Source organism: Gopherus flavomarginatus, chromosome 1, assembly GCF_025201925.1.
Source record: "Gopherus flavomarginatus isolate rGopFla2 chromosome 1, rGopFla2.mat.asm, whole genome shotgun sequence".
NCBI classification, from domain to species: Eukaryota; Metazoa; Chordata; order Testudines; family Testudinidae; genus Gopherus; species Gopherus flavomarginatus.
Genome location: NC_066617.1, coordinates 371,653,011 through 371,725,099, shown reverse-complemented (window position 1 = coordinate 371,725,099; position 72,089 = coordinate 371,653,011). Strand labels below are relative to the sequence as shown.

The following is a 72,089-nucleotide window of genomic DNA, read 5'->3' as shown; positions in this document are numbered from 1 at the left end:
GACAAACTGGAAGGCAACAACTATGATTAGGGGACTGGGGATTGCAAAGAGGATGGAGCTTGGCAGTTCTCAGAGTTAACAGGCAGGCACTGATGGGGGTTATGGGAGTGGGGTGTACTGAGATAAGTGGGTTTTGGGGGCAGAGGGATAGGTGTACACAGAGAAGCAGGCAGCTGTGGGGTGCTGGGCCTTGGCAGAGGAATGTACATGGACAGGCAGGCAGTGCTGCTGAAATATTTTTTTCTTTGTGATTGTTAATCCAAGGACAGTGCTGGGACCTTTCTTGGCTCTAGATACACAGCAGGGGTGGAGGGGTGTCTCGGGATCTGTTTGCCCTGGCAAGGCACAGAACTTTAGCCTGGGTGTCACAACCTTTATTCATTTTTTTTTCCAACTATTGTTGTTGTTATGTAACTTCAGGCATTTTCCCGGTGGAAAGAAGCATTGATTTTTATGTGACATTGAACCCCATATTCTTCATAGTGATATTATTTTGATATGGTCATAGAATAAATATGATATATTTTATGTAAGTTGACTCATGTAAGATGTAATTGGAAAAAATATGATTTTCTGAAAATGATCCTATTTGTAAGCATGAACCATTTTTTAAATCTGAAATTATGAATAGTCTTCAAATTAGTATTTGCAATGTAGTTACATCTGGTAATGCCCAATAGGCAAGATGCTGTCAGTATAGATAGCTGAGTGGGAAGGGCCTATTCAGGCATTGAGCCAATAGGGGAAATGGTAGACCTTCGGAGAAACGTATCTCCCATCTGGTGAGCCTTCCTGGCCCAGGGCAGGATGTGCAGCTCTGGGGTCCTAGGCTAGGGAGCTAATGGTTATTGTGGTTATAATCTCACTATTGTTGCTTTAGGCAGTGGCTGGTCAGAGAGCCTGTGAGTATCTGCAGCTGGCTGTGTCCCTGCCTGTGTGAATGCTGGTGAAGGTGAAGTACCGGGAGCTGGTCTGAATCTTGTCTCAGAAGCACGTTGACACAGAGATCCCAGGCTGGTGAGTCAGAGGGCTCAGTGGTACCCCAGTTCCAGGTGGTATCTTGGGAGCAACCTGTCACACTTTCCTCCTCAGCTGCTTAAATCTCCCATCTTAGACGAATCATAGAATATCAGGGTTGGAAGGGACCTCACTAGGTTATCTAGTCCAACCCCTGCTCAAAGCTGAACCAACACCAACTAAATTATCCCAGTCAGGGGTTTGTCAAGCCAGGACTTAAAAACCTCTAATAATGGAGATTCCACCACCTCCCTAAGTAACACATTCCAGTGCTTCACCACCCTCCTAGTGAAATAGTGTTTCCTAATATCCAACCTAGACGCCCCCCCCCACTGCAACTTGAGACCATTGCTTGTTATGCCATCTGCCACCACTGAGAACAGCCAAGTTCCATCCTCTTTGGAACCCCCCCCTTCAGGTAGTTGAAGGCTGCTATCAAATCCCCCCTCACTCTTCTCTTCTGCAGAATAAATAAGCCCAGTTCCCTCAGCCTCTGCTTGTAAGTCATGTGCCTCAGCCCGCTAATTATTTTCATTGTTCTTCGCTGGACTGTCTCCAAGTTGTCATTATCCTTTCTGTAGTGGGGGGCGCAAACTGAAAACAATACTCCATATGTGGCTTCACCTGTGCCAAATAGAGGGGAATAATCACTTCCCTTTATCTGCTGGCAATGATCCTACTAAAACAGCCCAATATGCCGTTGGTCTTCTTGGCAACAAGGGCACACTGCCAACTCATATCCATCTTTCTGTCCACTGTAACCCCTAGGTCCTTTTCTGCAGAACTGCTGTTTAGCCAGTTGGTCCCCAGCTGCCTACCCTCCAGCATATCTACCTCTCCCCCCAGGTTAGTGTCATCGGTGAACTTGCTGAGGGTGCAATCCATCCCGTCATCTTGATCATTAATAAAGATGTTGAAAAAACCAGCCCCCGGACCAAAACCTGGAGCACTCCGCTTTATACCTGCTTCCCACTAGACATTGAGGCTTTGATCATACTCTGACCAGCTGTCCGTACTCTCCTCCCCCATCCCAAGCTGCCACAATTCCAACTGCACACTGGTCGCAGTGTCTTCTCCATACTCCCCACTCATTCCTGGCTCCTATAACCTCCAAGCTGCCCCATATTCCCCACAAATCTTCCTCTGCAAGGGGTGAGATGCCTCCCATCATGTCTGCTCCTTTGGGGCAATCAGTGACTGTGTCTCCATGGTTAGATATATCAGACACTACTGGCAAACGCAAAGGCAGGCATCTGCGTGGCTTCTCTTGTTACACCAGTACACAGTGTATGGTGCTTCAAGAACTGCTACACAGGAACAACTCACAAGCTGAGAAGTTTGCACATTATATAATGAGAGCAGGCAACCCTGGGACACGTGAGGGCTGAGATAAATACAGCTGCCACCAACAGGAGCCGCTGGCAGCTGTCTAAAACAGGGGGCCACTGGGAGAGTGATGGTTAATCCAGGATGCTCTGGGAAGGGCTAGCTCCAGCTTTTTTGCTGCCCCAAGTGGGAAAAAAAAAAGGAACTTGGGCAGCGGCAGCTCAGTCGCGCCTCTTCATTCTTCGTCAGCAATTCGGTGGTGAGTCTTTCAACCTCTCTCTTCCTCTTCAGCGGCACTTCAGCAGCAGCTCAAAAAGGAAGAGAGCGACTGAGGGATCCGCCACCGAATTGCCACCGAAGAGGGAACCAGAGGAGCTGCCACTGCAATGCCGCCAAAAGCTGCTGCAGTGCTGTCCTAAGACCGCCCGGGAAGCTGTTATTTCCCGTTTGCCATCTCAGACACCTGCTTGCTAGGCTGGTGCCTAGAGCCGGCCCTGGCTCTGGGGCCATTTACTAGTCAGCTTTGTTAGTCGTTCATGGTGAGGGCTGTCAATTTATTCCTCAAAGTCGAGATTTTATGGGCTCAAGTCATTATTTTTCTCAGCTATAGTGTTCATCCATGCAGTATTTCATGGGATCCCTCAGCCCTGTGAAATATACATTTCCAAGGCAGCGCAGTCTCATGAGATTTTCTCCCCGAGAGTTAAATGCAACATGGTCACAAATAGAAAAAATGCCTTCAGTAAGCTCAGGCATGAGTTTGCAGGGGTAATGCCTCCAGCTGACTCCTGGAGACAAGTTCGGAGATTCTGAGGCCAGAAGAGACCATTGTGATCATCTAGCCTGTATAACAGAGGCCTGTATAACATAACCCCAAAACTATTCCTAGAGCAGATCTTTTAGAGAAACATCCAACCCTGAGTTAAAAATTCTCAGTGATGAAGAATCAACCCAGAGCCTTGGTAAATTTTTCCAGTGGTTAAATTCTCTTACCATTGAAAAATGTACACCTTATTTCCAGTCAGAATTTCTTCACCTTCAGCATCCAGCCATTGTATTTTCTTACACCTGCATATGTTAGGCTGAAAAGCATATTATTTTATATTGGTTCCCTGTGTAGGTACGTATAGACTGTTAGCAAGTCATCACTCAACCATCTTTATTAAAAAATTAGATTAAAATCTTTCAGTTCATCACTATAATCAGGTATTATAATCATTTACTAATTTTTGTGATTCTTTTCTGAACATAGCCCCAGACCTAGCTGGGTGCCTGCAAGAAAGTGTCTCACCAAAGGACACAAGGGAAGTAACTGGGGTGCCGTCCTGTAGCCCTAAATACCAAGACCCTTGTGTCTGTTTCCATAAGGGAATCTTGGCTCCTTTCCAACCTAGGAATTGCCTTGTGGATCCGACCTATGGTCCATCTAGTTCGGTGTCCTCTCTCTGACAGTGACAACCGGCTTGAGGATGTCACCATAATGCAGTATAAGGCAGGTTTTCCAATTATTTAATAATTAATTGTTCTGACTCTTCTCTGAACCCTCTTCAGAGCATCAACATCCATCTTCAATCCTGGACACCAAAACTAGACAGAGGATTCCAGCAGCAGTCGCACGAGTGCCAAATATAGAGCTAAAATAAATTGTCTACCTCTCCTTAAGATTCCCCTGGTTATCATCCAAGGATCATATGGATTACTTGGTCACATGGTCACACTGGGAGCTCATGTTTAACTAATTATGCCTTCATACCCCAAATATTCTACAGATTCATGGTGCTTCCCATGTGTGTCCCTCATCATGTAAGCATAACTTACATTTGTTTTTCCTATATGTAGATATCTACGTAGCTATCTTTGAACACATATTGTCTGCTTCAAACTAGTTTACCATCCAGTCCATATTGCTCTGAATTAGTGACCTGTCCTCTTTATTTTTTGCGATCTCTCAATGTTTTTGTAATCTGCAAATTTCATTAATATTCAGGACTGGGAAGGGTTAGCAATTGAGTTGCTGACACGTCTCTGCTTACACTTGTCAATTAACAACCGTATCTTCTGTCTCAGACAAAGCTGGCTGCCTGCATGAAAGTGTTTCACCAAAAAAAAAAAAGAAAGAAAAACCACATCAAGGAAAGTAACAGAGGTGCACTCCTGTAGCCCTAAATACCAAGACCCTTCCACCCTTCCATAGCCCAGCATGATAATATCTGTTTCCATGGGGGAAACATGGCTCCTTTGCAATATAGAAATTGCATCATAAATCTGACCTGTGATCCATCTGGTCCAGTGTTCTTCTCTGTTAGTGACAGCCCCGGGTGCTGCAGAAAAGCTAGAGATTGGCTTTTACATGTGAGTGTATAGGCTTTCTAAAATATTTATTTAGTTGTAACTATTGAAGCTGGATAGTTTTACTATCCATACAAATGTCCCTCCTCTTCCTGATTCTTACATAGTTCACAGCTTCAACTACCTCTTGTGGCAATGAGTTCCTCAGTCTAGTTAGGCACTGAGTGAAGAAAATACTTTTTTTTGTCTGTTTTGAATTTGCTACTTTTCCGTTTAATTGAATGTTGACTTGATCTTGTGTTATCAGACAGGGAGAACACATTCTTGATTTACTCTATACCAGAAAGTATTTTATAAACTTTTCTCATAACCCCTCTAATTCATCTCAGTTGTAAGGTAACAATCCCAGTCTTTTCAACCTCTCTTATTATGAGAGTTTACTTGGGACTTTGAATCTTCTGATTGATCCTGCCTGAACCCCTCTGGTTCTGCAATATCATGTCACAGGGGTGCCCAGTACTACACAGAGGAGTCTAGAGGAGGTGAAACATTGACTTAGTGACCACATGGCATTGTAATTTCTATATAATTCTTCATTGCACTCCTCCCGGATCCCAATATTTTGTTCAATTTCTGTCTGTGCTTGCACTGTGAGCAAGGTTTCACGGAGCTGTGTACAACGACACACAGGTCTCTTTCCTGAATTCATATAGTTAAATTATTATCTTGAATGGTGTTTGAGAAGTTCAAGCTTTTCCCTCCAATGGGCATACACTCTGCAGGTATGTACATTCAAGTTCATTTGTCGTCATGCTGCCCATTCACCTGGCTTGGTGATCTCCCTCTGAGGACATCTCTGGACTTGACTCTGACCTAAATAATTTGGTGCCATCTGTAAATCTTTGCAACTCACTGCTCACCTCCATTTCTAGATTGGTAATAACTACAAAATATTTACTGTACACTTTATAATAAAGTATGCAACCCACCTCACCGTGTTTCCCTATCATTACAGGCAACTTGAGCATTTCTGAGCCCTATCGATGCATCAACCATCTCATGGCTGGAATCAACCTCACAAACTCTGTCCCTTCAACATTCATTCTAACAGGCATCCCTGGCCTGGAAGCTGAGCATCTCTGGATTTCCATCCCTTTCGCTATCTTCTACATGATTGGAATGTTGGGAAATTTCACACTTCTGTTTGTTGTAGGCAAAGAGGAGACCCTGCACAAGCCGATGTACTTGCTGCTCTGCATGCTGGCACTCACAGACATTGGCACGACTACCTCCATCATGCCAAAGGCACTGTTTATATTTTGGTTCAATCTGAATATTATTACGGTGGGTGGCTGCCTCACCCAGATGTTCTTCCTTCATTCAGTTTCCATTATGCACTCAGCCGTCCTCATGGCAATGGCCTTCGATCGCTATGTTGCCATATGTAGGCCTCTGAGATACACCACCATCCTCACTAACACACGAATAGCTATATTAGGGCTAGTGGGTTTGATAAGATCGGTTCTCTTAGCTCTTCCCTTGCCCTTGTTCCTGAGCCGGCAGCCATTCTGTCCTAACCTCATTATCTCTCACACACACTGTGAGCATATAGCTGTGGTGAAGCTGTCATGTGCAGATACCACTGTCAACAGGACATATGGCTTGATGATGGCCTTTGTAGTCATGGGATCAGACCTGATGCTCATTGCCCTGTCCTACAGTCTGATCACCAGGGCCATCCTCAGAATCTCCTCCAGGAAAGCTCATCAGAAAGCCCTTAACACCTGTACAGCCCACATCTGTGTGATGCTGACATCTTATTCATCCGTCCTCTTCACCACTCTGACACACCGGTTTGGTCAGGGCATTGCTCCCTATGTACACATCATCTTGGCTGACCTCTTCTTCCTTGTCCCCCCCATGCTCAACCCTATCATTTATGGGGTCAAAACCAAAGAGCTTGGGGACAAAGTGGGGAAATACACCTGCAGGGTGATCAGCTGGGCCACTGAATTTAAGTCTGCCAGACAAGTGGGGGAAAGGAGATCTCCCTGTTAATCAAGAATGCTCTTTCCTACTTTTGCTGTTCTCAGAAATGTGGAAGTTCACAGTCTGAGAAGTTCCTCGCACCTAACATTTTATCACTCCATCACCAAGCTCTGCTCTCTCTGTTGCTAAGTTCACTGTCTCTGACTATCACCTGATCTCTTTCTGCATCACCTGTCAGCTCCCAACCCCAATGACCCTGTCACTTGGCCTTTCCATGACTTCCAGACCACCAGAGGATACTGCAGCTTTCTGATACAAGGTGGCTTTGCATTAGACCCTGTGTAACAGGGTTCTTCATCAGTCTGATGAACTGAAGCTTTACTTTCTGATAGCCGAAGAAAAAGAAAACAAGTACAATGCTGAACTTATGATATGTATCATATGTGATCTGGTGAACAAAATATTCCTGATTTTCCTGCATGCAATCCTTCAGAAAGCCTGGATGATAAACTAAATGTTTCAGTTGGAAATACAAGTACAGGAAAGTTAATGCAGGAATTGAGGACATTCTACTAGAGCTTGTTGGTGAGAGTTATGAAACTGTGTGTTTTTGAGAACTGCACTGCTGTGACATCAACTTTGAGCCAAATAACTTACTGCCGCGTGCAGTCTGTTTTGGAGTCAGTTTCAGCGGCAACTTTCAAAATACACTCTAACCGTTCCTGTTGTCGAAGATGTCAAAAGTAGGTATCGAGATTTCATCTTGGAGTTTGTGAAAGATTCCACCAAACGTCCAGGTGATTGAATTGCTTGCAGTGCTAAGTCCTGCTGTGATCAGCCCTTCATTACCTAGATTGTCTGATGTGTCATTTTTGTGATTGTTTTGTGGAGACCTTGAACTGTTGGAGCAGCAGGGGAGAGTTTTGCATGTAGTTCACTGGTCTTATACTCAGAACAACCAAATAGAGCAGTTTTGGGTTGGAAGTCTCAAACACACAGATACTGCTGGGGACAAACAGTTTAGTCAACTTGGCTTGCTTGCTTTGTCACTGCTGTTGCTACACTTTAGCAATGCCATAATTGTAAGACTATTTTCTCAAATAAACTTGATAAAAACTATACTGTGCAACAAGATGTGAGAGGAACTTTTAGAAAACATTTTTAACGTTAGGGCGTACAGGCAAGAACACAAAATGTGTTGTGAACATTTTCCACCAACGAAAGAAAAGATTGCCCTAGTAACTGCTGATATATGACCAGCAGCAGAAGCATTTTACTTCCAACAATGGCAGCCAGGGTGAAATAATTAAATGCCATTGCAGAATGCTATAAGAAATAAACATAGTAATGTTGTTATTGAACTACGTAAGTTTTGGGCTATTTTGGGGTCTATTTTTAACACCAACATTTTCAGAGTTCTGTTTGAAATCTTTGCTAATCCTTAGTCAGGATACAAATATCAATACTGGGGGTTTGTTTTTGAATTTGATTTTCATCCTACAGCTTTTATGCTAATTTGGACAAACTCTTGGTGTGGCAAACAGAGGCTAGGGACACCATTCCTGCCCATCCTGGTGAATAGCCATTGATGGATCTATCCTTCATGAATTTATCTAGTTTTTTCAACCCTGTTATTGTCTTGGCCTTCACAACATTCTCAGGCAAGGAGTTCCACAGGTTGACTGTGCATTGTGTGAAGTGTTAGGGGGCTTATTCCTTCACCCTCCCGCTTCTCTGGTCCTTCTCGCATGAACAAAGAGCAACAATACCTGAAGTCCAAAGGCACAAACAAATTCGATGTTTATTGGGGTGAACTTCCAGCAAGCATGATTCCAGTTTCCTTCCTCAGTGTCCATCTTCCCAGCTCTGACACCACAGAGCCTTGTCTGTGTCCCTGTTTCTGTTCCCATCCCCTGTCCCCATTTCCCCCTTTAGTAAAACATGATCCCAATTCCCCCATCCCCAGTCCCTGTTCCCATTCCCCCTCCTTGCTTCCTGATGGACTGCAGATTATATAGTAAAACCTGAGTTTTGCTTAGCTATTCCTTAACCAATCATTTTACTGAAATTTAACTAACCAATCCTAACATATTGTAACATGGTTATTTAACCAATTATACCCCACCACCTTCACTGGTTTACACTCAACAAAATTAATCATACAGCAGACAGAAACAATCACAGAACCATACAGAGACCATGCAAATAAACATACAAAACAATACAGAAGTGAAGATTTCACAACGACATCTATACAGACATAAGGGTTCTCCAGCTGTGTCTATTGATAAGAGAGTTCTTGCCAGACAGGATGCTAGCAAACTAAGCTTCCTTTTACATCTTCTAGGCTCTTCCCTTTCTCTGGAGGTGATGGAATATCAGGACAGGATTGTATTCCTAATAGCCCAATAGCACCTTATTTCAATGTGACTAATTTGAAATGTGCGGATGTGACCATACACTTCCTGGCTTGTGGCTATCTAACTACATCTTAGCTGAAGGCCTTAGCCTGTCACAGTAAGACTCATAGACTCATAGACTCATAGGTCAGAAGGGACCAATCTGATCATCTAGTCTGACCTCCTGCACAAGGCAGGCCACAGAACCCCACCCATCCAATTTTATACAACCCCTATCCCAGGACCGAGTTATTGAAATCCTCAAAAATGGTTTGAAGACCTCAAGCTGCAGAGACACCACCAGCAAGCGACCCGTGCCCCACGCTGCAGGGGAAGGCGAAAAACCTCCAGGGCACCTGCCAATCCGCCCTGGAGGAAAATTCCTTCCCGACCCCAAATATGGCGATCAGCTAAACCCTGAGCATGTGGGCAAGAGTCACCAGCTAGCACCCAAGAAGGAGTTCTCCGCAGCAACTCAGTACCCATCGCATGCAACATCTCCCCGCAGACCATTGAGCAGACCTGTCTGGTGGTAATTCAAGATCAATTGCCCAAATTAACGATCCTATCATAACATCCCCTCCATATACTTATCAAGCTTTGTCTTAAAGCCAGGAAAGTCTTTTGCCCCTACTACTTCCCTCGGAAGGCTATTCCAGAACTTCACTCCCCTAATGGTCAGAAACCTTCGTCTAATTTCAAGTCTAAACTTCCTAATATCCAGTTTATACCCATTCGTCCTCGTGGCTACATTAGTACTAAACTTAAATAATTCCTCTCCCTCCCTAACGTTAACCCCCTTGATATATTTATATAGGGCGAGCATATCCCCCCTCAGCCTTCTTTTGGCCAGGCTAAACAAGCCAAGCTCTTTGAGTCTCCTTTCATAAGGCAGTTTTTCCATTCCTCGGATCATCCTCGTAGCCCGTCTCTGAACCTGTTCCAGTTTGAATTCATCCTTCTTGAACATGGGACACCAGAACTGCACACAGTATTCCAGATGGGGTCTCACCAACGCCGTATACAACGGTACTAACACATCCTTATCCTTGCAGGAAATACCCCGCCTGATGCATCCCAAAATCGCATTTGCTTTTTTAACAGCCGTATCACATTGGCGACTCATAGTCATCCTGCTATCAACCAGTACCCCAAGGTCCTTCTCTTCCTCCGTCGCTTCCAACTGATGCGCCCCCAACGTATATCCAAAATTCTTATTATTAATTCCTAAATGCATGACCTTGCACTTTTCACTATTGTATTTCATCCTATTTCTATTACTCCAGTTTACAAGGTGGTTCAGATCTTCCTGAATAGTATCCCTGTCCTTCTCCGTGTTAGCAATACCCCCCAGCTTCGTGTCATCCGCAAACTTTATTAGCACATTCCCGCTCTTTGTGCCAAGGTCAGTAATAAAAAGGTTAAATAAGATCGGTCCCAAAACCGATCCTTGAGGGACTCCACTGGTGACCTCCTTCCAGTCCGACAGTTCACCTTTCAATACGACCCTCTGGAGTCTCCCCTTTAACCAGTTCCTTATCCACCTTACAACTTTCATATTCACTCCCAGCTTTTCCAATTTAACTAACAGCTCCGTGTGCGGAACCGTGTCGAATGCCTTACTGAAATCTAGGTAAATTATATCTACCGCATTTCCTTTATCTAAGTAATCCGTCACCTTCTCAAAGAAGGAGATCAGATTGGTTTGGCACGATCTACCTTTAGTAAATCCGTGTTGCAATTCGTCACAATTACCATTGACCTCTATGTCCTTAACTACTTTCTCCCTTAAAATTTTTTCCAAGACCTTACATACTACAGACGTCAAGCTAACAGGCCTATAATTACCCGGATCACTCTTATTCCCTTTCTTAAAAATAGGAACTACATTAGCAATCCTCCAGTCATACGGCACAACACCCGAGTTTATCGATTGCTTAAAAATTCTCGCTAACGGGCTCGCAATTTCACGCGCCAGTTCCTTTAATATCCTCGGGTGGAGATTGTCCGGGCCCTCCGACTTCGACCCATCGAGCTGTTCAAGTACGGCCTCTACCTCAGTTGCAGTAATATCCACTTCCATATCCACATTCCCGTTTATCATCCCTCCATCATCGCAAGGTTCCTCACTAGTCTTATTAAAAACTGAGGCAAAGTACTTGTTTAGATGTTGGGCCATGCCTAGGTTATCCTTAACCTCCATTCCATCCTCAGTGTATAGCGGCCCCACTTCTTCTTTCTTTGTTTTCTTCTTATTTATGTGGCTGTAGAATCTTTTACTATTGGTTTTGATTCCCTTTGCAAGTTCCAGTTCAATGCGGCTTTTAGCCTTCCTCACTTTATCCCTACATGTTCTGACCTCAGCAAGGTAGCTTTCTTTACTGATCCTGCCTTCCTTCCACTCCCTGTAAGCTTTCTGCTTTTGTCTAATCCCCTCTCTGAGTTGCTTGCTCATCCAGTTTGGCCTGCAACTCCTGCCCATGGTTCTTTTCCCCTTTCTCGGGATGCAGGCTTCCGACAGTCTCCGCAGGTGTGACTTAAAGTAATTCCAGGCCTCCTCCACATTTAAATCCACTAATTCCTCCGTCCAATCCACTTCCCTAACTAATTTCCTTAACTCTTTAAAATTAGCCCTTGAGAAGTCAAAAACCCTAATCGCAGATCTACATTTGTTTATCCTTCCATCTAGTTTGAACTGAATCAGCTCATGATCACTCGAACCAAGGTTGTCCCCTACCACCATTTCTTCTACGAGGTCCTCACTGCTCACCAACACCAAGTCTAAAATGGCATCCCCTCTCGTAGGTGCTTCAACTACTTGATGAAGAAATCCATCCGCTATCACATCCAGAAAAATCTGACCCCTATTATTTGTGCAAGTACTCGTCCTCCAGTCTATATCCGGGAAGTTGAAGTCCCCCATAATCACACATTTCCCCTTTGTGTTTACTTCATTAAAGACATTAAAGAGGTCTCTATCCATATCCCAATCCGATCCCGGCGGTCTGTAGCACACCCCAAGCACTATCTCAGGGGAAGCTCTAGTTGCTTTTTTACCCAGCGTGATTTTTGCCCAGACGGACTCTGTCTTATCCATTCCATCGCATCTTATTTCGCTACATTTAATTTCATCATTGATGTACAAGGCTACTCCCCCACCTTTGCCTTTCTTCCTGTCTTTTCTGAACAGCACATAGCCTTCAATACCTGTGCTCCAGTCATGAGTACTATTCCACCAGGTTTCGGTAATCCCTATAATATCTGGCTTCACTTCCTGCACGAGTAACTCCAGTTCCTCCATCTTGTTACCTAGGCTCCTTGCATTACTGTACAAACCTTTTAATTTTCGGCGTTTGGCGTCAGTGACATTCTTTCCCCCATCGTGCACAAACTTTCTACCACCAGCATCACCCGTTACTCTGGTTTCTACTCCACTATTCCTCCTTGGATCAAATCTTGGGGCCGCAAGGGTATCCCCGCTCACTTTGTTTACTTCCCTCTCCAGGTTATGTTCTGGCGTGGAGATCTCCCGAACATTTCCCAACCATCTCCCCCAACTTTCTAGTTTAAAGCCCGCTTGATGAGGTCGGCGAGCCTCCATCCTAAAATTCTATTTCCCTCCTTGCTGAGATGAAGTCCATCCTGAGCAAACAGTCGTCTATCCGTAAATGCATCCCAGTGACCGTACATCCATTACACAGCCATTACACAGACAGTGAGCTTTGATTCTTTCTTTTATACCTCTATAACTAGCTTAGTGATAAGAATACACCTACATCTTAAAGTATAGGCCTTTGCAGACAGGCCTGAATATCTATATCCTAACATGAAGAAACACTTCCTTTTATTTCTTTTAAACTTGCTGCCTATTAATTTCATTTGGTGATCCCTAGTCCTTGTGTTATGAGAGGTAGTAAACAATACTTCCTTATCTACTTTCTCTGCATCAATCATGATTTTATAGACCTCAATCATATCTCCCCTTAGCCATCTCTTTTCCAAACTGAAAAATCCCAGTCTTATTAATCTCTCCTCATACAGAAGCCGTTCTGTACCCCTAATAATTTTTGTTGCCCTTTTACTGAACCTTTTCCAGTTCCAATATATATATTTTGAAATGGGGCAACCACACCTGCACACAGTATTCAAGATGTGGGTATACCATAGATTTATGTAGAGACAATATGATATTTTCTGTCCTGTTATCTATCCCTTTCTTAATTATTCCCAACATTCTATTTGCTTTTCTTTGTCTGTGCCTGGACTTTGAGTGAATGTTTTCAGAGAACTATGCACAATGACTCCAAGATCTCTTTCTTGAGTGGTAACAGCTAATTTCGACCCCATCATTTTTTAGGTATAGTTGGGATTATGCTTTCCAATGTGTATTACTTTGCATTGATCAATATTAATTTTTATCTTTCATTTTGTTGCCCAATCACCCAGTTTTGAGACATTGTTTTGTATCTCTTCACAGTCTGCCTGGGTCTTAACTATCTTTAATAATTTTGTATCATTTGCAAATTTTTCCGCCTTACTGTCCAGCCCTTTTTACAGATCATTTATGAATATTTTGAATAGGACTGGTCACAGTACAGACCCGTGGAGGACACCACTATTTACCTCTCTCCGTTCTGAAAACTGATTATTTATACCTATCCTTTGTTTTTTATCTTTTAACCAGTTACCAATCCATGAGAGCACCTTCCCTCTTATCCCAGAGCCTTTGGTGAAGGACCTTGTCAAAGGCTTTCTGAAAATCTAAGTATACTATATCCATTGGATCCTCTTTGTCCACATGCTTGTTGACCCCCTCAATGAATTCATGTAGATTGTTGAGGTGTGATTTCCCTTTACTAAAACCATTTTGACTCTTCCCTGACAAATTATGTTCATCTATATGTCTGACAGTATTGTTCTTTATTGTAGTTTCAACCAGTTTGCCTGGTACTGAAGTCAGGCTTACAGGCCTGTAATCGTCGGGATCACCTTTGGATCCCTTTTTAAAAATTGGTGTCATATTAGCTATCCTCCCATCATCTGGTACAGAAGCTGATTTAAATGACAAGTAACAGAGTACAATTAGTAGTTCTGAAATTTCACATTTGACTTCTTTCAGAACTCTTGGGTGAATACCATCTGGTTCCGGTGACTAATTGCTGTTTAATTTATCAGTTTGTTACAAAACCTCCTCTAGTGATCATAGAGTCATAGAATATCAGGATTGGAAAGAACCTCAGGAGGTCATCTAATCCAACACCCTGCTGAAAGCAGGACCAATTCCCAACTAAATCATCCCAGCCAGGGCTCTGTCAAGCCTGACCTTAAAAACCTCTAAGGAAGAAGATTCCAGTGCTTCACCACCCTCCTAGTGAAAAAGTTTTCCCTAATATCCAACCTAAACCTCCCCTACTGCAACTTGAGACCATTACTCAATAACTCAATCTGCGACAGTTCGTCAGATTTGTCACCTAAAAAGAGTGGCTCAGGTTTGGGAATCTCCCTCAAATCCTCAGCCATGAAGACCAATGCAAAAAATTAATTTAGTTTTTCCACAATGGCTTATCATCCATGAGTGCTCCTTTAGCACCTCTATTGTCTAGTGTCCCCACTGGTTGTTTATTCGGCTTCCTAGAAGAAAGGTAATGAGAATAGGGCATGAACTATAGGGAATAGAAAGAGGATAGACTTATCTGTGTCAGTCAGAAGTTATGCCACAAAAAAGCCAGACATAAATTTTTTCAGAGGCTATTTGACAAAGATGGGAAAAGATTAGCGTGCATCATTTCCAAGATCTAGGCTCTCTAGCACCTTCCCATTAGGACTCTGCTTTAAACTGGCAGAAACCCCTCATCCAGCCATCCAGCACTGGAACATTAAGTGTGAGCAAGATTCCTGGCTCACTCTGTACTGCCAATGGCACCTGGTCAAGAGAACTCGGGGTATCTGATATACCGGAGTCTCTTCTTCTCAGCACCAGAACTGTAGGAGTCTTCTCCAGTACTCTGTTGTGCACTTCCACTTTCTAGTAGCGAATCAGACAACGAGTCAGAGGAGGTCGTCTCTCATTACTCTTCCCATGCTCTCTACAATGCCTATTGTCAAGGACCTCCTCGGGTATACCCTCAACTGACTTCTCCATCAAGATGGTAGGGCGGCCATGAGCATCCCACTGCACTAGAAGCCCTACTGGGATCTCTGGATGGCATATTGCCCCCACACTTCTTGGGCTTACCCACACCCATGAGCCCCTGAGACATTCTCCCTTGGCTACAGCATCCAGAATGCTGGAACCTCCAGAGATTATGGAGGAACAGGACAGCAGATTTGAGGAAAAGGCAACAGCGAGAGCCAACATATCTTCCTTCTCTACAGATGAAAGGACAGTAATACCCCATCACAATCCTTAGCTGATGATTTTTGACTCCTCCAGGACTTGGTGAAAACAGGCTTACACATCATGTCATTGGTGCCCTATTATGAGTAAAAGGAATGGGAAACTGCAACATCAAATCCCTACCGCGCAGAGGAGCCAGCCCCTCTGGCTCCGGTTACCTCTACAGTGGTGATTCAGGGTAGAGAAACAAGACATAAGAGCAAGGTGTTCTCCTCCAAGAAAGTACAATAATTAAGTAAATGCATGGGCCCCTTGACTTGTGAGACTGTGCTGGACTGGATGGCCAGGTTCTCAGCCATACCGGATCTGGTGGTGGGAAAAATTGCGGCTCTCATCCAGTAGTGTATAAATCCTGAAGATTATCTTAGCCTCCCAGTAGAGCTGCAAGCATCCAGTGTCTTGACCCCCCTACTTATGTATGAAGGAGTTCATCAATTTTTCTTCCCACATAGCAGCCTAATAGGCTGCTTTTATTCTGAACAGCAATCGGTAGAGGTGTACCCGGAGCATTACTTGGGAAGGAAAAAAATCCTTTATTTACTGTCAGGAGGGACCAGATTAGAGATTGATGAATTTAAGAACTCATTAGTCCAGGGGTAACATCCTGTCCTTCAGATTGCTGTGGGATCTCTTGGTCCTTTCTCTTCGGGAAATGGACACTAATTCTGGGAGGGGTATGAACTTCAAAGAGGGGCCTTCTTTGTTAATACCAAAGGAAAAAGGGTAGCGGCCATCACCAATAGCAAGGAAGGAAATCACAGTTGTGTTGCCGGCCATCAAAAGAGTAGCCCACGAACCCAAATAAAGGAATACTCCATACCCAAAGGCTCGCAGGCTGGACAACGTCGGCAGTTTCCTCAGAAAGCAGACAATGATCATAGGGCTTTCCGCAGATTGGTATGGAACCAGCTTTTAGACTATTAGAAAAAGCGAGATATCAATAAAAAACAGGAGTCCTAGTGGCACCTTAGAGACTAACAAATTTATCTGATCATAAATTTTTGTGGGCTACAGCCCACTTCATTGGATGCATAGAATGGAACATATAGTAAGGAGATGTATATATATCTATGTACATGAAAAGGTGGGAGTTGCCCTACCAACTCTAAGAGGCTAATTAATTAAGACAAAAACTTTTGTAGTGATAATCAAGTAACTCATTACAGACAGTTTGGCAAGAAGGTGTGAGGATACTTAATATGGGGAAATAGATTCAACGTGTGTGATGGCTCAGCCATTCCCAGTCTCTATTCAAACCTAAACTGATTATATCTAGCTCTCCTACTGGTTTTTGAATGTTATGATTCCTAAACATTTCAGCCTCTCTGGTCACTCAGTAACCGACTCAAAGGTGGCAATTTTGCAACAGAAAAGCTTCAAAAACAGACTTCAATGAGAAACTACTGAACTTGAATTAATATCCAGATTAGACGCCATCAACCATTCTCTGTAACTTTTCCATTTCTAATATAACTTTTTTGAGACTAGAACTGCACACAATATCCATAGTTTGGGATTCATAGAGTGGCACACTTAGCAGATGTTTTCAGAAAACTGTCTATGATGATTCCAAAGTCTCATTCTTGAGTGGTAACAACTGATTTAGATTCCATCATTCTGTATGTATAGTTGGGATTGTGTTTTCTCATGTGCTTTACTGCTAGGAGGGGTCCTCCTCACAACCTCATTGTGACACTGTGCCCCACATTCTCCATGCTTGTATGATTATAATATAAATATGACGTGATGTATTTTGTACATGATATGTCTTGTCACGTGTCACTGAAAAAGTTATGATGTGCTGAAATTATTTATTCTATTTGTGTGCATGTATCATTTTTGTATGTGATGCTATTAATATTGACTATGTATCTGTATTTCATATGTAGTTACACCTGGATGATGCACCCTAGGCAAAATGCTTCCAATCTGGAAAGCTGGTGAAGGACCTATCCAGAGAAATGGCCCATTAGGGAAATAATAGACCTTAGGAGAAGCTTATTCCCAATTTGGTGAGAAAGCTCCATACAGCCAAAGGATAATGGTTCCTATGACTCAGCAGAGCTTGCGTGGGCATGTGACCGGACCACATGACACTGAATTCTATTTTAGGTACCTGTATTTTTTCCATGAACTCGACTGGGAACTGGTTTTGGAACAGAGGATTCCATCATCAATTAAAACTATATGTGGTGGTGTGCGACATCATTTAGAGGCCTCACCTCCCACAAAAAAGAACTGGAAATAACTGAAGAACAAAGACTAAACTGGGGGAAGTGCTGGTCCCACTCCAGAAGGATTTCTTGTCTGTTCATGGAAACTGGTGGACTGCTTTGGATCACCAGCCAGGGTGAAAAATTGCTAATCCATATCCAACCTATCTAGCATTTTAGGCTTAATATTGGGTTTTTAATTATTTGTTAGGTAATCTGCTTTAATCTGTTTACTTTCACTTATAATCACTTAAACTCTGTCTTTCTGTAGTTAAACTTGTTTTTTTCCCCCTTTATCTAAACCAGTGTCCCTTTGAATGAAGGGTCTGGAGAAAATCTCAGCTTGGTTAGCACAGGCTTGTTCCATATCCTTCCCACATCGAGGGAAGGGCAACCTCCACTAATCATCTTACATTGTACAGAGCCATGCGTAATTCAAGAGGAGCTGGGAAATTGGCTGGTCTCTGCTGTTTGTACTTGGGTGGCTTAGGTAAGACCTTACGTAGCTCAACTGGAGTTTGTGGCTCCATCTGCTATTGTGTTGAGTGATCACAGGGCCTGGAGAGCAGAAAAGCAGGGTAAAAAAGGAATAGCCCAGATGTGTAGTTAGAAGAGCGCAGCAGTTCCCATGGCTCCCAGTTTTCAGCTCGGAGGTGACAAAACACATACCTTCCAGAGCCCAAATTTATTCCTATGATGCTTGTATGGGGGAGGAGCTATAGCTCAAAGAAAAGATCCAGATATAGCAGTTGTTTGATTTCTTTACCACCATGTCATGACTTCAGCATGACACATTTACTTAAAATATCACCACACTGAAATGGCCCTGTGGCAACATTTCAGGGAATCTCCACAGCTGCTCACTTGTAAGATGAAGGATTCCACGCGAGATGAACTCCAGGTCATATTGGCCTGGGACGGGTGAAGGAATCACACAGTGAGTGGAGAAGTTCCATTGTGTTAATTCTGACCCAGGATATCAGAACCCATTTCTGCGTCAATTTCTGAAAGATCACCACAGTATTGACATTTGATGCTTATCCGATTTAGAGATTTGATGAATACTGTTAATGCCAGAATCCTGTAAGAAGGAAGCCTTTCCATGTCCTTTGGTTTGCATCAATTCACGATCATGTCATTTGGCCTTCCCATGGTGGCAGAGACTTTTTGGATGCTCAGGGAATGGGCATTAATTTCATGTATGGTATCTGGTGGTACACTGCTACGATCAATAGAAAATGGGTTTTGGTCCTGTATCTTGTGGCAGCATTGCCACAAATAGTGCAGATGGCAGTACATTATACACAGAAAAAAAAAAGCCATCATCAATTGCTAGGCTGAACAGTCTGCAAAGCTCAATTTTCCCTGACAATCTGAACTCCTGGGATTCATTTCTTCACTCCCGAGAGGCTCTCAGACTGAAGTCCTCCAGGGTCTATTTTCTGCTCTTCCCACTGCTGATGGAGCCAAGGGAATTGTCCGGGAGCCCTATATAACCTGAGAGTCTGCAGGGATTTTTCAGGGGAATCACAAAGGTCGCTGTTCAGCACGCCAAATGTCAGACATGTGAGATTCATATGCTGATTCTCATGGCTCTTCCTTCCTGTCATCATAAGGAGAATTCCACTCTCTCCTGAGCAAAATTTTGGTGAGTTGCCTGTTTCTGCATTAAAGTTAGGGCTGAGGTCTCAGGAAGCGTTCAAGGGTTCCATCCAAAATCCATCTGGGCAGGAATTCACCAGCACAGTGACTTGAACTCTTTAGTATTGTTAGAAACATGAAGGGATTTACCTGCTAAAATTCGAACTACAAATGTATTGGGAGTAGTTTAGACCAATATTTGTTTTTAAAATCACTTCCTTGTCTCTTTCTATGTCCTTCTATCTATCACAGTAGCTTCCTTTCTTCGAGTGGTGTGGTTTTCTGTTGGTTCACTGAAGTTTTCCAATTCATCAACTTCACTGCCATGTTGGGAAGTGCAGCTACAGCCTGTGCCCTGGGTATCGGTGTTCAAAAGAAGAATGTGTTTTGGAATCCCCGTTTTTCATAACCAGTCTCAGAACACCACATAAACTGGGGGTTTCTCTCAGACCCTTTCAGCGCTCTCTGTTGCTGAACCCAAAGCCACGATTTTCACAACCAGGAGTTGAATGTTAAACAATGAGAGTGAAATCTTGGTCCCACTGTTATCAATAACAAAACTCCTCAAACTGCCAGTGTTTCACACTAAGTCCACATATAGAGAGTTAAATGAATTGCCTAATTTTCACCAGCCACAAGGTTCCAATGACTTCAGCTGGAGACATTCTGTGGCCGCTAAGGATGGGGGAGTTCATTTGGACCAAAGAAGAACTGACAGGAAATATCAAACTCATAGGCTTGGAGGTTCGAAATCATAAGGATAACATTTTTTTCCAGGATGAGAGAGGTCTGCTCTCTCCGTGGCCCTGCGTCTCAAGTTCTGGAGAGGATGAGAAACAGTGAAAGTCAGTAACAAGAAAAGTATTTTCCAACTTAGCAGAAACCAAGCAGTGTTGGAAATCTCACCTGGATGGGCCAGGAACACACAATGGCGGGGACCAGGAATGCCATGCAGTATCCAAATCACAGTGGTGTCGAGTCCTTAAATCAGGTGAACAGAGAATGCACTTCCTGCCTAATGCACACACCAAACCAGCATAACAAGGCATCCTGGGGCAGAGGGTGTCTTAGACTGTAACATAATGTGGACTGCATTGAAACAGATTGTCTCTCACACCATCCCCCATCAGTAGCTTCAGGAAGGGCTCTCTGGGTTTCTAATGGGATGCCGTACATTAAACTTTGTCATTTTGAGACAGAGTTACTCAAGGTAGCTTCTTTTAGTCTCCACATCCTCTCTCCCTCCTGCCAGGTCAGACCCTCTCGCCTTCCCTACACAGGTTGAGCTGCTGCTGGGGTTCACTTTGCCGCAGAATGGGAGTTCAGGCTGATTCCTCCTGCTCTTTTCCCCAGTGCAGGCAGACACTGAGTTTAACCTAGTGTAACCGTGTCATAACCTATTCCCAGATTTGGACCTTAGCGTCCAAAATATGGGGGTTAGCATGAAAACCTCCAAGCTTAGTTACCAGGCTGGACCTGGTAAAGCTGCCACCACCCAAAAATTAGAGTGTTTTTGGGGCACTCTGGTCCCCCCAAAAACCTTCCCTGGGGACCCCAAAGACCCAAATTCCTTGAGTCTCACAACAAAGGGGAAGAAACCATTTCCCCCCCCCCTTCCCCCCTCCAGGTGTTCCCTCCCTGGGTTCCTGGAGAGATACACAGAAGCAAGCTCCGTGAATCTAAACAGAGGGACTCCACCCTCCCTATTTCCAGTCCTGGAAACACAAGTACTTCCCTCTTCACCCAGAGGGAATGCAAAGTCAGGCTAGTAAATCTAACACACACAGATTTCCCCCTGACTTTTTCCTCCCACCAATTCCCTGGTGAGCACAGACTCAATTCCCTGGAGTTCCCAGCCAAAGAAAAACTCCAACAGGTCTTAAAAAGAAAGCTTTATGTAAAAAGAAAGAAAAATACATAAAAATGGTCTCTCTGTATTAAGGTGACAAATACAGGGTCAATTGCTTAAAAGAAATATGAATAAACAGCCTTATTCAAAAAGAATACAATTCAAAACATTCCAGCAACTATACCATGTAAATACAAAAAAAAAACCCAATCTCTTTGTACTTACAACTGGGAAGCAGGAGATTAGAAAGGCAGGAAACAGAAATCCTCTCATAGCCGAGAGAGAGTACAGGCAGAAGACAAGAACATAGGACTCACACACAAACTTCCCTCCACCCAGATTTGAAAAAGTCTTGTTTCCTGATTGGTCCTCTGGTCAGGTGTTTCAGGTTACTCCTTTCCAGGTAAAAGAACATTAACCCTTAGCTATCTGTTTATGACAAACCGCCAAGGAGATGACTTGGATTCCTGGGGCTCTGTCTGCTGGCAGCTCAGGGAGAGGCACTGTCCCTGGTAGGGTGGGGGAGCCAAGGCAGGCTCAGAGTCTGCCCAGCAACTGGGAGTGAAAGGCCCTTCCCAGTGAGTTCGGGAAAGGGAAAAAGCCATTTTGGAGACAATCTGGAGCCAGTTAGGGCAAGGGAAGGACTGGCTATGTGAGGAGTTGGGGAGTCTCAGGCCTGGATGCCAGGTTACCCCTGAGAACTGGCCCCTACGGACCTGAAAGCAAAATCCCTCAGCTGCTAGTCCAGGGCTGCTGCCTGCTGGGAGTGTGTCTGGAAGCTGGGCTGGGAGATGACAGTTTGTAATTTAGTGTAGTTGTGTAACCTGCACCTTGAGCCCTGCACCCCTTTGTGGGGAGGGGAAATCTTGGGACCTATGCAGCCTGATTCCTGCCTGAAGAGGATCCCAGCCAGCTGTGACCAGCTCCTCTGCAGTGACTGGGAAGTCCAGAGTCAGCTCTGACCCTGAGGATCATTCATGGAGTTTGTTAGTGCACCATCTTTTAGTTAGTCAGTCAGGGAACTTGTTTTGGGGACCCCCTACTGCCTGAACTGTGTCCACAAGCTAGGGCGTGAGAGTTGGGAATTTTATAACCTTTGAGTTTGTCACTATAAGGCAGGTTTTCTAATCATTTAGTAATTCTTGTGACTCTTCTCTGAACCCTCTTCAATGTATCAACATCCATGTTTAATCATGGACACCAAACTGGACACAAGATTCCTTCAGCAGTTACACCAGTGCCAAATACAAGGTAAAATAACTTCTCTACGTCTCCCTGAGATTCTTCTTGTTATCATCCAAGGATCACATTGGCTCTTTTGGCCACAGGCTCACACTGGGAGTTCATGTTTAGACAATTATTTCTTCACATCCCCAAAACATGTTCAGAGTAATTGCACTTCACACAGAGTTCAACATCATGTAATCATCACCTACATTCTTTGTCTCGAGATGTAGATAGCTACATAGCTATATTAGAACGCACATTGTTTGCTTCCACTTAGTTTACTAACCAATCAAGATTGGTCTGAACCAGTAACCTGTACACATTGTTTTCTATGATCTCCCAGATGTGAGACCTTTATACCTAAATACCAAAATCCTAGTAGTTCCATGCTCTTTCTGTTGAATACTATATCACAGATGAGCATGATGCCTAACAGTTAGAGATTGGCTTGTCCCCTGAAACATGTGGGCTTAGGCGTTCCAAAATATTTATTTAACTGTAGTTATTGAAACTGGATAAGTTCACGATCGATATTTATGTTCAAATCCTTCCTGATACTTGCTTAGCTCATGGCATAAACTACCTCTTGTAGCAAGGAGTTCCTTAGTCTGATTAGGCACTGAGAGTTAATTGAATGTCCTCTTGCTCTTTTGTTATGAGGCAGGGAGAACACATTCTCCATTTCCCCTCTACCACTCAGTATTTTATAAACTTTTCTTATGTTTCCTCTTCTTCAATTCCTTTGTAAAGTAACAACCCCAGCCTTTTCAACCTCTCTCCTTTTGAGTTTCACAGGGCCCTTGATCATTCTAGTTGCCTTTGCCTGAACACCTCTAGTTTTGCAATACTCTGTCTGAGAAGGGTGCCCAGAACTACACAGAGGAGTCCATAGGAGGGAGAAACATTGACTGACTGATCTCATGGCACTGTATTTTCTGTATGATTCCATATCTCATTTCCTCCAGGATCCCAATGTTTTTCTGTTCCTGTCCATGTTTGCACTGTGAGCAGGTTTTCACAGAGCTCTATACCATGGGGAGGAGGGATAGCTCAATGGTTTGAGCATTGGCCTGCTAAACCCAGGGTTGTGAGCTCAGTCCTTGAAGGGGCCACTTAGGGTTCTGGGGCAAAAAATGGTCCTGCTAATGAAGGCAGGGGGCTGGACTCAATAACCTATCAAGGTCCCTTCTAGTCCTAGGAGTTAGGTATGTCTCCAATTATTTTTTTCTATGTCATGACACCCAGATTCCTGTCCTGAGTGTATACGGTTAAATTAGAATCTCGTAAGGTGTTTGAAGAGTTCAAGATTTTCCCTCCAATGACCATATAAGTTGCAGTTATTGATACGAAAATTCATCTGCCATCAAGAAATCCATTTACCTGACTTGGTTAGCTTCTTCTGAGGAGTTCTTTGGACATGGCTATGGCCTAAATAATCTGGTGCCATCTGTAAATGTTGCCACTGCACTGCTCACCCCCTATTCTAAATGTGTAATAACTATTTGTTATAAAGTGTTTAAAGACCCTCACTGTGTTTCTCTCCCTTCACAGGAACCTTGAGCATTTCTGAACCCGATCGACGCATCAAGCACCTTATGGCAGCTTTCAACCTCTCCCGCCCTGGCCCTTCAACATTCATCCTTGCTGGCATCTCTGGCCTGGAAGTTGCCCGTGTCTGGATTGTCATCCCTTTCTCTATGTTCTACGTTATCGGCCTGTTGGGAAATGTCATGGTTCTGTTTGTTGTAGGCAAAGAGCAGACCCTGCATAAGCCAGTGTACCTGCTGGTCTGCATGCTGGCACTCACTGACATCAGCATATCTACCTCTGTCATACCGAAGGCATTGTGTATATTTTGGTTCAATTTGAATGGCATTACTGTGAGTGGCTGCCTCACTCAGATCTTCTTCCTTCATGTGGTTTCTGTTTTGCAGTCAGCCATTCTCATGGCAATGGCCTTTAATCGCTACGTAGCCATATGTAAACCTCTGTGATATGCCACCATCATCACCAATGCACGAATAGCTAAGCTAGGGCTTTGGGGTTTGATAAGAGCTGTTCTTTTCATTCTGCCCCTGCCTCTTCTCCTGAGCAGGCTGCCATTCTGTGCCAGCAACGTTATCCACCATATGTATTGTGAACACATGGCTATAGCAAAGATGTCCTGTGGGGATATCACAGTCAACAGGATGTACGGCTTGGTGGTAGCATTTGTAGTCTTAGGGTTAGACCTGTTGCTCGTTGGCTTCTCATATAGTCTGATCACCAGGGTAGTCCTCAGAATCTTCTCCAAGAAAGCTCATCAGAAAGCCCTCAACACCTGCATAGCCCACATCTGTGTCATGTTGATGTCTTGTACTTCCTTCCTCTTCTCCACAATAACACGCCACTTCGGTCAGGGCATTGTTCCACATGTTCACATCATCTTGGCCAACCTCCACTTCCTCATCCCCCCCACTCTTAACCCTATCATATATGGGGTCAAAACCAAAGAGCTTCGTGACAAAATGGGATTGCAGAAGATGATTGCTTGGGGCCGCTGACTTTAAACCTGCATGAGAAGATTGGGAAGAGCTATCTCCTTGTTAATCAAGGGTGCTCTCTTCTAATTCTGTTGAGCTCAACATTGTGGAATTTCATAGTCTGAGAAATTCCTCACACATAATGTCTTACCACTCCTTCACCAAGCATGCTTTCTCCGTTGCTGAGTTCCTTCTCCCTCACTGTCACTTGATCTCTTTCAGTGTTGCCCTTCAGATTGAACTTTCCACACACCCTATCTCTCGGCCTTTCCGTGACTTCCATACTAAGAGAATATATGCAGCTTTCTGATGTCGGGTGTCCTTCCATTAAACCCTGCGTGAACATGGTTCTAGATCAGTTCAACTAACAAAAGCTGCACTTTCATACAGCCCAAGAAAAGAAATAAACTACAGTGTTGAACTTCTTTATCACATGTGCAATGATTCAGTGACTAAAATTCACCTGCGTTTTCCATGCCCAACACTTCAGGAAGTCCGGCGGACAAACCAAATGTTTCCATTGGAAAGTGCTAATAAGATAAGTGTATAAAAACCTTGGGTCTAGATGCCTCTGATATTAGAGGTTTATTGAAAATTAGGAAAAGTGATTATCAAGTAGGAGTCACTATGACCTATGTTTTATAGAAGATATAAATATTTGCTAATACAGCATACTTTGGAGCAGTCCTCTGAAGCCATCTTGAGAGAAATTTTTCATGACACCATTTCTCCGCAGCAGGTAAGCAACTAGCTACTGGTTTATAAGCTACCCTCCAATGAGGGTGCTTATAAACCAGGAGGCGACAGAATACGGAGAGGCTGCAGCTGGGACAGTCCAGCCCATCCTAAGTAGGTAGAGGATGGGATAGTCAGAATCAGCCTCAAAGTGGAGCAGATGTGATGTGAAACATACCTTGGAAATATATGACGTTGAGGGAATAATATATGGACAAATGGGATGGGAAACCCACTGAGGAATAAACCTGTAAAGTTTTTTCAGAGGAAGCTCATTGAGTTAACAAAAATAAATGCCGTTGAAGTGTACAAAGCTGTTAATATAGAGGCTACTTAGGCTTCTTACTATGTGGCTTTGCACATTGCCAAAGCTGGTAAACCACACAACATAGAAAAGAAACTACTACCTCCAGATTTAAATGATGTGTGTGCAGTGATGATAGGAGAGAAAGCAGCATCACAGATAGATGTGATCTCACTTTCTAATGACACAGTTACTCACCATATCGTGGAGATGCCCACTGATGTAAAATAGCAGCTCCTAGAAATTATTCATCACAGCCTAAATTATACAATTCAGATAGATGAGACTTTAGATATAGTTAAACCTCAGAATTATGAACTCACCTCATTTGGAACCAGAAATACACAATCAAGCAGCAGCAGATTAAAAAAAAAGAAAAAAGAGCAAATTCAGTACAGTTCTGTGTTGAATGTAAACTACTAAAAATAAAGGGAAAGCAGCATTTTTTTCTTCAGCATAATAAAGTTTCAATGCTGTATTAAGTCAATGTTCAGTTGTGAACTTTTGAAAGAATAACTATAACGTTCTGTTCAGAGTTATGAACATTTCAGAGTTGCAAACACTCTCCATTCCCAGGGTATTTATTACTGCAAGGTTCCACCATATATTGAATCCTGCACTGCTGCTGGTGTATATTCATGTTGCTACAGCAATATATTTAATAGAGAAATTTCTGCTTTATCACAGACTGTGAAACCAAGCAACTGGTGAAGAGCTTTTTACATTGTTAAATAATTTTGTCCAAGACACAGGCCTTGATTGGGAACATTGTTTTGGAATTTGTAACGATGGAGCACAGTCAATCATGAGATGGCATAGCAGGGTCCTGACAAGGATACAAGAAGTAGCTCATACAGCAAACAGGAATTCTTGTATGAGTCTCAAACAGACATAGGCTGCTGAGAAGATGGCAGAAGAGCTCAGCAATGCTCTTTCAGTTGCAGTAAATGTTGCAGATTTTATAAGGCCATTGTGGAGAAACTAAATGAAGTCTTTGCATCTGTCTTCATGGCTTGAGATGTGAAGGAGATTCCCAAAACAGAAACATTCTTTCTAGGTGACAGAGCAGAGGAACTTTCCCAGATTGAGGTGTCACTAGAAAGAGGTTTTGGATGGATAAATTACACAGTAATACACTCCCAGGACCAGATGGATACTGGTACCACGACTGTTCAAAATATTCTTAAATGGTCAGGAAAAAAGGGTGAACAGTGATGTGGCAAAGCTATCTATGTGCAAAGCACAATGCAAAGAGTTAAAAAGGGATCCCACAAAATTCTGTGAAAGGACAATAAAATGTCAGATGAAATTCAATGTTGAGAAATGCAAATAATGCACACTGGATAACATAATCTCAACTATTCCTATAAAATGATGGGGTTTAAATTAGCAGTTACTGCTCAAGAAAGAGATCTTGAAGTGATATTGGATAATTCTCTGAAAACATCAACTTAATGAATTAGCAGGAGCATTGCCAGAGGATCAAGGGAAGTGATTATTCCCCTCTGTTTGACACTGGTGAGGCCACATCTGGAGTACTTCATCCACTTCTGGGTCCCCCACTAGAGAAAGGATGTGGAAAAACTGGAGAGTGTTCAGCAGAGGGCAACAAAAATGAACAGAGGCTGAGGGAACTTGGATTATTTAGTCTGCAGAAGAGAAGAGTAAGGGGGGATTTGATAGCAGCCTTCAACTATCTGAAGTGGGGTTCCAAAGAGGATGGAGCTCGGCTGTTCTCAGCGGTGGCAGAAGACAGAACAAGGAGCAAAGGTCTTAAGTTGCAGTGGGGGAGGCTTAGGTTGGATATTAGGAAACACTCTGTCACTAGGAGGGTGGTGAAGCACTGGAATGGGTTCCCTAGGGAGGTGGTGGAATCTCCTTCCTTAGAGTTTTTTAAGGCCCAGCTTGACAAAGCCCTGGCTGGGGTGATTAATTTGGGGTTGGTCCTGCTTTGAGCAGGGGTTGGACTAGATACCTCCTGAGGTCACTTACAACTCTAATCTTCTATGTTTCTATGGTTCAGTGACTGTGCAGTGGGAGTCAAAAAAACTTACAGATGTAGGGAATCATTAGGAAGAGGATAGATCCTAAAACAGAAAATATCATATCTCCTCTACATAAATCCATGGTAAGTCCACATATTGATTACTGCATGCATCATCCCATCTCAAAAAAGATATGTTGGAGGTGGGAAAGGCAATGAGTTCCACAGGTTGACTCTTTGTTGTAGGTACTACTTCTCCTTTATGTAAACCTGCTGCCTACTGATTTCCTTGGGTGACACCTGGTTCTTGTGTTGTGGGACGGAGTAAACAAGACTTGCATTTTCATTTTCTCCACACCATTCATGAGTTTATATCTCTCTATCATATTCCTTCTTAGTCATCTCTTTTCCAAGCTGAGAAGTCCAAGTCTTTATAATCTCTCTTCAGATGGAAGCTGTTCCATACTCAGAATCATTTTTGTTCCTCTTCTCTGTACTTTCTCCATTTCTAATCTTTTTTTGAGATGACACAACTAGAACTGCAGGCAGCATTCATGGTTTGGTATTTGTATACTGGCACTCTTATATTTCCTGTCTTCTGAGCTATGACTTTTCTAATGATTCCTAACATTATATTATTTTTTTAACTGCTGATGCACATTGAGCAGATGTTTTCAAAGAACTATCTACGATGACCCCAAGGTCTCTTTCTTGAGAGGTAACACAGCCTATTTATACCCCATCATTTGGTATGTATAGTTGGGATTATGTTTTCTAACGTTCTTTACTGCTATCACTTATCTTTTAATAGCCTACAAGAAGTTACTCCTAACCTATTTGTGACACTGCATCCCATATTCTTCATAGTTGTATAATTATGATATAATTATGGCTTAATTATGATACATTTTGTAAAATATAGGTCTTCTCAGGTGTCATTGGAAATGTTATTATTTGCTGAAAAATTGTTTCCTGTTTGTGTGAATGTGTTATTTTTTGAACGTGAAGTTATGAATATTGACTATGTAGCTGTATTTCAAATATAGTTACACTTGGGTGACATCCACTAGGCAAAATGCTTCCAGTATAGACAGCGGGTTTTGAGAAGTCTACTCAGGGTAGTGGGCCAATAAGGGAAACAATAGGCCTGAGGAGAAGCTTATCCCACATTTCATGAGCCTTCCTGAGAATGCTCCAGACACCCTGTGGATAATGACTGCTATGATTCTGCAGCACATGCAAAGGCATGTGACCAGATGACATCACACTGAATTCCTTTTTGGATACTTATATTTTTCACAAGATGAACTAGGGACTGTTTTTGGAGCAAAGGATTGCTACCGTAAAGTAAAGTTGTATAACGTGGCATGTGACATCATCTAGTGGCCTCATTAGATGGGGAAAATCTCAGTTTGGTTAACTCAGGCTTGTTCTATATCCTTCCCACATTGAGAGGAGGGTGAACTCTATTAAGGAGCTTACATTGTATACATCCCTATGCAGTGCAAGACAGTATAATTTTGGGGTTATAGTCCACTAGGGCTGTTGTATGGGGAGATTTTGGCAAACCAGTAAAGTGCCTGAAACCACTATTGCTTATTGCTAAAAGCACCCATGTCACCAGGATGTAGAGTGGACATTCAGCAGCCTCAGCTTAACCAAGGCAGGAGGGGAGCGGGTTTTGGGTGCCAAAGAAAGGGCAGCTTGACCTGTGTCTTTCCTGATAAGAATTGTGTTGAAGTTGCTGATACATGCATTTTAGAAGAGCAGGATGTGCCCTCAGGAAAGTCTGTTAGGGCCTCAAGACTGCAAACTCTGGGAAAAACCCACACCTGGTTAATCATTACTCAGAAGGAACCTCTTGCTTGACCATTAAAACTGCTTTCTTAACAAGTTTTCTTTAAAGAACATGTCAGTGTATTACTAACGTATAAATAAGGGGAAAAAATTGAGATAGTTGGACACTTCAGGACTGAACTCTCCCTCTGCATACATCTTGTGGTCCCCATCAGCAGAAGGAAGTTTAGCCAACAGAAGCCTGTCGCTGTGTCATTCGAGAGCCACACTCAGCTTCAGTAATTATTGAGGGTTGGGGGTGTTTTACTCACCTCTTGCAGACATATGTAAATGTTTGAGACTAAGTAAAGTTTAGCTTTAAGTGAAAGCATACTTGTGTTGCCCTGTTTGTGCCAATCATCAATCGTTGGACAGCCGTGTCTCCCCTGATTCATTTCCTGACACCACCTCACACAAAGTAAAAGTTACCAAGAGTTTTGGGTTGAAAGAACCCCGGGTAACAGAATTTGGCAGCCCCAGCAAGGATTGGTAGAGAGGAAGGAGATGTATGGTACAGACAGTTTGTAGTTCGTCCATTGCAATAGAAGGTAAAAGACAATGGGGAGGGGTCGCTCCCTACAAGTTCCTGTGCCGCAGTTTGTGAGTTAATCTACAGATACATTCCATTACCGGGACTTGGAACACAGGCTGATTGAGTGCTCAAGTGGAGAAATTATGTCCAGAGACAGGAAAACAAAGGGAAAACAAGAACAGTTGAAAATGAAGGTGAGAAACAGCTTGATAGATTTTGTAGAAGAGTACGGGGATAATGGACCCTGGAAGCCTGGTGCCTTCTCAGGCCCCTGGAAGCCTGGTGCCTTCTCAGAGCCTTCCTGCAGTGCTACAAGCAATGGGATATCTGGGGGTACGTCTTCACTACCGGCTGTATCGGCGGGTAGCAATCGATTTCTTGGGGATCGATATATCGCGTCTCATCTAGACGCGATATATCGATCCCCGAACGCTCTCCTGTCAACTCCAGAACTCCACCAGCGCGAATGGCGGTAGCAGAGTCAACAGAGGGAGCTATGGACATCGATCTTGCACCATGAGGATGGTAGGTAACTCGATCTAAGACACTTTGACTTCAGCTACACTATTCACGTAGACGAAGTTGCATAACTTAGCTTGATCCCCCACCCCCAGTGTAGACAAGCCTTGGGTTAGTGCAGGAAGGTGGGGAGGTCCGAATGTTAGGACAAAGACAAAGGCTGCTTCGCCTGGGTTGTGGATGGCTGCGACAACACTGGATCAGGAGATAGATCAGTTAAAAGACCAGGTGCAGGAATTGGAAAGAATCAGAACCAAAAGGACAGTGAAGTGATTAATTTGAAGGCAGAATTGGATGCTCTCAGAGCTACGTCTCTGACACAAGCAGCACAGATTGTAGGAATACAGAAGCAGGTATGTGACAGTGAGTGGGTCAGTAGCAAGTTGCAGGAGGAAGTGCTTGAGTTGAAACAGCAGACCATGGAGAGCAAAGCTGCAGTTAGAAACCTTTTAAAGGATTCATGAAGCAGAAGCCAGGCAGACCACGGGGAATGCTGGAGACAGATTTGTGCCCTTCAGGCTCAGTTGGGAGAGCAAAGGGGGATCATGGCAGCGATCAGAGGGAATTGTAGCTGAGAGGAAGATGTAGACTCAGAGGAGGATCACAATGCATAGTCCACTTACTTCAATTATGAGCTGAAGGACCCTGGTGAGTTCACTCTGGATCCCATTGGCAGTCTTCATATAGTTCCCCACGGAAATCACTGGAAGAGCTGCAAAGGCCTCCCCCGATGGCACTCATAGTGAGTACCTCTGTCACAAAAAGGGAACCTGAGGCAGATCAAGCAGGAACAGAGGAGTGGGTGGAGACTAGACATTTTACCCCCGACCAGGTTAGGGCAGTTGGGAAATCAGTTGCCCCGCTGAATAGGAGCACAGCCTTGGGGTGGATGGTAAGAGTATCTGGAATGGCTGGATTCACTCCAGCTGATGTGGAAGCAATATGTCCCCTGAGGATTTTGCTGGGCTCCCTTATGATATCCAGATGGAGGCCCCCCTGGAGGAGATGATACAAAGAAGCATGTAAATATGAAGAGGGAAGTAATACACACCCTCTTCCCAGGAGAAAGTCCCATAGTTATATTTCACTAGGAGAAGCAACAGGCCAGGGAGAGAGTAGAAAGTTATGTAGCCAGAAAGAAATTGGTATTGAGACATTCTGGGCTGACAAACGTCATTAACCCAGACTTTGCAGCCCTGCTTTTCAAACAAGCTTTAATCCAAGGATATATCCCTCTAATTCGTATGGATCTGGCAGCAGTCTGAACAAGAGATATTGAGGATAGAGCAAAGCAGGCCTATGAGGTCGAAAAGGACATGCACTCTCCTGAAAGAAAACCTGATAAGGTGGCTGCTATAGCCCTTCCAGGTAACATACAGGAAAAGGAAAGAGGAGACCGACCCCATAAGGGTCAAGGCAGAACCCCCGACCCATGACGTGGGAAAGTTTGAAAGCAGCTTTTAAAATAAGAGGAAAAGGAAACAATAAACCAGCTGCCTACTGCTGAACTCCTAGCAAAATTGGCAGAATGTGAACTGGCTGAGCACTGAGGAAAAAGCGCCAGTGCACCACCAATCGCTGCCCTATACAGAGGCTGGGGACCCCAGGAACCCCCAGTTGTGACAAAAGTCCTGTGGCACCTTATAGACTAACAGACGTATTGGAGCATGAGCTTTCGTGAGTGAATACATGTCATGCATCCAACGAAGTGGGTATTCACCCACGAAAGCTCATGCTCCAATACGTCTGTTAGTCTATACGGTGCCACAGGACTCTTTGCTGCTATTCTAGGAATAGACGCTCTGAGGGAATTGAGAATGTTGGTTGATTGTGATAAAAGAGTTTTGTGAGAAATGCCCCCTGGCACCCCATGGGAGCCTATGGAGATTTCAGTCAGCTATCGAATAGCAGCCCTTAAGGCATCTGAGGAATTGGAATGGCCTGCTTGGCCTCCAGAAGTTTTAGCAATTTCAGAGGTGTGGGCCCAGAATAAAATATAATGTGGTAAAATTGATGCAGAAATCCTAGTCACAGGCCCTGATCCTCCACCCCAGAAGCAGTATCGATATAAAAAGGAGAGAGGAGCCAGTGTAAAGGAAACAGTTGATGGACTTTTGAGCCAAGGAGTTTTAGTGGAACAGCCCAGCACTAACAATGCTGCCCTATGGCCTGTGCTTAAGAGTGATAGCAAAACCTGGAGACCTGTGACAGATTTTTGCCCCCTCAACCAGGTGACTCCACCTATGGCCCCCATAGTAGCTCAATATCCAGAGGTGATGGCTTCCATTGTCGGAGGGGCCTGGTGGCTGTTAGTTTTAGATTTGGCTAACACTTTCTTTGTCATCTCCTTACACTAGGACAGTTGCTATAAATTTACTTTCACCTTGCAGGAAAAACAATTGTGTTTTGCCCGGGTCCCCATGGGCTGGAATAATGCACCTATAATTTGCCATGCCAATGTAGCAAAAATGTGAGAGGGAAAACCTGAAAGGGATAGTGTGATTTCTTATGTGGATGATGTCCTGGAGGAAAATTGAAAGGTGTTGGACAGAGTGCTGCAAAAGAGTCAGGGAACAGAGTTTAAAGTAATCCCAAAGAAGGCCCAACTGTGCTACGAACAGGTGCACCATCTTGGGGTAACCCTAGGACAAGAAGGGCGCTCCCCTGACCAACAGAGGGTTGAGCTGATCCCCAAACTCCCAGCCCCCACAAACGTAACCGCTCTGAGATCCTTCCTGGGCGTGGTTAATTTTTCCCCAGATTGTATAGAAGAGTTTTCAGAAAAAGCAGCCCCGCTGCATGAATTGTTAAAGAAAGGGGCAGAATGGAACTGGGGCCCGCAGCAATAGGAAGCCATGGCCCAGTCGAAACAAACCTTGGCCCGAGCCCCAGTCCTATCATATCCTCGGGTATGAGAACCATTTGTATTACAACTGACAACTACAGACAAGGGAATGGGAGCTGTTCTGAGCAGAGCCATGGGACAGGTCTCCGACCTGTAGCTTATGCCTCCAAGACCCTGAGTGAGATAGATAAGGGATTCACTCCCTGTGAAAAGGAGGTGCTGGCACTTGTTTGGGTACTACAGCATTGGGAATACCTGGTGGGTATTGTTCCCTGTGTAACTAAAAACAACCCACTCCCCAGGGAAGTATGTACTCACTGGTAAAATCAACAATGGCCATGTATCTAGCCCTCGATTCGCAAAATGGACACTTGCTTTGTGAAGCAAAAATGTAGATATGGAAAAAACCCAGTACTGTCCCCAATACCTTACGGCTGCCTGATAGAGGGGGAAAGCATGAATTCCCATTATCTGAGCCATTGTCTCAGGAGCCATTGCTCTTTGAGGGAGTGGCCATGCTGAGTGAGATGCTGGGAGTAGCAGACATTGTTTGGTTTGTGGACGGCTCTTGTTTTTACTAAAACGGCCATCTGCATGTGGGCTTCGCTGCTGTAAAAGTGCCTAGGGGTGAGGTGCTGAGGGGACAGTGTGCACCATATTCTGCCCAAGCAGCCAAAATTGTGGCTATAGCAGTTTCCCTCAAAAATACCCCCACCACCCAGGAGGTAGCCATTTTCACAGACTCAGACTGGATCCTTCAGTCCCCAGTGGATTGGGTTATGGAATGGAAAAAGAGGGGAACAGTTTAGTCCTAAGTAAGAAAAAATATACTTTTTTTGTGTATATGCAGTGCCAAAATCTGAAGACAGGTACAAAAGGGGTCTGCTTACATGCATGCCACCCCTACCGTTTAATTCACCAAAAGCCTAAGGATATAATTAAATTAAAAAGCCTATGCAAAAATTTCAAGAGAACATTGAACACATTGGCTTGAAAAGCAAAGTGTCTAAATAAAAGGCATGATATAACAAGATACTTTTAATTTGATGCTAATGTTAAACATTGGTATACAATTAATTTTAATAAGTACTCCTGTAGCAATGTATAGTGTGTGTGATTTTTGGAAAAAGCCTTGAAGGTCATGTGATAATGATGCTTCTCGGCTATTGACTGTGCATAAACTTAAAGCTTAGCACAGCAGAAAAAAATGTTACAAACTTGGTCTGCTGTATAAGAAGAAAGACTGAGTTACACCACCTCATAAGTTTAATAACTGAACAGTGGGATAATTTCCCCTAAACCCCTAAAGGGTAGGAGCCATTGAAACCTGGCTTGCCTATAGAACAAAAACAGAAGGGGTAATTCTTCTGTTTTGTCTGCAATCAGCAAAGGTATTTGTGAAAGGAAGGTATATTTTAAGCAACAATATTCCACCCCAAAGGGGGTAGAGACATGTTCCTTTTGTCTTTTAGAAAATCAGGAAAAGCTGGTACCAGCTGAAGAGCAACCCAGGATACTGTGGATCTACTGTCATCACAAAGATTGTGTTTTGTGTTTTATATTTTGTCTTGTGTTGTTTATCTGGTTGCTAGCATTGTTGTGTATTATGCTACAAAAAAAGCAAATACTGCATTAGGCAGAAAAAGATTAACAAGCATTTTAACTGTATTGACCAATTATTGACCAATGTTGCCAGAAGAGTGGAGGTCAAGAAACACCCGTCTGTTAACAGGGAAACAGCCTTAGGTGGTGTAGGCGCATTTAAAGGCAATATATGCATGAGACACAAGGTTTATCTGTTGGTGGGAATAAAAGGATGGACATATGGTTTCTTTTTAAAGCACAAACTGAAATTACCAAGGGAAAAAAAGAGTATGTAAAAACACTGATTACTTAAAGAATAAGACTTGCCAATTACCACTTCTTAATCAACTTCCATCATGTAAGCCCAGCTGAATGCACCTGGGTGTTGTATAAAATTTTATGTAAGGCAATGAAAGCCATTGCAACACCTTCCCTAATTACTAGAAGGGGCAGTACAATAAAGACCTAGTGAAGGTATAGCTGATCTAAAACTATCTCAGTGTGAACTACTGAAGGTTATTGGATTTGCGTGACAGCCAGGAGGGGTGGGTAGCCTAAAGAAAAGACTCCCAAGAAATGTATTGAACTGCTTTGAGTGGAACTGGATTAGAAGTTGGAGTGCTGGATGCTACTAACATAGAGGTATTGGCAAACAAATGGAGTTTTGTGCATAAAGTAGACCATAATCCTGACGAGAATGAATGTTTCTATCATATTATAGCAGTTAGGAGGATGTGATTTTGAATGTCATGTACCCGAATTTAAATATAATTGGTTGAAAGTGTCTTATACTTTGTATTCTATTGTAACATCTGTGCCCCTTGGAATGGATTTAACTGATTTGCAAACATTACTTGTACACCCTGATTTATAGAACCAGCTGCATTCTTAAAAGTAGGAAGGGTGCAGAGTCATGGTTACCGTGTATCATAATGTCAATGAAATTAAATAGGTATTTGCAAGAATTGGCCAGGACATGCCACACCACTGGTGGGAAGTGTTATTGGGCTGGTCCCCTGCTGGCACAGGCATCCTGAATTTAGCTCTACACCCCGTCATAGTAATATTGGGATGCCAAATAGTAATGGTTTTTGTTACCAGCCTAATGACATGTTGGACCTGGCAAAAAATCCGGCTATTGCAAGTCCCCTGACAGGCTGCAAACTCTGTGAAAAACCCACAGTTGGTTAATCGAAAATCAGAAGAAGCCTCTTGCTTGACCATTGAAAGTGCTAGCTTAACAAATTTACTTTAAGGACATGCATTGTATTACTATATGTATAAATAAGTGGGGAAAGTTTGAGGCAGTTGGACACTTCAGGACTGGACTCTCCCTCTGCATACATCTTGCAGCCCCAATGGCAGACGGAAGATTTGTCCACTGGAAGCCTGTTGCTGTGTCACTCGAAAGCCACACTCAGCTTTGGTAATTATCAAGGGTTGGGGGTGTTTTACTCACCTTTTGCGGACTTGTGTAAGTGCTTGAGATTAAGTAAAGTTTAGCTATAAGTGAAAGCACGCTTGTGTCGTCCTGTTTGTACCAGTCATCTACTGGTTGGATGGCTGTGTGTCCCCAGATTCATTCTCTGTCATCACCTTACACAGAGTAAAAGTTACCAAGAACTTATCTTAACTTATTCTTACCAGGAAAGACTGGTACAAAGAGTGCCAGGCACAGAGGGCCCTGGATGACGACACCCCCAAAGAAACCTAGGACTTAAAAACCCTCCTGAAAGCTGAAGCAATTTGGAGAACACAACAGATTCTTGGATGGCCTGGGCCCAGGACAGCACTTCCGTCCACCTTACCTCTTCTTCTTCTGACGTTGCACCCAGATGTGGCCAATCTGGGTAGCGTGTGTGTGAGTATGAAAGTGGGTCAGGGCCTGGTGGCATTAACTCTTTGTTTCTTCTACTGAGGGAATGGTCCCAGCACTCTCTGCTGTAATTTTATCATCTTATCAATAAATCTTCAAAATTTAGACACTTAGTGTGCGCTTTGTCATCTCCTCCTCAAAAGATCCTGTGACCACAGCCTGATCAACTGTGGTCCTGGGAAGACTGGTAATGAAAATCTGTCACAGCCTGTCCTTGACCAAAGCAGAATCTTATTCCTTACCCCTCCCATGGGGTACAAAAGAGGTGGAACGAAGACTCCAGACCCATGTCCCCCAAATGGAACATGGCCATACATTGTAAGGGTTATGACTGAGGGCATGCATTTCAGGTATAATTATACTTACAAAGGAGGAGAAAAGTGGGACACTGGGAAACAAGGCTCTGTGGCATCAGAGTTATGATTCATGTGCTTGCTGGAAATTAAACCCAATAAATATCGCATTGCCAGCACTTCAGGCTTCGGATCTCACATTTACTGTCTACAGGACATGAACTAGGGGAGAGGGTGAAGGGAATGCCTTCTAAAACCTTGGTTCCATTATTTCATTGAATCACATTGGAAAGGTATTAGGCAAATAAGTCCCTCTTCCCAACATTCCTCACAGTTTTTTGGAGAGGGTATGGCAGGCTCTCAATATGGTAGTTGTGGGTTCTGTCAAACTGAAGTAATGGAACTATTAAATAAATGGATATGGTAGAAACAGGGCACGTACCTGGTGTGCGGGTTGACCTGGGATGAGATTGAGAAAGAGATGGGGGAGGTTTTGGGGGACCCCAAGGGAAAGGAATATCAGAAAAAAAGGAATGGTATTTCAAGATCTATGCAGTGGGATCTTGTACTGGGTAAAACCAGAAGCTGATCTCCTCCAACGTGTTAAGGATTTGGAGGGGATAGTGGACCAACAATGGATTTTTATGGAAAAATCTGTATTGACGTTGGAGATAGCAGATTTGAAGACATGGGACGCTGCAAGGGCAGAGGAATCCTGTGAGGCAATGCGGTGGAAGAGCGATAAACTGGTTGGGAAGGTGGCAGATTTAGGGGATGAAGTGTACCATTGTCAGCAGGGGAGTAATGATCCTGGAGGTCCCAAAGTGCCTGCCCCACCAATGGCAGTAAAGGAGGCAGCCCCTCCCATCTACTCTGAGAGCACACTGTTCCCACGACTAGCAGTGGATGTTATCAGCTGGCAGTCCACAGTGAGAATTCCTGCCAGAGATGCTACCCCACAGGAGCTCAAGCAGGTGGGAATAGCAGCCCCTGCTGGTGGCTGGGGGAGGAGCGGGCTCTGCAAATAGTAGTCAAGTTGGAAATTCACCCTGGGTCCATAAAGGAATAAGATGCGTTGCTGATTCGGCTGGGGAAGTACCCCGGAATGATTGGGATCAGTTTGTGCTGTGGCTTGTGGAGGTGGGTAGAGAGATGGGGCATTTAACTTCTGAGGACCAGGTAGCCTTATGGCGCAATCTGTTGGATTTGGACACACTGGGCATCAGTGTGGTGGGATTGGAAAATATGTTTCTGATTCTGGAGCAGGTGGTGAAACAATTGTTTAAGGTTTACTCTTGTACTTCAGGGATGAGTAATATGAAGGGAATCCCTGGGGAAACAGGGTGGATATACTTTATCACTTACAGGCATGGGCTTTGTGGATCTCCTGGATGACTGATGTGCGCTAAGAACTGGAGTGAATGTGCAGTTGCTGGAGAAATGATTGAATCGGACTGAGAATCAGTTTGTGGGGCACTTGTGGCTACAGCACCCTGAGCTTGTTTCTAACTAGCTGTCTAAGCAGGTGGATGTGTGGAGGCAAATGCATGGTGGGGGGGAGAGCCAAACCATGTTATCACCCTGGTAGATGAGTAATTTGTACACAGGACTGAGGGGGAGGGATAGCTCAGTGGTTTGAGTCTTGGCTTGCTAAAGCCAGGATTGTGAGCTCAATCCATGAGAGCACTATTTGGGGATTGGTCCTGCTTTGAGGTTGGACTAGATGATTTCTGGAGGTCCCTTCCAACCCTAATAATCTATGAGTCAGCTAGGAGGAGAAGGTCTAGGGGCAGAGAGTGTAGTTTTGTAGGGATAGTCAAAGATAGGCAGCTCGCTCTGGTGGATGTGGCAGAAACTCTCATTTTACTCTCAGAGCCAGGATAGGGGCTAAGGGTTCCCAGATGTTCTGGTGCAGGAAGCCCCACCTCTAGATTTCTTGTCACTGTCTGTACTTCTCTTGGCTTAGGTTTTCCTTTCTCCCTACATTGTTCTTTTCTCTCTCCCCTCTCCCTTCCTCTCTCCATTTCTTCTCTATCCCTGTTTCTCTGAATTTCCTCATCTCAGTTTCTTCCCTCTCACTCACCCTCCCTCTATTTCTTCTCCCAGTATTGCCCATTCAAGATATGGTTGCTGGTGATAAGGAATGTCTTTACTAATAAGTCTCAGGAAAGTGATTTCAAGATAAGCAGAAAATTGACAACAAGTGTCAGGCCTATAGGGTAAAAGGTTGGTGTCCGCATGAAGCAGTTTTGTCTGAAGCTGTAGTCCCCTCCTCCCCCTAAATAGGTATATGGGTTTTGGGAGGGTAAAGGGTCAAATCAGAAAATTTGGAAACAGTTTAAAGGCTAGTTCACCCTGGAATTTTTGCTAAGGCTGGCTGAGCATGCATGGAGAACCTCTGGCTTTTAAGCCAAGAAGTTTAAGTGAAATCATCAAGCACACATAATGCTTCCTCTCGGCTATTACTTCTGAATAAACGTAAAACCTTGCACGGGAGAGAAAAACCATGAGGTGCTGTAATTCATCCTCTACATTATAGGCAGAAGCCATTGGAACTTGGACTGCCTAGACAACAAAACACAGAGAAGTATGGAGGCAATTCTTCTGTTTTTCCTGCAATTAGCAAGGACATTTGTAATAGGAAGGGGCATTTTAAAGAGTATTCTGTTGCCCCCAAATGCAGAAGAAAAATGTTCTTTTGTCTTTTGGAACTTTAGAAAAGGGCAACACAGGATATGATGGATCTCAGCAGGCAGCGGCCCAGTGCAAAGAAAAAGGAGCAGCAAAAATGAAAGCAAAGTGGACTCACAAAAAAAACCCAATGCTGTCCTGACGTGGAATGGAACATTTCTTGCTGTTTATCATAATTGTTTCTGTTGCAAGCCCTACCTAGATCCCAAGTTGTAGTAATGAGGTAAATGAAGATTTCAGGATTTATCCATAGAAAATCGTACCACTAATCCCTCCATAGGAATTTGGCAGTGTCAGTATGTGATAGATGGACTGAAAGAGGGAGTCCCGACTCAGTGGAGAATATCAAATCTATCAAGAAACATTACATGGTATTCTCTAGGCTATGCCGTGAACAATGACAGTGGGAAACATAGTTATGCGGATATGTGGTTTCTGATGGAAGGCCTTAAAAAACATGACTCTATAGTCTTCAGGACTGTATGATTGAACTGTGGGATATGGCGTTTTACCATTGGGATGTGATGTTACTATGGGTAATCATAATGGTACCTCCATGGAGGACAATCCCTGGGTATGCAGTTGTTATGTACACATCACACTAGGACTACAATGTTCCCTGGGAGGCTGGATAGATGACAATTTAAATGGTTAGCAGAATGTAAGGCTACAGGTAAGATGGAGAGCGAGCTGGAAAAGTCCTGATTTAAATCAGCTGCAGCCTGGAGTAGGAAATACTACCCAATGAGCAAATGTGTGGGAGTCACTGTAGGAGCATGTGCAAATAGCATGCTTCAGGGTGTCCTCTAAGTCCATTACATGGGTAATACTCCAGAGAACGGTGGGTAGACCGGGTACACTCCGACTGCAGTACATACATAGGTGAGGAGGAAAGAATGGAGGAAATTGGACATTAATTAAGTTAAATAATTGCTTGTCGAAAGAAAATATTGGATGTGTCCCTCCCCGATGGCCATGGAGAAGCATACCAATGGCTTGTTTTAAGAGGAGGTCAAATAATTGTAATGTATATGGGATATTTAGTTTTGTGTTGGGAATGTACACAGTTCTGTAATCCAACACTTAGGGGTAGAAGTGCACCAGCATCTGGCCAAATCACACACATCTACACACTGTCATTGGCACTATGGTACTCAAATGGATCTGTGGAACTCATTCCTGTGAACAATCAAACCAGCACACACAGGTCGTGCCTCACGGGTCCGGCACCCTCAGGACCTGACAGGTCCTGAACCAGAGAATTAACAGACCAGGGGAGGTCAGGTCAATGCTGTCCCCTCTGCTGCTGTCGGCTGCGGGTCTCTGCTCCAGTGGCAGCAGAGAGGCCAACATTGATGGAGCAGGGACAGGGTCGCTCGGGTGACCCGAGGCAGCTGCAGAGCCCCATGGCCAGCAATGGTGCTCGGGGGCTTGGAGCGCTCCTGGTCGCCTGGCTGTGCTTCTGGTCCCTGGGCCATGGGGCCCTGCTTCTTTCTCCAAGCCCTCTCCCCACAGTGCCTCCCCCTCTCTCCCTGAGCTTGAATGTTGTATGCAGTGCTCCAGAAGCTCTGGGAGGGCAGGGGAGGGCAGGAAGTCTGGTGTCCTCAAAGACATTTGGTAGCTCCAACTAAGTACCAGGTAAAGCTCTTAAGCTTAGCCCATGATCATCCCAAAGGCCATTCTGGGGTGAACAGAGCCAAAGACTGGTTGGGGAAGTCCTTCCACTGGGAGGAAATGGGCAAGGATGTTGCTAATTATGTTTGGTCTTGTGAGGTGTGCCAACAAGTGGGAAAACCCCAAGACCAGGTCAAAGCCCCTCTCCAGCCACTCCCCATAATTGAGATCCCATTTCAGCGAGTAGCTGTGGATATTCTGGGTCCTTTCCCAAAAGAGACCCCCAGAGGAAAGCAGTACATACTGACTTTCTTGGATTTTGCTACCCGATGGCCGGAAGCAGTAGCTCTAAGCAACACCAGGGCTAAAACTGTGCGCCAGGCCTTAACAGACATTTTTTCCAGGGTAGGTTGGCCCTCCGACATCCTTACAGATTCAGGAACTAATTTCCTGGCAGAGACCATGAAAAACCTGTTAGAAGCTCATGGGGTGAATCACTTTGTTGCCACCCCTTACCACCATCAAACCAATGGCCTGGTGGAGAGGTTTAATGGAACTTTGGGGGCCATGATATGTAAATTTGTAAATGAACACTCCAATGATTGGGATCTAGTGTTGCAGCAGTTGCTTTTTGCCTACAGGGCTATACCGCATGCCATTTTAGGGTTTTCACCATTTGAACTTGTTTATGGCCACAAGGTTAAGGGTCCATTACAGTTGGTGAAGCAGCAATGGGGGGGGCTTACTCCTTCTCCAGGAACTAACATTCTAGACTTTGTAAGCAAACTACAAAGCACCCTCCGACACTCTTTAGCCCTTGCTAAAGAAAATCTAGAGGATGCTCAGGAAGAGCAAAAGGCCTGGTATGATAAACATACCAGAGAGCGTTCCTTCAAATTAGGGGACCAGGTTATGGTCTTGAAGACGCAACAGGCCCATTAGATGGAAGCGTCATGGGAAGGGTCATTCATGGTCCAAGATCGCCAGGGAGCTGTTAACTATCTCATAGCATTCCCCACCTCAACTCTAAAGCCTAAAGTGTACCACGTTAATTTTCTAAAGCCCTTTTATTCCAGAGAATTAAAAGTTTGTCCGTTTACAGCCCAGGGAGGAGATGACACTGAGTGGCCTGAAGGTGTCTACTATGAAGGAAAAAGTAACAGTGGCTTGGAAGAGGTGAACCTCTCCACAACCCTGGAACATCTGCAGTGGCAACAGATCAAGGAACTGTGCACTAGCTTTGCACCAATGTTCTCAGCCACTTCAGGACGGACTGAATGGGCATACCACTCCATTGACACAGGTAATGCTCACCCAATTAGAACTCAACCCTACCGGGTGTCTCCTCATGCCCAAGTTGCTATAGAATGGGAAATCCAAAACATGCTACAGATGGTATAATCCGCCCCTCTAACAGTGCATGGGCATCTCCTGTGGTTCTAGTTCCCAAACCAGATGGGGAAATATGCTTTTGCGTGAACTACCATAAGCTAAATGCTGTAACTCGTCCCGACAACTATCCAATGTCACGCACCGATGAGCTATTGGAGAAATTGGGTCGTGTCCAGTTCATCTCTACATTAGATTTAACCAAGGGGTACTGGCAAGTACCGCTAGATGAACCCACCAAGGAAAGGTCAGCCTTCATCACCCATGCAGGGGTGATGAATTTAATGTGCTTCCCTTCTGGCTGCGAAATAGACCAGGCACCTTCCAAAGACTTGTAGATGGTCTCCTAGCAGGATTGGGAGACTACGCAGTTGCCTACTTTGATGATGTGGCCATTTTTTCTGATTCATGGGCAGAACACCTGGAGCACCTAGAAAAAGTCTTCGAGCACATCAGGCAGACAGGACTAACTGTTAAGGCCAAAAAGTGTCAAATAGGCCAAATCAGAGTGACTTACCTGGAACAGCAGGTGGGTCAAGGAACAATAAATCCCCTACAGGCCAAGGTGGATGCTATCCAAAAGTGGCCTGTCCCAAAGTCAAAGAAACAGGTCCAATCCTTCTTAGGCTCGGCCGGATATTACAGGCGATTTGTACCACACTACAGTCAAATCTCTGCCCCACTAACAGACCTGACCAGAAAGACCCAGCCAAATGCAATTAAATGGACTGATGAGTGTCAGAAGGCCTTTAACCAGCTTAAGGTGACACTCATGTCTGACCCTGTTCTAAGGGCCCCAGACTTTGACAAACCATTCCTAGTAACCACAGATGCATCCGAGCGTGGGGTAGGAGCAGTTTTAATGCAGGAAGGACTGGATCAAGAATTTCATCCTGTCGTGTTTCTCAGTAAGAAACTGTCTGAGAGGGAAAGTCACTGGTCAATCAGTGAAAAGGAATGCTATGCCATTGTGTATGCCCTGGAAAAGCTACGCCCATACGTTTGGGGATGGTGCTTCCAGCTACAAACCGACAATGCTGAGCTATAGTGGCTTCATACTGCCAAAGGAAACAACACAAAACTTCTTCAATGGAGTTTAGCTCTCCAAGATTTTGATTTTGAAATTCAACACATTTCAGGAGCTTCTGACAAAGTAGCTGATGCACTCTCCCGTGAGAGTTTCCCAGAATCAACTGGTTAAAAATTGTTCTTGGAATGTGAAAAATCTTGTAGTTTTACATAATTAGTAGTATGTGTAAAGGTACATGTGTTTTATTAATCTGTTTATTCTAAAGTTCTAGGAAGAAATCACCGCCAGTGTGGTTCAACACTGTCTGAGATTTGAGGGGAGTGTCATAAACAGATAGTTAAGTGTTAATGCCTCTTTTACCTGTAAAGGATTAAGAAGCTCAGTAAACTTGGCTGACACCTGACCAGAGGACCAATAAGAAGACAAGATACTTTCAAATCTTGATGGGGGGAAGTCTTTTGTTTTGTGTTCTTTGTTTTGGGGGTTGTTCGCTCTTGGGACTTAGGGGGACCAGACATCAATCCAGGCTCTCCAAATCTTTCTGAATCAGTCTCTCATGTTACAAACTTGTAAGTAACAGCCAGGCAAGGCGTGTTAGTCTTATTTTTGTTTTCTCAACTTGTAAATGTTCCTTTTTGCTGAGAGGATTTTACCTCTGTTTGCTGTAACTTTGAATCTAAGTCTAGGGGGGGTTCCTCTGGGCTATATGAATCTGATTACCCTGTAAGTATTTTCCATCCTGATTTTACAGAGATGATTTTTACCTTTCTTTTCTTTAACTAAAAGCCTTTTTTTCTTTATACCCGATTGATTTTTCCTTGTTTTTTAGATCCAAGCGGATTGGATCTGGACTCACCAGGGATTGGTGGGGGGAAAGGAGGGGGGATGGTTAATTTCTCCTTGTTTTAAGATCCAAGGGGTTTGGATCTGTGTTCACCAGGGAATTGGTGAAGTCCCTCAAGGCTACCCAGGGAGGGGAAAGTTTTGGGGGGACAGTGAGTGATCCATACACTGAAAATTCTGGATGGTGGAAGTGTTACCAGATCTAAGCTAGTGATTAAGCTTAGAAGTGTCCATGCAGGTCCCCACATCTGTACCCTAAAGTTCAGAGTGGGGGAGGAACCTTGACATGGTGGCAGAGAGGTGGGATCATTTTAAACCAAAAGCCAGTAGGATTTTTTTCTCCTTTCTAGCTGCTTAGAAAGCAGCCTGAGGGCAGAGGTGTTAAGTTTTTTTAAAAAGGGTCTTTGTTAAGAGAAGGCTTCAAACTGTGAGAAAGCCAGCAAAAGGAATTTACAAGCTGAATTGTTTTTCTTTCTTTCTACTTCTCGGGTCTAGCTAGTTAGAAAGTCTCTGTTAACCATGCAGCCCTGAGCTGAGTGCATCCCAGTTTCAGTGAACTGCAGAGGGGTGTGGCCAGCACAAGAAAGCAGGAAAATGAGTACCAGCAGCTAACAAACTAGAACTGGCTGGGCTGGAAGCAACAGACAAAGACAACGAACATAAGAGATGGATGGAACTAAAACAATTAGAAATTAATGCAGAAATAGCCAGGAAAGAAGCTGCCCACAAAAGAGGTATGGAGGCGAGAGAAAAAGAGATGGAGGCGAGAAAAAAAGAGATGGAGGAGAAAGAAAAAGAGAGAGAAATAGAAGAAAGAGCCAAAGAGGCTGACCACCGGAAGGCTATGGAGATCCAGAGGGAGGCCCACAAGGGCTAAGCAAGAGTTACCAGCCAACCCTAACAACCCTTCTCCAGGTACTGTTTCCCATCCTAGAAAATTCCCCACCTATAAGGCAGGTGATGATACTGAGGCCTTCTTAGAAAATTTTGAAAGGGCCTGCCATGGGTACAGCATCCCTACAGACCAGTACATGATAAAGCTGAGGTCACAACTCAGTGGACCCTTAGCAGAGGTGGTGGCTGAAATGCCTAAGGAACACATGAATGATTATAAACTTTTTCAAACCAAGGCCAGAATCAGAATGGGGCTAACACCTGAGCATGCCCATCGTCGGTTCCGAGCCCTAAGGTGGAAACCAGATGTGTCATTTACCCGACACGCCTATCACATTGGAAAGAATTGGGATGCCTGGATATCAGGAGCAAGTGCTAACTCTCTGGAAGAGCTGTCTTTCCTAATGCAAATGGAACAGTTCTTAGAGGGTGTTCCTGAGGAAATAGAAAGGTACATCCTAGATGGGAAACCCAAAACTGTAACCGAAGTGGGGGAGATTGGAGCCAAATGGGTGGAAGTGGCAGAAAAGAAAAAAACTACTTGCAGTTGGAGCAAATATCAGAGGGGGCAAACCGAAACTAAACCCTATCACCGGGGGCAACGCAAGGCCCCACCTACAACCCAAGGAAAGCCCCAGACTCCCTATTGTCCCACCTCACCAGTCTTCAGCAACCCACCTTGGCCCAGTGACCAGTCAGCTGGGCTATGTTTTAAATGTAATGAACTGGGAAAATCAATCAGGTATTAAGAAAAAAAAGGATTTTAATTAAAGAAAAGAAAGGTAAAATCATCTCTGTGAAATCAAGATGGAAAATACTTTACAGAGTAATCAGATTCATATAGCCCAGAGGAACCCCTTCTAGCCTTAGGTTCAAAGTTACAGCAAACAAAGGTAAAATCCTCTCAGCAAAGAGGAACATTTACAAGTTGAGAAAACAAAAATAAGACTAACACTCCTTGCCTGGCTGTTACTTACAAGTTTGAAATATGAGAGACTAGTTCAAAAAGATTTGGAGAGCCTGGATTGATGTCTGGTCCCTCTTAGTCCCAAGAGCGAACAACCCCCAAAACAAAGAACACAAACAAAGGCTTCCCCCCACCAAGATTTGAAAGTATCTTGTCCCCTTATTGGTCCTCTGGTCAGGTGTCAGCCAGGTTTACTGAGCTTCTTAATCCTTTACAGGTAAAAGAGGCATTAACCCTTAACTATCTGTTTATGACATGGATAGTTAAGGGTTAATGCCTCTTTTACCTTTAAAGGGTTAAGAAATTCACCTAGCCTAGCTGGCACCTGACCAGAGGAACCAATGGGGGAACAAGATGTTTCAAAAGGAAGGAGGGAGGTTTTCCTTTGTTTAGAATTTCAGTTTCAGCCGGAGTGAAAAAGATCAAGGAACCAGCCTCTTATCAGAATAGTAAGTTTTAGACAGGGATAAATAAGTTTATATTTATTTTCTTTGTAACTTGTCTTGTTACCATTAAGAGAATTATCAAAATTGGGTATTTGGGTATTTTTTTTTGTAACTAAATTTGTGCCCAGGAGACCATCCTCTGTGTTTTGAATCTGTTGTCTGTGAGAATAGCTGGTATGCTAATCTCTTCCAGAGGGTTTTCTTTTACTTTTCTTTTCTTTAATTAAAAGCCTTTTTCTTAATACCTGATTGATTTTTCCTTGTTTTTAGATACAAGGGGGTGGGATCTGGATCCACCAGGAGTTAGCGGGAGAAAGGAGGGGGGGTGGTTAATTTCTCCTTGTTTTAAGATCCAAGGAGTTTGGATCTGTGTTCACCAGGGAACTGGGGAAGTTTCTCAAGGCTACCCTGGGAGGGGAAGGTTTTGGGAGGAAAGGGGGTGTTCCAGATGGAGAATTTGGATGGTGGCAGTGAAATCAACTGTAAGCTGGTAATTAAGCTCAGAAGTGTCCATGCAGGTCCCCACATCTGTACCCTAAAGTTCAGAGTGGGGAAGGAACCTTGACACCTGTACAAGGGAAGCAGAAGAGCATCATACCACACAGAGACAGGGGCACAGTGGAGTATCAACACATTCCATCTTTTTCCCGGGACACTTAGGCTAGACGGTCCAAGAAAAAAAAAAAGAAAAAAAAAGGAAGGAGTGTTAGGAGTGCAAGTAGGATTCAGGCCTGTAGTTTTGCCTCAGAATTTTAGGTCTTGTTTGCCCGTTTGGAATTTGATACTCTTATATCTTGGTATTATTATGCCAATGAGTGTGAAGAAAGAACAAAAACAGTGTCTGTGTGGTTTATGCCTGGCCAGATGCATTTGTTAGTGTAATGCTAAGGACGGGGGAGGTTGAGACTCTGGGAAATAAGGCTCTGTGGCATTAGAGCTGTGAAGGGACATTGAGAAACAAGGGTGAAGGGAAAGCCCTCTAATACCTAGTGTCAGTTGTTTGTACTTGGGTGGCTTAGATAAGCCCTCAGAAAACTCCTTTTAATGTCTGGAACCATCTCCTGTCAATTTGGGTGATAACAGGACCCGGAGAGGCTGAATCACCAGCAAAGCAGTGTGAAAAGGGGCCAGCCCAACTGGATGGTTAGAGGGGTGCAGCCCACTCCGGAGGTGACAACCCATCACACTCGTACCCTCCCAAGTCCAAATTAGGCCCCTATGCACCTGTGACACAAGCATGGGGGGGACTGTAGTCCAAGTATAAGATCCACATGGAGCAATTGTTTGATTTCTATAGTGCAGTGTTCTCACCCCAGCAGGGCAGAGCTACCTAAAATACCACCACACTGAAATGGCCCCAGGCAACAGAGTAGGGAAACACTGTGGCTGTTCCCTTGTTCAGAGTGGGATGAAATGTCATTTTGGTCCTTGGATTGGTGAAGGAATTGCACAGTGAGTGGAGAAGTCCCACACTAATACTTCTGATTCACAATAGCATAACCCACAATAGCAATTCTGGGGAACTATAGACCAGCCAGCCTCACCTCAGTCCCTGGAAAAATCATGGAGCAGGTCCTGAAGGAATCAATTTTGAAGCACTTGGAGGAGAGGAAGGTGATCTGGAACAGGCAACTTGGATTCACCAAGGGCAAGTCATGCCTGACTAACCTAATTGCCTTCTATGATATGATAACTGGCTCTGTGGATGGTAAAGTGGTCGATGTGATATAACTTGACTTTAGCAAAGCTTTTGATGCTGTTTCCCACAGTATTCTTGCCAGGGAGTTAAAGAAGTATGGGCTGGATGAATGAACTATAAGGTTGATAGAAAGCTGGCTAGATCATCGGGCTCAGTGGGCAGTGACCAACGGCTTGATGTCTAGTTAGGATCCAGTGTCAAGCAGAGTGCCCCAGGGGTTGGTCCTGAGGCCGGTTTGTTCAACATCTTCATTAATTATCTGGATGATGGGATGGATTGCACCACCAGCAAGTTCGCGGATGTCACAAATATGAGGGGGAGAGGTAGACACAGTGGAGAAGGATCCAGAATGACCTAGACAAGTTGAAGGATTGAGCCAAAAAAAAATATCTGATGAGGTTCAACAAGTACAAGTGCAGAGTCCTGCACTTAGAACAGAAGAATCCCAGGCATTGCAACAGGCTGGGGACTGACTGGCTAAGCTGCAGTTCTGCACAAAAGGACCTAGGGGTTACAGTGGACGAGAAGCTGGATATGAGTCAGCAGTGTGCCCTTGTTGCCAAGAAGGCTAATGGCATATTGGGCTGTATTAGTAGGCCCATTGCCAGTAGATCAACAGAAGTGATTATTTCCCTCTATTCAGCACTGATGAGGCCAGATCTGGAGTATTGCATCCAGTTTTGGGCCCCCCACTACAGAAAGGATGTGGACTAATGGGAGAGAGTCCAGCAAAGGGCAACAAAAATGATTAGGGGGCTGGGACACATGACTTATGAGGAGAGGCTGAGAGAACTAGGCTTATTTTGTCTTCAGAAGAGAAGAGTGAGGGGGGATTTGACAGCAGCCTTCAACTACCTGAACATATGTGTTGTGAGAGAAAAGCAGGGAGAAAAGGGATAGAGCAGCTAGTTGGTTAGAAAGGTGCAGCAGTTTCCCTGGCTCCCAGTTTCCAAATACGTACCTTCCAGTGTCCAAAGTTGTCCCTGTGACACATGTATGGGAGAGGAACTGTATCTTGAAGAAAAGATCCCTATGTAGCAGTTGTTTGATTCCTTCACCGCCATGCCATGACCCCAGCAGGGCACAGCTACCTAAAATACCATCACACTGAAATGGCCTTATGGCAACATTTCAGGGAATCTCCACAGCTGTTCACTTGTAAAATGTGGGAATCCATGTGAGATGAACTCCAGGTCATTTTGGCCTGGGATGGGTGAAGGAATCACACAGTGAGTGGAGAAATCCTATTGTATTAATTCTGACCCAGGATAGCACAACCCGTTTCTACATCGATTTCTGAAAGATCAACACTGTATTGACATTTGATGCTTATCTGATTTAGAGATTCGGTAACTTATTACAACTGTTGGGAACTGCCAGATATGTATCTGCTTTAGACCTCACAAAAGACATTGGCAAATACTGTTGATTCCAGAATCCTCAGAGAAGGAAGCCTTTTCCACGTCCTTTGGCTTGCATCAATTCATGATCATGTCATTTGGCCTTCCAAGCTATTTGGATGCTAATGAAGTGGACATTAGAATGTCATGTTTGGTATGCAGTGGTATGCAGCTACGATCAATAGAAAATGGATTTTAGTCTCGTATCTTGTGGCAGCTTCGCCACATATAGTGCAGATGGCAGTACATTATACACAGAATGAAAAAAAAACATTGTCAATTGCTAGGCTGAACAGTTCACAAAGCTCAGTTAGACCTGACAATCTGAACCCCTAGGATCAGAAAATCATTTCTTCACTCCTGGGGAAGGCTCTCAAGCTGAAGTTCTCCAGGGTCTATGTTCTGCTCTTCCTGCTGCTGTTGAAGCTGAGGGAATTGTCCGGGAGCCTTGGGCAACCAGAGAGTCTGCAGGGACTGTACAACGGACTCATAAAAGTCGCTGTTCAGCACGCCGAGTGTCAAATATATTCATATATTGATTCTCAAGGCTCTGCATTCCCCTCACAATAACAGTTCCTCTCTCTACTGAGCGGGATTTGGGTGAGTTGTCTGTTTCTGCATTACAATTAGTGCTAAGGGCTCAGGAAGGGTTCAAAGATTCAATCCAAAAATAATCTGGGCAGGAATTCACCAGTACTGTGATTTGAAGAGTTTAGTATTGTCAGAATCAGGAAGGATTTTACCTGATAAAAACAAAAACTACAAATGTATTGGGAGTAGTTTAGTTACCAGAAGGTTCACAACAAGAATATGTTTTGGAATCCCCATTTTTATATCCAGTCTCAGAACTCCACATAATCTGGGGGTTTCTTTTAGACTCTTTCAGCGCTCTCTGTTGCTGAACCCAAAGCCACGATTTTCACAGCCAGGAGTGGAATGTTAAACACTGAGAGTGAAATCTTGGTCCCACTGTTATCAATAACAAAACTCCAAAAACAGCCAGTGTTATTCCTTAAATCCGCATATAGGAACTCAAATAAATCACCTGATTTTCACCAGTCACAAGGTTCCAATGACTTCAGCTGGAGTTGTCCTGTGGCCGCTAAGGATGGGGGAGATCATTTGGACCAAAGAAGAGCTGACAGGAAATATCAAACTCACAAGCTTAGAGGTTTGAAATCATGAGGATAAATTTTTTTTTTGCAGGATGAAAGAAGGGTCTATTTTCTCTCTACCCCTGCATCTCTGGTCTGGTGAGGATGAGAAGCAGCAAAAGGCAGTAAAAAGAAAAGCATGTTTTTAACTTGGCAGAAACCAGGAAAGGTTGGAAATCTCAGTGGGGTGATCCAGGAACACACAATGGGGAAGAATGGGAGGGACATGCAGTATCCAGATCACAGTAACATGGAGTCCTGAAATCAGGTGAAATAGGGAATGCACATCCTGCCTAATGCGCAGACCAAACCAGCGTAACAAGGCCTCCTGGGGAGGTGGTGTTTCAGACTGTAACATAACGTGGACTGCACTGAAGCAGATTGTCTCTCACACCATCCCCCATCAGTAGCTTCAGGAACGTGTGTCTGATTTTCTAGCAGGCTGCCATATGTTAAAGCTCTGTGTCATTTTGAGGAAGAGTTTCTCACACTGGTTCCTTTTAGTCTCCACATCCTCTCTCCCTCCTGCCGGGTCTGTTCCCCTCTCCTTCCCTGCACAGGCTGAGCTGCTGCTACAGTTCCCTTTGCCCCCAGAAAAGTAGTTCAGGCTGATCTCTCCCTTTTCCCCGGTGCAGGCAGACACCGAGTTAAACCTAGTCTGAGGATATATTTCTGTGAGCTGTCGCTGTAGGGTCTGGCACCTGGTTTTAGGCCTGGGTGAGGTATATCATAGTGTGGTGGGGCCTGAAAATTATGGGATTGTGGGATCTACATGGAAAAGTGGCCTGCACTGGGGGTTGTGGGGCAGTACACGTGTTATACATGCGCAGGCAGGCAGTGCGGGGGTTTGTGGGGGCAGACATGGAGTGTACACAGACAGGCAGGGAGCACTGGGGGTTGTGAAGCAGTGCACATGTTGTACATGCACAAGCAGGCAGTGCTGGGGTTTGTGGGGGCAGGCATGGAGTGTACACAGACAGGCAGGGAGCACTGGGGGTTGTGGTGGCACGAAGGGAGATATACATGGAGAGGCAGACAGCGCTGGGGGTTATGGGTCAGACAGAGGGTGTGCAGGGACAGGTGAGTGGCACTGGGTGCTGTAGGGGCACAGAGCAACATGTACACGGACAGGAGGGAAGCACTGCAAAATTATTTTTTTCTTTGTGCTTGTTGGTTCAAGGCCAGTGCTAGGAACTTTTCTGGCCCTGAGTGCTTTTGGATGGGTGTCAGGGGAGTTTTCCCTGGCAAGGCACAGACTGCAGCCTGGGTGTCACAACTTGACAGTTTTGTTTCTAACTGTTCTTGTTATTATTATGTAACTTCAGTCTTTTCATTGATGGAAAGAACCATTGATCTGTTTCTGACACTGCACCCTATATTCTTCCTAGTGATATTATTATGATAAGATTAGCAAACTATGATGCATTTCATGCAAGACGAGTCATGCAAGATGTCACTGGAAAAGTTATGATTTTCCAAGATAATTTCATGTGTAGGCATGTATCATTTTTGTATCTGAAGTTATGAATATTGACAACATATCTGTATTTCAAATGTGGTTACACCTGGGTAACGTCCACTAGTCAATATGCTTTCAGTCTGGATAACTGTTTGGGATGGGCCTATTCAGGTCACTGAGCCATTAAGGAATATAAAGGACCTTAAGAGAAGCTTATCTCACATCTCGTGAGTCTTCCGGAGAATAGCCTGTAACTAGTGGATAGTATTCCCACTTGTTTTTAGCAGACCAAGTATAATTTTTAAATGGCTTCCTTCTTTCTTTTGGGCTTCTGGGAGTGTCTGCTGCTTTCTTTCTTTTTTTTAATTTTATTGTATTTTTTTATTTTTTCTGCTCCAAAGAGCATTATTGGCTCTCAGTTCCAGAATCACTCCAAAACAAAAAAAAAGAATCTGGAGACTGACAGTCCCCAGAGCCAATGGGGAGAGGTCCATATTCCAGGTCAGCCCAATTTGCAAGGCACTACAGGCCAACGTGGGAAACAGGACCCTGGGAGCAGGACCTGTCATGAGCGAGTTCAGTGATCTTTGGGTTCTGCAATTAATTGGGTTCCTTACACCCCTAAGAGTCATTTTCACGGCCATGAAATTGATGCACGTGCTTGCTTGCTGCATTACTTCGTGCCTTCGTTGCCTGCAGTGCCTACTCTCACTCCACAGGCTGCCTTCTTAATGGACTACTAGGTACAATGGGGTTGGTTGGTTTGGTACAGGGGTGGTACTGATAGCAGAAGGCTGGTCAGCTGCATAGCAGCAGCCTGTGATTTCCCTGTTCGTTCTGCAATGCTTGTGCTTTTTTAAAATATATATTATTATTAAAAGTTCAGCTGTGGTTAGTGGTCTTTCTAGTGGTGCATCTCTGGTGATGTTGTTGAACCTGCACCAGCAGGGAGATATCTGTCAGTGTGGATGTGAGGGGCAAGGAGGATGCAGGCTGGGTGGTGGGCTTTGTGGGGGGGAGGGGGCAGGGGATTGCAAAACTGGGGGGGGGTTTCCACAAGCCTGGTTGGGCAGTGGACTGGCACTGTGCCACTGTTGTTGGCCAGTGACTACAGGCATGTCTGGTGGTGCGGTACACCACTGGGAGTGGGTTTTTTGGAAGTCTGTTGGTATTATGGCTGTGTCGACGATCTATCAGTGGCACTGCGGACACAAAGCCATGCCAAGCAAAATGGGGTTGGCTTGTTTAGGTGGTTTGGGCTCCTTTTGAAAGGCATGGTGGCTTATTTTTCTCATGAGAGGCATGTGACCAGGCCACATAACTCTGAACTCCATTTTGGGATATCTGTACTTTTCCCCCAAACTGGTCTGGGAACCAAGTTTTGAAACAAAGGGCTCCTGCAATATGCTAAAGCTAGATAAGGCAGAGAGAGACATCATGAGTGGGTCTTTACTCCTCACATAAGAGGACTTCTGGAAACGCCTTGAAAAAAAACCAGTGTATGGAAACCTGAGAAATCCAAGCCACAAAGCAAATGTACATTTTGCCTTGAGCTTCTTCCAGACTGCTTGTATCATCAGTCATGGTGAGAAACTGCTAACTCATAATCACTCTGCCCAGTGTGTTAAACTTAGTATGCATGTTTGATGATTTGCTAGGTAATCTACTTTGATCTGTTTGCTATTCCTTATAATCAGTTAACATTTATCTCCTGCAGTTAATAAAACTTGTTTTATGTTTCAGTCTAAACCCAGTTTGTCTTTGAGTGAAGTGTCAGGGGGACAAATCTTAGCTTGGTTACCACAAATGTGCATTGTCCTCCCCACACTGAGGGAGGAAGAAACTGGGTAACAAATTCATAATGGTCGGGGTTAGGAGCAGGGCAGGACGGTCCAGCTCTGGGGTTCTAGGCTAGGGAACTGATGGTTATTTTGGCTGTAGCGTTTCTATTATTGGTTCATGCAGTGGCTGGCCAAAGAGCCTGCAGGTATGTGCAGCTGGAAGGGTAGCTTCCTTTATGGATGGTGGTGGAGTCATAGTACCAGGAGCAGTTCATAGTTTGTCTCAGCAGGTCACTGAGAGAGGGATCCCAGGCTGGTGAGTCAGAGGGCTCAGTGGTAATGCAATTCCAGGTGTCACCACCCTTGGGGAACCCGACACACTTTGCTCCTCTGCTGCTTCAATCTCCCATTAAACTCTCACCCCCCGTCTGTACTCTCCTTCCTCACCCCAGGCTGCGCCAGTTCCAACAGCACGCTGGGCACTAGTGTCTTCTCCATGCTCCCCAGTCATCCCTGTCTCCCACAACCTCCTAGCTGTCCCACCCTCCCCACAGCTGTTCCTCTACAGGAGATGAGGTGCCTCCCATCACTCTTGCTCCCTTGGCTGGGAGGTAAGCAGTGACTGTGTCTCACTGGTGAGAAATCTCACACAGGAGTGGTCAATGCCAAGGTGCCTGTGTGACTTCACTCGTTACACCCATACACACTGCAGGATGCTTCAAGGCCTGCTACACAGGCACAGCTCAAAAGCAGAAAGATATGCACATTATATAAAGAGGGCAGGCACTGCTGGGACAGGAGGGTCTAGATAAGTACAGCTGCCACATGCAGCTGCCTGAAACAGTGGGCCATTGTGACCCAGATGTTAAACCCAGGATGCTCTGGGACCATTTGCTAGCCAGCTCTGCTAGCCATTCATGGCAACCTTGTGCATTCATTCCTCAGTGTGGAGATTAGATGGGATCAAGCCATTATTTTTCTCACCTAAAAAGTTCATCTATGCAGTGTCATGGACTCCCTCAGCTTCCTGCTTGAAAATACCCAGTGTCAGATTTCCAGGGCACTGCAGTCACATGAGAATTTCTCCCCATTGAACTAAATTCCAAAAGCTCATGAATAGAAAAAATGCCTTTAGAAAGCTCAGGCATGGGACTTGCAGACAAATTGCCTCCAGCTGACATGTTCATTGATTCCAAGGACAGAAGGGATCATCGTGATCATCTGTTCTGACTTCCTGTAAACCAGATGCTGCCTTGGTTTCAAAATTTTCAGGAATGGGGAATCCACCAATACACTTGGTAAATTGTTCTAATGGTTATTCTCACCATTTTAAAAATGTTTGCTTTATTCCCAGTTAGAATTACTTTAACTTCAACCTCCAGCCACTGCATTGCATTACTCCTCTGTATGGAGGCTGTAAAGTCTATTATTAAATATTTTTCCCATGTAGGTACTTACACACTGTTATCAAGTCACCCCTAAACCATCTTTGTTAAACAAAATAGATTGAGCTCTTTGAGTTTGTCAGTATAAAGAGGTCTTCTAATCCTTTAGTAATTCTTGTGACTCTTCTTTGAACACTCTTCAATGTATTAACATCCATCTTCAATCATGGATATCAGAACTGGACACAGGATTCCAGCAGCAGTTGCACCAGTGCCAAATACAGAGTTAAAATAACTTCTCTACATCTCCTGGAGATTCCCCTGATTATCATCCAAGGATCACATTGGCTCTTTTGGCCACAGGCTCATGCTGGGAGGTAATATTTACATAAATATGCTTTCACACCCCAAATCATGTTCAGAGTCATTGCACTTCACGCGGCAGTCCAGCATCATGTAAGCATCGTCTACATTCTTTGTCCCAAGATGTAGATATCTACATAGCTATATTAGGAAGCATATTGTTTGCTTTGACTTAGTTTACCAATGAATCCAGATTGCTCTGAATCAGTAACCTGTACATGTCATTTTCTATGATCTCCTGGATGTGCAGGCCTGTATACCTAAATACCAAAATCCTTGTAGTTTCAGGCAGTTTCTGTTGAGTGCTATATCATAGCCCAGCATGCAAATATCTTTTTCCATGGGGGAAACTTGTCTCCTTTCCAACAAAGGAATTGCATCATGAATCAGACCTATGTTCCAATGCAGTCCACTGTCTACTTTCTCTAACAGTGCTGGCCCCAGGGGCTGTAGAAGATGATGTAGGAAACCCAACTGCAGAATGATGTAGTGGGTGGTGATTTGGCAATCCTGAGGGTGCCACCTGATGCCTAACAGCTAGAGATTGGGTTGTCCCCTATTGGGACTAGGCTTTCCAAAATATGTATTTAGCTGTAGTTATTGAAACTAGATAGCCTCACTATTCATATATATTATAGAATCATACAATCATAGAATATCAAGGTTCTAAGGGACATCAGGAGGTCATCTCATCCAACTCCCTGCTCAAAGCAGGACCAATCCCCAACTAAATCATCCCAGCCAGGGCAATGTCAAGCCAGACCTTAAAAAACTCCAAGGATGGAGATTCCACCACCTCCCTAGGTAACCCATTCCAGTGCTTCATCACCTTCCTAGTAAAAAAGTTGTTTTCCTAATATCCAACGTATAGCTCCTCCACTGCTACTTGTGACCATTATTCCTTATTCTGTCATCTCCAACCACTGAGAACAGTCTACATCCATCCTCTAGGTAGGGATAGGATACAGAGGGACCTTAAAACATTGAAGAATTGGACCAAAAGAAAACTGATGAGGTTCAACAAGGACAAATGCAGAGTCCTACACATAAGATGGAAGAATCCCATGCACTGCTACAGACTAGGATCCGAATGACTAGGCAGCAGTTCTACAGAAAAGGACCTAGAGCAGCGGTCCCTAACTTTTTCATTTGGTGGGTGCCAGATGAAGGACCGTGGTGGCGGTCGAGCATCTGCTGAAATGTCGCTGAATTTCTGCAGCATTTCAGCGGTGACGCCTCTCGATGTCGTCGCTTGTCGGCGGCAAGCGGCATTATCGAGAGGGGTCGCTGCCAAAATGCTACCAAAATTTGGAGCATTTTGGTGAATGCTCAACCGCTGGCCAGGATGCAGGTGCATTTAGATGCCCCTGTGGGTGTTATGGTGCCCACGGGCACTGCATTGGGAACTTCTGACCTAGGGGTTACGGTGGAAGAGAAGCTGGATAAGAGTCAGCAGTGTGCCCTTTTTGCCGAGAAGGCTAATGGCATTTTGAGTTGTATAAATAGGAGCATTGTCAGCAGATTGAGGGAGGTGAACATTCCCCTCTATTTAACATTGGTGAGGCCTCATCTGGAGTACTTTGTCCAGTTTTGTGCTCCACTCTACAAGAAGGATGCAGAAAAATTGGAAAGAGTCCAATGGGGTTGGAGCACATGACTTGTGAGGATAGTCTGCAGAAAAGAAGAATGAGGGGGGATTGGATAGCTGCTTTCAACCACCTGAAATGAGGTTCCAAAGAGGATGGATCTAGACTATTATCCATGGCAGGTGATTACAGAATAAGGAATAATGGTCTTAAGTTGCAGTGAGAGAGGTTTAAGTTGGATGTTAGGAAATACTTATTCACTAGGAGGGTGGTGAAGCACTGGAATGGATGACCTAGGGAGGTGGTGGAATCTCCTTCCTCAGAGGTTTTTAAGGTCAGGCTTGGCAAAGCCCTAGCTGGGATGATTTAGTTGGGGATTGGTCCTGCTTTGAGCAGAGGATTGGACTATATGACCTCCTGAAGTCCCTTCCAACCCTTATTCTATGATTCTATGATAAATGGAAATTCATCTGCCATCATGACATCCATTTACCTGACTTGATTAGCTCCTTCTGTGGAGTTCTTTGGACTTGACTATGACCTAAATCATCTGGTGCCATTTGTAAATGTTGCCAAATCACTGCTCACTCCGCTTTCTAGATTGGTAATAGCTATTTGTTATAAAGTGTTTAAAGACCCTCACAGTGTATCTCTCCCTTCACAGAAACCTTGAGCATTTCTTAGCCTGATCGATGCATCAACCACCTCATGGCAGTCTTCAACCTCACCTCCTCTGACCCTTCATTATTCATCCTTGTGGGTATTTCTGGCCTGGAAGCTTCTCACATGTGGATTTCCATCCCTTTCTCTATGTTGTACATTACTGGCTTGCTGGGAAATTTCACGGTTCTGTTTGTTGTATGGAAAGAGGAGACCCTGCAAAGGCCGATGTACCTGCTGCTCTGCATGTTGGCACTCACAGACATTACCACGTCTACCTCAGTTGTGCCGAAAACCCTATGCATATTTTGGTTCAATTTGAATGGCATTACTGTGGGTGGCTGCCTCACCCAGATGTTCTTCCTTCATGGGGTTTCCGGTATGCAGTCAGCCATTCTCGTGGCAATGGCCTTTGATCGCTACGTTGCCATATGTAAACCTCTGCGATATGCCAGCATCGTCACCAATGCACGAATAGCTCAGCTAGGGCTTTTGGGTTTGCTAAGATCTGTTCTTGTTGTTCTGCCCCTGCCCCTGCTCCTGAGCAGGCTGACATTCTGTGCCAACAACGTTATACCCCATACGTATTGCGAGCATATGGCTGTGGCAAAGATGTCCTGTGGGGATATCACAGTCAACAGGATGTATGGCTTGATGGTCACGTTTTTCGTCTTAGGGTTAGACCTGTTGCTCATTTTCTTCTCCTACGGTCTGATCACCAGGGCCATCCTCAGAATCTCCTCCAAGAAAGCCTATAAAAAAGCCCTCAACACCTGCACAGCTCACATCTGTGTTATGCTGATGTCTTGTACTTTCTTCCTCTTCTCCACTATAACACATCGCTTCGGTCAGGGCATCGCTCCCCATGTTCACATCATCTTGGCAAACCTCCATTTCCTTGTCCTCCCCATGCTCAACCCTATCATTTATGGGGTCAAAACCAAAGAGTTTCATGACAAAATGGTCAAATACATCTGCAGAAGATGATAGCTGTGGGCCACTGACTTGAAACCTATATAAGAAGATTGGGGAGAGATATCTCCTTGTTAATCCAGGGTGCTCTCTCCTAATTTGGCTGAGCTCAACATTGTGGAATTTCATAGTCTGATAAATTCCTCTCACCTAATGTCTTACCATTCCATCACCAAGCACTGCTTTCTCTGTTTCTGAGTTTCTTCTCCCTCACCATCACTTGATCTCTTTCGGTGTCATCCTTCAGATCCAACCTTCCATATTCCCTGTCTCTTGGCCTTCCCGTGAATTCCCTAGTATGAGAATATACTGTACTTTTCTGATGTAAGGTGTCCTTCCAATACACTCTCTGTGAACATGGTTCTTGATTAGTTTGACTAATTAAATGTACACTTTCTGATAGTCAAGGAGAGAAATAAACTACAGTGTTAAAATTCTTTATCACATGTGCAATGATCCAGTGACTAAAATTTACCTGTGTATTCCATGCACAATACTTTAGGAAGCCTGGAGGACAAATCAAATGTTTCAGTTGGAAAGTGCTAATGCAGGAAAGCTGCTGCAGGAATTGCAGCCATCCTACTAGAGCTTATTCCTGAGAGTTGTGGAACTGTGTGTTTTTGAGAACTGAAATGTGTTACCCTGCATTTGAGGTGTGTGTATCCCAGAATGTGATCAAGCCAGTTGCAACCATATTATGTGCACTCAGTCATTATGAATTACTAAAATAAACACCACATAGTTAGGGCTTAATTGGAAAGTAGTTTTTTAAATTCCGGGTCAAAATTTAGCTGTCAGTTTCTGCTAATCAGAATAGAAGGAGTGGACAGATTAGTAAATAAGTGATAATGAAAAAAGATAGAAGAATATCTTGGGTCTAGATGCCTCTGATATTAGAGGTTTATTGAAAGTTAGGAAAAGTGATTATCAAGTAGATGATATAAAAATTTGCTAATACAGTGTGCTTTGGAGTAATCCTCTAAAGCCATCTTGAGAGTCATTTTTCCTGACACCCTTTCTCCACAATGGGTGAGCAACCAGCCACTGTATTGGAATGAGGGTGCTTATGGACCAGGAGGCGGCAGAAGAGGGAGAGGCTGCAGCTGGGACAGTTCAGCCCACACCAAGTAGGTAGAGGATGGAATAGTCAGAATCAATCTCAAGGGGGAGCAGATGTGATGTGCAACATCAGTTGGAAGTATATGAAGTTAAGGGGAGTATATAGGGACAAATGGGATGGGAAACCCACTGAGGAACAAACCTGTTAAGTTGTTTCAGAGGAAGCTCTTTGAGTTAACAGGATCAAACATACTGTTTAAGTGTACAGAACTGTTAACATGGAGGGTACTTAGGCTTCTTACAACGTGGCTTTGCACATTTGCCAAAGCTGGTAAGCCACATAACAGAGGTGAGAAACTATTGCTTCCAGTTTTAAATGATATGTGTGCAGCGATGTTAGGAGAGAAAGCAGCATCACAGCTAGATGTGATCCCACTTTCCAAAGACACAGGAGTGGGTGGGTGAGATTCTGTGGCCCACATTGTGCAGGAGGTCAGACTAGATGATCATAATGGTCCCTTCTGGCCTTAAAGTCTATGAGACACAATCAATCACCATGTTGTGGAGATGCCCACTGATGTAAAATTGCAGCTCCTAGAAATTATTCAGCAGAGCTTTGTGACTGTCAGGAAGGAGTTTAAATTCAGCCAGAAGAAAAAAGAAAAACTGCTAAAAAGCAAGGACACTGACAACTGTAAACAATTAATAAGCTTATATGATCTAATGTCTGCCCAGTAACTCAGTTCTTAGAACAGAACAAGTCTTCCCTTCACAGCCTACTGGATATTTATAAGCACTTATCTTTGTCCCCCCCACCCTCTCTTCTTCCCCCATAAATGTTTAATGCAATTAGAATGATCTCTATATGTATGTACTGTTCTTATTTTTATCTTTCTTCAGGGTTCTTTCTTGACTTGTAACAATGTCTGTATGTACAAATAAATGCAAATGAATTAATAAAAAATGTATATAACTGGCCACTATGGCACCATATTTTCGAAGCTGCTTCTCAGTCTTCCCCGTACTGTAAATAAACTCCCTTCAGTATTCTGAGCTTGCCTGATTTTAGGGGAAAATAATCTTTTTGCCTATTGGTTTTGGTGCAGTGAACAGAGTAGGATTGGAAATCCTCAGAGAGTTTCTCACAACCAGGGATAAAGGTGAGTATCTTTTTACTTACCACTCTAGCACACACCTTGATTTGGGACTCCTCGAGGCATCCCTCCACACCCCTTTTTTAATATGAACCATATATAGGATGCACAGGCAAGAGGAGTGAATGGGACTGCGTTTGTGGACAAGGTTATTGGGGTGCAGGGATTGCTAGAGGCTAAGGCTGCGCTGCCAGGTACTGAGCACCAGGGTGTGTGCTGCAGTGATTGTTGGAGTGCAGGGATTGCTGAAGGCGAAGGCTGCACTGCCAGGTACTGAGCACCCCAGTGTGTGCTGCAGTGATTTTTGGAGTGCAGGGATCGCTGAAGGCGAAGGCTGCACTGCCACGTACTGAGTACCCCAGTGTGTGCTGCAGTAAACTGAGTACAAGGGAGTGCTCAGTCAGTGTCCCCTGAAGCGCCGCTTAACTGGGTTTCAGGAAATGGGGATACAATGTTTTATGAATTGCCCCCAAATGTGTCAACAATACCCTCCATGGGGCAGGCGGGCGCAGGGGGGTATCCATTGGTGTACCCCAGGATGCACCAGTGATACCCTCTACAGAAAGCAGAGTCATTCACTGGCCCTGGGGAACATCAATGATGCCCTCCACAGGAGGGAGACTCATTGATTTATAAAAGGGAAACATAAAAATGTTCAAAAAACGATGGCAAAAAAAAATGAAATGAGGGTAAAAGTACGACAAATAGCATGTTGTGGTGGTCTGATCAAACAAAAAATAGCTTAGGGAAAGAGATCTTAATAATTTATTGCAAATATAAAAAAAAATTCCAAGACCTAAAAACACTCCCAAAGACTCCTATGTCGGAGCTAAATCCAAAGGCAAATTGCAGCCGTAAGCGGAGCGAGCTTAAAGTAAAAAAAAAAGAAAAAGGCTCTAAAAGCAAAACTAAAAGGAACAAAAAAACCCTCCTCTTCATGTCGTATTGTTGCTAGCATGTAACAGAAGGGTAATTTTCCTAACCCTGACTCATGAAACCCAAAATGAAATTAATTAAAAATACCTTAAAAAACAAATTCAAAATTGGAACCTGGCACACATGGGGGAAAAGCAAGATAATTGGCCTCCTCTTCCTGCCCCCCTTTTAACCCAAAATTCATTGGCAGTGCTCCCTTGGCCCCTCTCCAAGAGACCACTTGGTGGTCAGGGACCAATGAAAACGGAGTGGCTCATAATACTTACAAGTACACTCCTCTCAGCACAGAGGAAATAAGGGGCTTACTAAAAAATCTCCCTAATCTAAAGCCCCGAACCCCAAATTTAATATTCTAAAAAAAATAAGTCAAATGGTTACCACATTTACATCACCTCTCAGGGATCTTTATATCCAAACAAAAGCTAAGTGTCCCAATCTATCATGGGCCAAGATCCCTACAGAGGGACACCAAAACAGTGTTTGGGCCTCTGTTAAATTTAAATCTAAAAATAATATAACCAGTGCTTGCACTATGTTTAAGGAAGCCGTCCAAGAAGCCTTGGGGAACAAAGTTGGTAACTGAGGATTAATCTTGGCTGCGTACAAGGCAAGGATGAGCCTGCTTCTCAGTACTGTGAAAGAAAGTGGGAGATGTATTCCAGCTATGCGGGTATTGCAGACCCAAAGAAAACTGACCAGGCATTTTTAAAGATGTTAAAGGAAGGTTTTAGCTCCTACGTGGAAACAGCCCTTAATTTGGGAGTAAACCCAGGCTCTGATTATCAATCCGTCTGTATGTGGGCATCTGAATGAAAAGCTAGAAAGGCCGAAGAGATAAGGAGCAAGGCTCCTTGCATTGCTGTGGTAACAGCAAAAGATAATGTAGGCGGCTATAATTATGGGTGTCTCGGGCATACCCAAAAGAACGGCAGGTGCAAAACCCAAAAGCCTAGTCAGGGACAGAATTATGGATGGTTGAATCCCTGCAATATTTCACTGACTTTTCAATCTGGTCCTGGTCCTGCCCGTGCTGCTCCCCCACACCTCCCAGTATTTTGTGTGTGCAAACACTGGACATTGGGCAGCCAGGTGTCGAAGCCAAATAACCCTGGGTAACCAACTATAGCCCCACTCGGTATCTCAACCGACTGTCAACCCTTACTCACACCTCAGTAAAGAGGAAATGGCCAGGCTTTTAAATTCCATGACCCGCTAGGACTCAGTGGCCCCCCCTTGTCTGTCCGTACTGCCGATGCAGATATAAATCCCTTGAGGTCACATTTACAACCACGGATAAGGGGCCAGCCATGCACAATTCTCGTGGACACGGAAGCATCTGTTTCCATGACTGACATCCCCCTCCCCGCTACTAAACAGTATGTTACTATTTCAGGGGTAGGAGGTGCACAGCTCACGGCTTATAAAAGCTCCCCTGTTCTTATAAAATCTAATCTATTCTTCTGGACTCAGTCTTTTTTATGTAGATCCAAATGCAGAGAAGACTATTTTGGGCATGGACGTCCTCTGCAGCCTTGCAGCAACTCTTAACCTTGCTCAAAGTACACTTACTAATAAACATATGCTTTCTCATACCATTCCCCTCCGCAATGATACATCCCTCTCTTCTGTTGCAACTGCCAAATCTGTGGCTCTTACTTGGGATACATCTAACCCTTTTCAAGAATTATGTTCCAGGTTCGTCTCTGTTTCAGCAGAAAATAAGCTTTATTTCAGTTTGATGCCTGCTCATCTTTGCCCACCCACCCAGGTTACCAGTTAACTTCCTCCACCTACCAAGCAACCCCCCTCAAATCTACGGCCATGGACGCGGTAGATGACATTATTCACTCTTTACTTCAGCAAGGCATACTGGTTCCTTGTACAAGTGCACCCTCTTAAGCCTTGGACCCTTCTTGGGTGAACGTACAGGAGGGAAATCAGGTCATAGTATTGGCCACACCAATACCTGTCTGAAAGTGCAAGAAATTCCAACATGGTTTCTTAAAACCAAAATTAAAATGCATAAATAAATTCATTTTGTTTATATTGTATCCTTTTAGGTAACAAATGTGACTCCCCATGTTAATCCTCCTGGCAAACATACCTAATGCAGCCCCCAAGGATCTTCCCTTTGTAGATGTTACACAAGATACCTGTTTCAAAGCTGGCCAGTATATGCAACTCCCTACAGGAGACAGCAGTGAATGGGTACAGAAACCAGACACTTGGCTTGCCCCCAGACCAGACCACCCGGGACCTTACATGGTTACAGCTCTCCTCCAAAAACATCCACACTTCAAGGTTGCAATCTGACTAGCACAGCCCAGGAGCAGTCTTCGGCTCCCTCCCTGCATCTCACTCCATCTGGACTGTAACTGGGTATTTAGTTTCAGGGGATGTGGGCACACACATATAGGACCCCCCAATTTCGAAATGCAGAATCACAGAATGTTGGGTCAAAGGCCAAACCACCCAAGCCCTTAGACATACCAACACCGGCTTAGCTTATGCTCTGACTGCATTTAATGTAGCCATGAAATTTTTTTACAAAATCATTTAAAAAAAACCCTCAAATGATATAGTCAACCTGGCCAAGTCACAAGCTAAAGGTCATGCTTGTGGTATGCTGTTTTGTAATCTGTTCAATATTGCAAAAAACCCAACAACCTCATGTAGTGGGGCGCACTGCCCCACTTCCAGAGAGTGTGGGCTGTGGCAGGCCAGGGCACCTGCACAGACAGGGAGCCAATTAGAGAAGGGCTTATTGTGAGCCAATCAGAGACCAGAGTGGAGACAGCCAATCAGAGCCAGGCTCAGCCCTATAAAAAGGCTGCCCAGGGAGGGAGCAGTCAGTCTGTCTCAGGCCTTTGAGAGGAGAAGGTCAGTCTCTGAAGGTGGGAGGCTAGCACCTTGGACAGCAAAGTGCTGACCAGGCTCTGGGAGCAGAAAGGAGCTCTAGCCTGTAGCCTGCTAGGCTACAGGCCTTGAAGGGAAGGGCCTAGCAGGTGCAAGCGGCTGTAGGCGAAGTAGCCCAGGGAAGCAGACAGGCGAGAGAGAGAAGGATGATGGCGAGGCTGCTGCCAGAGGGTCCCTGGACTGGGACCCAGAGTAGAGGGTGGGCCTGGGTCCTCCTCTTCCCCCCTTGCAGTACACCCAGCCAGGGGCCATAGGGAGCAGCCACTATAGACTATGCTAGATACCTGACCAGAGTGATTAGATGCAGAGGGTGTGGGTGGACATGATGGCTGAGGTGTAGGACTGCTGATCAACCCCCCACACACACACACACACGCCCCCGAGACCGACAGCCAATGGGAGCTGCGGGAAGTGGCACATAAACTGGGAATGCAAAATGTGACCACCACAGTGCCAGGCAAATGCTTCCATGTGCCTGCAAATTACTGACTCATTTACCCTAGATAATGTGCACCTCCCCAGCCATGTGTTCACTAAAATGACAGCAGCTCTTCAGTAATATAACAACCTGTACCTAAACAACACACCAGTTTAACTAACCAAAAAGCTACTACTCAAAATGGTCCTGGCTGCTGTGTCTGCATTTGCCACCGTTCATAACCACATCACCAAAGGTCACATTCAAAGCCAGCTCTCCAATCTACCCATCACCCAACTAAAAAATCTTGTTCATAATGCATCTTACAGCCTCATCTCCTAACAAACTATTGTTCAAACCACAGCTGATACTGCTTCAATATTTAGGTTATTAATCTCTCTTGTCTAGCCCCATTTGTAAGCCGACCCCCACACTTTAATGCGTCACTTTTTTACCAAAAATATTCAGCTTATATTAGAGTAAAAAAGTGACGCATTAAAGTGTGGCGGTCAGCTTACAAACGGGGCTAAAATTGAATATCTTATACATTGTCATTATGTTTACTTGGAGCGTCTGCAGGCATGGAGCCCCTCAGCTCCCTGTGGTCGCATTTTGCAGTTCCCAGTTTGTGTGCCACTTCCAGCAGCTTCCATTGGCTGGGAACTGTGAACTGCTGCCACAAGGAGCTGAGGGGCTCCATGCCTGCAGGCGCTTCACGTAAACAAAACGTCCCACCAGCAGCTTACCCTGATGCCCCAGAGCCAACGTTTGCCAACTCCTGAAATATAGGATTGGTTTATGAAAGGGTGATACAGTTTTTGCTATTTTTACCAACCTTCTTGGGGGGTCAGCTCATAAACAAATGGGCTAATGAATGAGTATATATGGTACTTTAAACACATGCTTAAAAATCTTACTATGTTTCCTACCTTTACTCCCTTCCCCCAATTCCTGTCTCCCTTCCCCATACCACCTTCCTCAAGCAACCCTAAAACAAATCATGCATATCAAAATATTTAAAATATTAACTTTATCTCACTTAAAAATTCAATTTACCAAAAAAAAGGGAATTGCCAGGAAGGAGTTAAAATTCAGCCAGCAGAAAAAACAAAAACTGCTAAAAAGCAAGACATTAACAATTGTAAACAATTAATAAGCTTATATGGTCAATACCCGCCCAGTAACTCAGTAATGTCCAATAACTCAATTCTTAGAACAGAAAAATCCCTCCCTTCACAGCCCACCGGATATCTGTAAGCACTCATCCCTCCCCCCACCCCCCCTTAAACCACGTCCTTCCCTCACCAGGTATTCATAAAGGTTTAAAGCAGTTAGAATGACTTCTATGTGTATGCACTGTTCTTATATTTATATTTGTTCAGTGTTTTCTCTTGACTTGCAACAATGTCTGTCTCTGTATGTACAAATAAATGCAAATTAATAAAAAAATGTATATAACTGGCCACTATGCCATCATATTTTCGAAGCTGCTTATCAGTCTTCCTGGTACCGTAAATAAAACCCTTCAGTATTATCTGTGCTTCCATGATTCTTGGGGGTTGGGGGGGGGGGAGAAAGTATCTTTTTGCATAATATGACATTATTGACATAAACTGTAACCACACAGATCATTGCTGCAACCGCTGTTATATATTTGCAACAAATATTGTACAACGGTTGTCGTGTGAGGTATTTATGAAGAAGTTATGATCTGCTGGTTATAATTATGCTAGCTGTATGTGTGTATCATTTTTGTATTTGAAGTTATGAATATGGGCTATGTACTTGTATCTCAAATGTATTTGATTCCAAATAGGCTCAGTGAAGCATTTAATCAGCTTCTTGAGAAAGGACTATTTTCAGTAAATGCCCAATCAAGAAACACTTGGTTGACAATGAGCTTTGGGAGATGCCAATCCACATTCGAGCTTTCCTGGGCATGTTCAAACTAACATGTAAACAATGTCATTGACCTGTAAAGAACTGAGACATACGTGGACATGTAGCTTGCCTATGTGACTCCAGGCTCCATCTTTCTGCTGTGATTTCCACAGTAAGAACAAAGGGATGTCCTTCCACAGTCAGAGAATATAAAAGGCCCTGGAAACCCCTCCATTTTGTCTTCAGTCCTGTTTCTAACCTCTGGAGGAACCTTGCTACAAACTGAAGCTCTGAAGAAAAGTCTGAATGACCCATCCCAGCTGTGGATGTACTCCAGAGACATGATTTGAACCTGAAGTTTATTCCATCACTGCTACAAACCTGAACCAAGAACTTTGCCATTACTGAATGTAATTGATTCCATTTATCTAATTTTAGCTCTCATCTATATCTTTTCCCCTTTATCAATAAACTTTTAGATCTTAGATTCTAAAGGATTGACAACAGTGTGATGATTATTTTTTTTTTTTTGGTAAGATCTGATTTGTATATTGACCTGGGTCAGGGGCTCGGTCCTTTGGGATTGGGAGAACCTTTTTTCTCTTACTGGGGTATTGGTTATCATAACCATTCATCCCCATAATGAGTAGCACTGGGGTGATATTGGGACACTGGAGTGTCCAAGGGAATTGCTTGTATGACTTATGGTTAGCCAGTGGGGGAAAAAACAAAGTCCTCTCTATCTTGGTGGGTTGGTGTGTCTTATAAGTCGAGAAACCACAGCCTTGGGCTGTAACTGCCTTGATTTATGCAATTTTTCCTGAATTAATACTCTCAGAAGTGTTTCACCAAAGGCAGGATCATTACAAGCCTATATTATGCAATTCAGATAGATGAGTCTATACATATAGTAGAACCTCAGAACTATGAACACCAGAGTTACTAACTGACCAGTCAACAACACCCTTCATTTGGAATAAGAAATATGCAGTCAGGCAGCAGCAGACAAAAATGAGGGGGGAAAAGGAAAAAAAAACCAGCAAATTCAGTACAATCCTGTGTTAAATGTAAACTACTAAAAATAAAGGGAAAGCATTTCTATGATGTATTACATCAATGTTCAGTTGTGAACTTTTGAAACAATAACTATAAAGTTTTGTTCATAGTTATAAGTATTTCAGAGATGCAAACACTCTCCATTTCCAAAGCATACATTGCTGTGAGGTTCTACCATATATCAAACTGCACAGCTGCTGGCGTATATTCATGTTGATACAGCAATACATTTGAAGAGAAATTTCTGCTTTGTCATACACTATGAAGCCAAGCAACTTGTGAAGAGCTTCTTAAACTATTAAATAATTTTGTCCATGATACGGTCCTTGATTGGGAACATTCTTTTGGAATTTGTAACGATGGAGCACAGTCAATCATGAGATGGCATAGCAGGGTCCTGACAAGGATACAAGAAGTAGCTCACACAGCAAACAGGAATTCTTGTATGAGTCTCAAGCAGACACTGGCTGCTGAGAAGATGGCAGAAGAGCTCAGCAATGTTCTTTCAGTTGCAGTAAATATTGCAGATTTTATAAGGCCATTGTGGAGAAAACTAAATGAAGTCTTTGCATCAATCTTCATCGCTTTAGATGTGAGAGAGATTCCCAAACCAGAAACATTCTTTCTAGGTGACAGAGCTGAGGAACTTTCCCAGATTGAGGTGTCACTAGAAGAGGTTTTGGATGGATAAATTACACAGTAATACATCCCCAGGACCAGATGGATACTGGTACCACGACTGTTCACCCATCTTTTTAAATGTTCAGGAAAAAAAAAGGATAAACAGTGATGTAGCAAAGATATCTATGTGCAAAGCACAATGCAAAGAGTTAAAAAGGGATCCCACCAAATTCTGTGAAAGGACAATAAAATATCAGATGAAATTCATTATTGAAAAATGCAAATAATGCACACTGGATAACATAATCTCAGCTATGCATATAAAATGATGGGGTTTAAATTAGCAGTTACCACTCAAGAAAGAGATCTTGAAGTGACATTGGATAATTCTCTGAAAACATCAACTTAATGCATTAGTAGGAGTATTGACAGTGGATAAAAGGAAGTGATTATTCCCCTCTATTTGGCACAGGTGAGGCCACATCTGCAGTAAATCATCCACTTTTGGACCCCCCCTCCAGAAAGGATGTGGACAAAACTGGAGAGTGTCCGGTGGAGGGCAACAAAAATGATTTGTGGTCTGGGGCACGACTTATGAACAAAGACTGATGGAACTGGAGCTATTTAGTCTGCAGAAGGGAAGAGTGAGGGGGAATTTGATAGCAGCCTTGAACTACCTGAAAGGGGGTTCCAAAGAGGATAGAGCTTGGCTGTTCTCAGTGTTGGCAGAATAAGGAGCAATGGTCTCAAATTGCAGTGGGGGAGGCTTAGGTTGGATATTAGGAAACACTGTTTCACTAGGAGGGTGGTTAAGCACTGGAATAGGTTACCTAGGGAGGTGGTGGGATCTCCTTCCTTAGAGGTTTTCAATGCCTGGGTGATAAAGCTCTGGCTGGGATGATTTAGTTCAGGTTCGTCCTGCTTTTCGCAGGGGGTTAGACTAGATGACCTCTTGACGTCTTTTCCAATCCTAATCTTCCATGATTCTATAAACACGCACATGGAAGGGCATGCACACACACACTCAGGGACATGTACACACACATATACACACACATATTTCCAACCTCCAGTCCCCATCCAGGAGATGTAGTCTGAGAACCCCTGACAGATTGGGCCTGCTGGGGAGATGGTTGGAGGGAGACACTTCATTGGAGCATCCCACCAAAATTGGGTCCTAGCAAAGGCTCTGAGCAGCTCGTTATCTGAGGAGCAGCGTCAGCACACAGGTTGCTTTGTGCAGGGTACTGGCAGAACATTGCACAATCAGGCAGCAGATAAGCCAGGTTTGAGAGAGGCAGCAGCGCCTAAGGTCAGTATTTACCTAAATGCCTTTGTGGATCTAGCCCTGGATGCCTCTCTGGAAGATGCTTTAGTCAAACACAAGTTAAGGTGGTTCAAAGCCAGCAGGGCTGGCTGGTGATGCTTGGAGTAAACAGCCAAGGTCACGGACATCCACTTCTCACTTTCAAAGAACTCTTTCCTTCTTTCTTTGTACAAGGAGCAGGCTCCCTGTAGCACCATCATGAGACAAGAACAAGGTGTGATGCTGTATGATGGAATATGACAATTGTCATCTTTGTTGCTGACACAAATATGCAATTGCAATAAATCTTGTACAAAGTGTGTCATGTCAGGTGTCAATGGGAAAGTTACGATTTCTTAAGTATGATTATCCAGTGTAAATATGTTTATCATCCTTGTGTCTGAAGTTATGATTATTGGCCATGGACTTGTATCTTACACGTGTTCCTGGGTAACACCCCTGAGGTAGATAAGGCCAGGCAGATATGTACGGAGACCCAAGAAGGCTGCTGAGCTCTAACAATGGGCCATAGAAGAAACACACATCTGCAAAAATATGATCAATGGCTTCCCTTCTGATGCATCAAAGCATGTGAGGACATGTGACATGCTCATGTGACCCTGGACTCCCACTTGGGCCAGTAATTTTCCGGGCAACTGGGCTGTGGGCTTTGCTTGGGACTATAAAATTCTATGCACAGGGCAGAGAATGTAGAAGGACCTCGAGACACCGCCACCTTGTCTTCATTTCTCTGCACTGGGTTTCCATCAAGAAAGCTCTGAACAAGGACTGATGACCCCAACCTGTCTGGGTAAATTCTAGAGACTTTTGCAAGCCAACAGTTAATTCCATTGCTGCTAGGATCCTCATCTCTGAACACTGAAAGACCACTTGAATGTATCTGATCTATTAAGCATTTGTAACTCTTCTTTTCTGTTATTATTTAATCGTAAGTGTCTCTTGAGACTAGGAAGCTATATGTGGTGAAATTGATTTTCACTGACTGCTCATCGTGGTGTCCAGTGGCCGGGT

At 44.1% G+C, this 72,089-nt stretch overlaps 2 protein-coding genes and 1 pseudogene across 2 annotated transcripts; all 3 read left to right on the top strand.

Moving 5' to 3' along the window:
• The first annotated feature begins 5,691 nt into the window (after positions 1 to 5,691).
• Positions 5,692 to 6,690, top strand: LOC127044302 (olfactory receptor 52P1-like). The gene has a single exon (XM_050938946.1). It carries the CDS (start codon positions 5,692 to 5,694, stop codon positions 6,688 to 6,690), a length of 999 nt encoding a protein of 332 aa, XP_050794903.1.
• Positions 6,691 to 22,313: 15,623 nt separating this feature from the next.
• On the top strand, positions 22,314 to 24,890 carry LOC127044294 (olfactory receptor 52P1-like; annotated as a pseudogene).
• A 33,896-nt stretch (positions 24,891 to 58,786) lies between these two features.
• On the top strand, positions 58,787 to 59,725 carry LOC127055795 (olfactory receptor 52P1-like). The gene has a single exon (XM_050963203.1). It carries the CDS (start codon positions 58,787 to 58,789, stop codon positions 59,723 to 59,725), a length of 939 nt encoding a protein of 312 aa, XP_050819160.1.
• The last annotated feature ends 12,364 nt before the right edge of the window (positions 59,726 to 72,089 follow it).

Coding starts and splice junctions, on each gene's coding strand:
- LOC127055795 (XM_050963203.1), top strand. CDS start 58,787: ATGGCAGTCTTCAACCTCACCTCCTCTGACCCTTCATTATTCATCCTT.
- LOC127044302 (XM_050938946.1), top strand. CDS start 5,692: ATGGCTGGAATCAACCTCACAAACTCTGTCCCTTCAACATTCATTCTA.